This window comes from Ranitomeya imitator, chromosome 3 (genome assembly GCF_032444005.1).
Source record: "Ranitomeya imitator isolate aRanImi1 chromosome 3, aRanImi1.pri, whole genome shotgun sequence".
Taxonomy (NCBI): domain Eukaryota; kingdom Metazoa; phylum Chordata; class Amphibia; order Anura; family Dendrobatidae; genus Ranitomeya; species Ranitomeya imitator.
This window is the reverse complement of record NC_091284.1, coordinates 72,204,530-72,276,618: the sequence shown is the minus strand read 5'-3', so window position 1 is coordinate 72,276,618 and position 72,089 is coordinate 72,204,530. Positions and strand designations below refer to the sequence as shown.

General features: G+C 43.9%; 1 long non-coding RNA gene across 1 annotated transcript; it reads left to right on the top strand.

The window, feature by feature from the left end:
• The first annotated feature begins 39,304 nt into the window (after positions 1 to 39,304).
• LOC138671920 (uncharacterized) lies at positions 39,305 to 43,816 on the top strand. The gene is made up of 3 exons (XR_011319482.1): positions 39,305 to 39,435; positions 42,300 to 42,453; positions 43,156 to 43,816. It is a non-coding gene; the product is annotated as an uncharacterized lncRNA (long non-coding RNA).
• The last annotated feature ends 28,273 nt before the right edge of the window (positions 43,817 to 72,089 follow it).

The following is a 72,089-nucleotide window of genomic DNA, read 5'->3' as shown; positions in this document are numbered from 1 at the left end:
GTAGGAAACTTGAGCTGTCTCTTTTGGGTCTCTGTTCACGGTGACTCTGGACTCTGATTGCTGCTGTACCTCAGGTATTATGTGGGCAAGTCCCTTTTAGTTTCCTGTCCTCCGGTTCTGCCTTGGGGCTTGCAGTCCCACTCAGCCTCGGGCTCTCGGTACCCAGTTTCTGCACTCAGCTTAGAGAGGCCCAGTCGCAAGCCTCCTCTAGCTCCTAAGTACTTCTGTTCTCCTTCACTGTTGGCTACCAACTGTCAACTGTCTGCTTGCCTGCCTAGCAACTGCCTAGCAAGTGACTCATCCTCCCGACCAAAGAGAGCAGCTCCCCTCAAGTCGGGTGTAGAGCTCCCCCTTCTGGCCTGGAGTCAGAATGTGTTGCATGTAAAGTTACCTGCCAAAGGGATTCCTCCTGTCTCCAGGCATGGCATTACCCTCCCCAAGAGGAAGGCAATACCACTGTCGTACCACTGTGGTACCAGAACTCCTGGGGTGCCACACATTCATAAAGCCTAATACAGCTCATAGTTATCCATAAAATATCATGCAGCCCATAGTCATCCATTGTGTAGATTAAGTCTCTGCTTACTTCAGCAGACCTCTGACCCACCAAACTTGGCTGCAGCGGTCCTTACACCCCTGTCCACCTCTCTTCCTCCACTCCCCATCGTCCCTTCCCAGCTGCCAAAGTGTACCAGGCAGCTCGTGACTGTGCCACATTGTTTACATTAAGGTAATAGGATGTTGAAGAAATCCGGAGATTCTGGAAGAGACCTACACAGACATGGGGAGAAAATACCAACTCCTTTCAGATCTTGTCCTTGGTGGGACTTGAACCCAGGACTGCAGCGCTGCAAAGTAACAGTGCTAATCACAGCCACCATGATAAATATTTATACTGAGAGGAGCAAAGAGGCTGTACATGATGGACAAACCACAAGGGGCTGATTCATCAAGACTGGCATAGCGCACAATCATGTCACACCCCCATAGTGAATTAAAAAGTGACAAATTCATTAGGAGGTGCACACCGCTGTATGAATTTGTCACCTCCAGAAGTGCTACTCTAGTCGATAACTGGCATAGCATTACTGAAGTCCTAAGTGCTCTCACCTTTGATGAATCGGACAGGGGGCGTGTATTCTCCCTCATACTGCCCTAGTTCTGCCCATTTTGGCAGAGCCAAGTCAAACTGACAAAAGACGTTGAGTCAAAATTTTATGACTGTTCAAAACTTTTACAACAGTTTTCTGGCTTAAATGCCTTGATGAAGTGGCCACAGAAAGGGGAAATAAATGCAGCTCTAGAAATGTGCTAATACATGGAAGCAAATGAAACGGAAGTACTGTACATACACACAGACCTCAAATCCAGCCTGTAATGCTGGGAGAAGTGCTCCTACAAGATTAAAAGTCTGAAACTTGAATCAGGCAGCAAACAACATATCAGGTGGGTCAGAAAATAATTGACAAATGAATATGACAGACCAAGTCTTTGTGCATTTATATAAAGTTTTCATTTTTCATTTGAATAATATTTTTCCCACATTAGAAGTGCTCATTCGTTCGTAAGCCTTTAAACTGAAAGCATATCGACTTAGTCCCAGTGCCTTGTACATTACTGGCATATCAAAAAGGTGAACTAAAAGCACCCCATTTATTGTATATAGGAATCGCATGTATCCTTTAAATTTAAGTCTTTTCATTATGAGGAACATTTAAGCTAAAAATAAAAATTAAAAATAAATAGTAAACATAGTTGTCACTTTTGGTAGTCTGAAAAGTCCTGAAAGAAACGATCTTGTAGAAAACACAAGCATTAATTTTTGCTGTTCTGTTCCATTTTCAACAGGGATGGACTGATGGGAGCCAAAACCTTTAAGTACCATGATGCTAATACACCCATCTATTGCTATATACTGTAGTACTACCTAAATGCATATCTTTTTTTGAGCTTTCTGCATTTTTTTATTTACACAAATGTTACTTTTTTTGCTATCCTTAACTATAGTGATTAACTCTGTTTATGCTCATATGTGAACAAGGGATCCCTAGTTTGTCTAACAGTCAAATACATTTGCTATTGTGCAGATTTTAAGTTAGTCTCTGACATCCTGGGAACTACAGGATGACATTATGGCCAAGATATATCCCCTGGCAGTGTCTTTTCTAGATTCTGATGTTTCTGGTCCAAAATATAGACCTGGACCCAGACCTACATGTTGGTTAGATGTATTAACCTTTGTAACATTCTAAATCCTATAAAAATCATATGTGTGCTCCCCATCCCCCTTAATGTAGTAATGTCCCCCATCCTGTACTAACGTCACCCGTACTGGGCCCCTTCCCAGATTAATGTCCTCCATCCTGAGCCACTTCTGGTAATAATGTCCCCCATTCTGTGCCCCTTCCAGTGATAATGTCCGCCATCCTAGGCCCCTTCCAGTAGTATATGTCTCCCATCCTGGGACTCTTCCAGTAATACATGTCCCCCATCATGACCCCTTTCAGTAATATATGTTACCCATTCGGTGCCGCTTCTTGGTAGGTCCCAACTCCTGGGCCTATTCTGTATTAATACTCCAGTTTCTGCTGCTGTTCTCTAACCCATGCAAAATAATGATTCTTTTTCTCATCTTTCCCTGCTCCCATTACACTCAACATCCTTTTCAATAGCTGGCACAGCGGCCAGCAGCTGACTTCAGCGCTCATGTAATGCTTGACATCACTGCCATGCGCTGCCTCTGACTGGCACATCGACATCAGCTGCTGGACTCTGTTTGGCCTTCAGCATGTATTGCGGTGGCAGTCCTGGAGGGTCTCTGTGTCACAATGCACTTCAACTGAATAGACATCCTCTGACACACATCCGGTTGAAATAGGTGCTGGCGTCGGAGGAACCTCCCTCCCGCATTCACCCGGTCGCATCATCTACAAATTCGATCATTACGCCCCTCCTTCCTGGCTGCTCTCAGGTTCCTCCAATTCTCTCCCAAGTCAACTGTAAACTGCTTCTCCCTTAAGATTTCTTCCCACGTAGCTAAAGATATTGGTGAAGAAACTGTCTAAAAGTCAAGCCGTGTTTTCTGCACATAGCAACTAATAATTGAAAAGATTCCACCTTGTATGATCAGAAATTTAGTCTGCATTAGGTAACCTTTATCAGAGGTGGAAAAAGAACAACCTGGACAAGTTATAGTTTAATAATAGAATATAATGCTCCATTTAAGTCAAAAATAAATGCTGGAGGGCATCTTTAATTGTAATAGGAAGACATAGCTTGAATGTAAGAGCTGGGAAAATTTCCATAAGCCAACAACTGGTTTAATAAAAACCACCATTACATAAAAATGACCTACAGTAAAAAGGTCTGAGAATTTGTGTTATAACCAACAATATTTAGCACTGAGCTTAATTTGTGAGAAGAGAAGGGAGCAACAATTTAAAGTTTTACTACTTAACACAAGAAACCACCGGTTAATGACTTACAAAGTTTAAATCAAGAGTGAAATAGCTCGTTAAAATAAAAGGGAATATCCCTGACAACTTGTGTAAAGCTGAACAAAACACAGTCAAGCATAGCAAATCTGCTCAGCTTCATGCATCCTCAATGCCTTTTCTCAGGTTCTTTAACCCCTTAATCCCATATGACGTACTATCCCGTCCAGGTGACCTGGGACTTAATTCCCATGGACGGGATAGTACGTCATATGCGATCGGCCGCGCTCACGGGGGGAGCGCGGCCGATCGCGGCCGGGTGTCAGCTGCCTATCGCAGCTGACATCCGGCACTATGTGCCAGGAGCGGTCACGGACCGCTCCCGGCACATTAACCCCCTGCACACCGCGATCAAAGATGATCGCGGTGTGCCGGCGGTGCAGGGAAGCATCGCGCAGGGAGGGGGCTCCCTGCGGGCTTCCCTGAGACGATCGGTACACGGTGATGTGCTCACCGTGTACCGAGCGTCTTCTCCCTGCAGTCCCCGGATCCAAAATGGCCGCCGGGCTGCATCCGGGTCCTGCAGGGAGCACTTCCGGGTCAGGATCAGGCTGCAGCTGCAGCTCTAATCCTGCCCGGCTGTATGTCAGATCACCGATCTGATAGAGTGCTGTGCACACTGTCAGATCGGTGATCTGTGATGTCCCCCCCTGGGACAAAGTGAAAAAGTAAAAAAAAAAAATTTCCACACTTGTAAAAAAAAAAATAAAAAAAAAATTCCTAAATAAAGCAGAAAAAAAAAAATATTATTCCCATAAATACATTACTTTACATAAAAAAAAAACAAAAAAACAATAAAAGTACACATATTTAGTATCGCCGCGTCCGTAACGACCCGACCTATAAAACTGGCCCACTAGTTAACCCCTTCAGTGAACACCGTAAGAAAAAAAAAAAAAAAACGAGCCAAAAAACAACGCTTTATTATCATAACGCTGAACAAAAAGTGGAATAACACACGATCAAAAAGACGGATATAAATAACCATGTTACCTCTGAAAACGTCATCTTGTCCCGCAAAAAACGAGCCGCCATATAGCATCATAACCAAAAAAATAAAAAAGTTATAGTCCTCTGAATAAAGCGATGCCAAAATAATTATTTTTTCTATAAAATAGCTTTTATCGTATAAAAGCGCCAAAACATAAAAAAAATGATATAAATGAGGTGTCGCTGTAATCGTACTGACCCGAAGAATAAAACTGCTTCATCAATTTTACCAAACGCGGAACGGTATAAACGCCTCCCCCAAAAGAAATTCATGAATAGCTGGTTTTTGGTCATTCTGCCTCACAAAAAAATCGGAATAAAAAGAGATCAAAAACTGTCACGTGTCCGAAAATGTAACCGATAAAAACGTCAACTCGTCCCGCAAAAAACAAGACCTCACATGACTCTGTGGACCAAAATATGGAAAAATTATAGGTCTCAAAATGTGGAGACGCAAAAACTTTTTTGCTATAAAAAGCGTCTTTTAGTGTGTGACGGCTGCCAATCATAAAAATCCGCTAAAAAACTCGCTATAAAAGTAAATCAAACCCCCCTTCATCACCCCCTTAGTTAGGCTAGGTTCACATTGCGTTAATGGGTTAACGCTAACGGACAGCGTTGCACGGCGAAAATGTCACAATTAACGCCGTGCAACGGGTCCGTTAGCACAACCATTGACAGCAATGTGATTTTCAGGTGTAGCGCATCGCTAGAGCGTGCCATTTTCGGCTCGCGCTAGCAAGGTGCCATTCTTTTGTGGCGCGCCTCAGACGCTGCTTGCAGCGTCCGCGGCGCGCCCGAGGTCCGATCCCCGATCTTCCAGAGCGGGGACGTTAACGCGACCACTAAACACGACACCTAAAAAGACATTGTGTTAGCGCAATCCGCTAGTGCTAAACGGATTTCCCTAACGCAATGTGAACCTAGCCTTAGGGAAAAATAATAAAATAAAAAAAAATGTATTTATTTCCATTTTCCGGTTAGGGTTAGGGTTAGGGTTAGGGCTAGGGTTGGGGCTAGGGTTAGGGTTTGGATTACATTTACGGTTGGGATTAGGGTTGGGATTAGAATTAGGGGTGTGTCTGGGTTAGGTGTGTGGTTAGGGTTACAGTTGGGATTAGGGTTAGTGGTGCGTTTGGATTAGGGTTTCATTTATAATTGGGGGGTTTCCACTGTTTAGACACATCAGGGGCTCTCCAAACGCGACATGGCGTCCGATCTCAATTCCAGCCAATTCTGCATTGAAAAAGTAAAACAGTGCTCCTTCACTTCCGAGCTCTCCCGTGCGCCCAAACAGGGGTTTACCCCAACATATGGGGTATCAGCGTACTCGAGACAAATTGGACAACAACTTTTTGGGTCCAAGTTCTCTTGTTATCCTTGGGAAAATAAAAATTTGGGGGGCTAAAAATCATTTTTGTGGGAAAAAAAAGGATTTTTATTTTCACGGCTCTGCGTTGTAAACTGTAGTGAAACACTTGGGGGTTCAAAGTTTTCACAACACATCTAGATAAGTTCCATGGGAGGTCTAGTTTCCAATATGGGGTCACTTGTGGGTGGTTTCTACTGTTTGGGTACATCAGGGGCTCTGCAAATGCAACGTGACGCCTGCAGACCAATCCATCTAAGTCTGCATTCCAAATGGCGCTCCTTCCCTTCCGAGCTCTGCCATGAGCCCAAACAGTGGTTCCCCCCCACATATGGGGTATCAGCGTACTCAGGACAAATTGAACAACAACTTTTGGGGTCCAATTTATTCTGTTACCCTTGTAAAAATACAAAGCTGGGGGCTAAAAAATCATTTTTGTGAAAAAAAAAAAGAATTTTTATTTTCACGGGTCTGCGTTATAAACTGTAGTGAAACACTTAGGGGTTCAAAGTTCTCACAACACATCTAGATAAGTTCCATGGGAGGTCTAGTTTCTAATATGGGGTCACTTGTGGGGGGTTTGTACTGTTTGGGTACATCAGGGGCTCTGCAAATGCAATGTGACTCCTGCAGACCAATCCATCTAAGTCTGCATTCCAAATGGCGCTCCTTCCCTTCCGAGCTCTGCCATGCGCCCAAACAGTGGTTCCCCCCACATATGGGGTATCAGCGTACTCAGGACAAATTGGACAACAACTTTTGGGGTCCAATTTATTATGTTACCCTTGTGAAAATACAAAACTGGGGGCTAAAAAATTTTTGCGAAAAAAAAATAAATTTATTTTAACGGCTCTGCGTTATAAACTGTAGTGAAACACTTGGGGGTTCAAAGCTCTCAAAACACATCTAGATAAGTTCCTTAGAGGGTCTAGTTTCCAAAATGGTGTCACTTGTGGGGGTTTTTAATGTTTAGGCACATCAGGGGCTCTCCAAACCAACATGGCGTCCCATCTTAATTCCAGTCAATTTTGCATTGAAAAGTCAAATGGCGCTCCTTCCCTTCCGAGCTCTGCTATGCACCCAAAAAGTGGTTTACCCCCACATATGGGGTATCGTCGCACTCAGGACAAATTGCACAACAACTGTTGTGGTCTAATTTCTTCTCTTACCCTTGGGAAAATAAAAAATTGGGGGCGAAAAGATCATTTTTGTGAAAAAATAAGATTTTTTATTTTTACGGCTCTGCATTATAAACTTCTGTGAAGCACTTGTTGGGTCAAAGTGCTCACCACACATCTAGATAAGTTCCTTAAGGGGTCTACTTTTCAAAATGGTGTCACTTGTGAGGGGTTCCAATGTTTAGGCACATCAGGGGCTCTCCAAACGCAACATGGCGTCCCATCTCAATTCCAGTCAATTTTGCATTGAAAAGTCAAATGGCGCTCCTTTCCTTCCGAGCTCTGCCATGCGCCCAAACAGTGGTTTACCCCCACATATGGGGTATCGTCGCACTCAGGACAAATTGCACAACAACTTTTGTGGTCTAATTTCTTCTCTTACCCTTGGGAAAATAAAAAATTGGTGGCGAAAAGATTATTTTTGTGAAAAAATATGATTTTTTATTTTTACGGCTCTGCATTATAAACTTCTGTGAAGCACTTGTTGGGTCAAAGTGCTCACCACACCTCTAGATAAGTTCCTTAAGGGGTCTACTTTCCAAAATGGTGTCACTTGTGGGGATTTCAATGTTTAGGCACATCAGGGGCTCTCCAAACGCAACATGGCATCCCATCTCAATTCCAGTCAATTTTGCATTGAAAAGTAAAATGGCGCTCCTTCCCTTCCGAGCTCTGCCATACGCCCAAACAATGGTTTACACCCATATACGGGGTATCAGCGTACTCAGGACAAATTGGCCAACAATTTTTGAGGTTCAATTTCTTCTCTTACTCTTGGGAAAATAAAAAATTGGGGGCGAAAAGATCATTTTTGTGAAAAAATATGATTTTTTATTTTTACGGCTCTGCATTATAAACTTCTGTGAAGCAATTGGTGGGTCAAAGTGGTCACCACACATCTAGATAAGTTCCTTAGGGTGTCTACTTTCCAAAATGGTGTCACTTGTGGGGGGTTTCAATGTTTAGGCACATCAGTGGCTCTCCAAACGCAACATGGTGTCCCATCTCAATTCCTGTCAATTTTGCATTTAAAAGTCAAATGGCGCTCCTTCCCTTCCGAGCTCTGCCATGCGCCCAAACAGTGGTTTACCCCCACATATGGGGTATCAGCGTACTCAGTACAGATTGTACAACAATGTTTGGCATCCATTTTATCCTGTTACCCTTGGTAAAATAAAACAAATTGGAGCTGAAATAAATTTTGTGTGAAAAAAAGTTAAATATTCATTTTTATTTAAACATTCCAAAAATTCCTGTGAAACCCCTGAAGGGTTAATAAACTTCTTGAATGTGGTTTTGAGCACCTTGAGGGGTGCAGTTTTTAGAATGGTGTCACACTTGGGTATTTTCTATCATATAGACCCCTCAAAATGACATCAAATGAGATGTGGTCCCTAAAAAAAAATGGTGTTGTAAAAATGAGAAATTGCTGGTCAACTTTGAACCCTTATAACTCCCTAACAAAAAAAAATTTTGGTTCCAAAATTGTGCTGATGTAAAGGAGACATGTGGGAAATGTTACTTATTAAGTATTTTGCGTGACATATCTCTGTGATTTAAGGGCATAAAAATTTAAAGTTGGAAAATTGCGAAATTTTCAAAATTTTCGCCAAATTTCCGTTTTTTTCACAAATAAACGCAAGTTATATCGAATAAATGTTACTACTAAAATGAAGTACAATATGTCACGAGAAAACAATGTCAGAATCGCCAAGATCCGTTGAAGCGTTCCAGAGTTATAACCTCATAAAGGGACAGTGGTCAGAATTGTAAAAATTGGCCCGGTCATTAACGTGCAAACCACCCTCGGGGCTTAAGGGGTTAATATTGCAAAAAAGTAACAAGCTGGAAAGCTTTACACTCTGTTCCACCTACTTCAAGAAAATAATGGAACAAATAACATCTGTTTCTTTTTCTGGTACAGGTTGGGAAGTAAATCGGAGCTGAGATATCTCTCCTGAGCTGTGGTGAGTGATGCCACAAGAATAAGAAATGAACTTTGGAATGTAACGGTCTATGTAACCTCAAGAACTGTCAAATGTGAGGCTTCACAAGAGTGACGAGTCCTTTTCTTGCAACTTCAGTTTAAATCATAAACAACTTAAAAGAAAGGTGATACAAGTGCAATTCCTTCCCTTGCTTAGGTTGTGCTGTAAAAATAGGATTTTGTTAAATAAATAAAAAAGTGTATTAATAAATTACTTGTCCCTTTACTGATGGGTGGGAAGCAGAGCATTGTGAAGAGTAAGAACTCATTCAGATGTCCATTATTATCTTGTACAGTAAAAATAGACCAATTTCCATTAGCGTGCAGAGTTAGATTTTCATCAGTATTTGGTCAATGTTTGAAATGATCAGCTTTTTAAGTTTAAAATCACCGACTCCCCCCAAAAAAAAATTTTTTATTTATGACAAATACATTTGCACAAATATCAATGCTGGAAAGCTTGCAATTACTTGGAAAATTCATGAGGGGGATAAGGGAGAGAGAGCACCTCAATGACCATAAGAGCTTACACTCTACAGCAGAGAGAGAGAGACGAACCCTACTGAACATAAGAGCTTACACTCTACAGGAGAGAGAGAGAGAGAGAGGACCCCACTAAACATAAGAGCTTACACTCTACAGGAGAGAGAGAGAGAGAGAGAGGACCCCACTAAACATAAGAGCTTACACTCTACAGGAGAGAGAGAGAGAGAGAGGACCTCACTAAACATAAGAGCTTACACTCTACAAAAGAGAGAGGACCCCACTAAAGATAAGAGCTTACACTTTACAGGAGAAAGAGAACCCCTCTGACCATAAGAGCTTACACTCTACAGTAGTGAGATAGAGAACTCTTCTGACCATAAGAGCTTACACTAGACAGTAGAGAGAGATAACCTCACTGAACATAAGAGCTCACACTCCACAGAAGGAAGAGATGCTGCTGCTGACCATAAAAGCTTATGTTCCACAAGAGAGATAGAGAGTACCCCACTAAGCATAAGACCTTACACTCTACAGCAGAGAGATAGAGAACTCTTTTGACCATAAGAGCTTACAGTACACTAGACAGTATTGAGAGAGCCCAGTGGCCATAAGAGCTTACACTCTACAGAAGGAAGAGATGATGCTGCTGACTAGAGTTGAGCGACCTTGACCTTTTTAGAGTCGAGCCGGGTTTTGCGAAACCCGACTATGTCCAAAGTCGGGTCGAGTGAAATCGGCCGATTATGACGTAAAGTCGGGATCGACCGAAACACGAAACCCAATGCAAGTCAATGGGGCAGCATAGTCGGCAGTGAGTGGGGGCCAGGAAAACACCTAGAGTACCCATTTTAATGTCAAAACCATCCATTCTTCTTAATGAAGCTTGTCAAGCGTAATTTACCTTATAATAATTGGAAGGCATTTGAAATTGGGGGTCATTTGGCTAAAGTTGTGGGGGGTAGGGCTGGTTCAAGTAATTAGTGGGCCCAGGAAATCTGGACCACGTCACGGCAGTGGAGCAGGGAGAGGTAAGTATTTCAACTTTGCAAGTGCTGTGAACCTGAGCAAGCAGGGGGGGCCCACTCGTTGGCATTGGCACTGGCACAGGGCCCCTCAAAGTACAGCGGTGTGTTTGCACGGCGGGGGCGCCTCCCACCGGCAGCAACACTTTTGCGTACTATGAGAGGCCCTGTGCCAGTGACGTCGCCAACTAGTATTCCTCCCCCCACCTGATGAAGGAACCTGCACTTTCATCTGCACCTTCCTCTTTGTCCCCGTGTAAGGTGGTATGGTATGCGGGAAGAGCAACCTGACTTTCAGCAGGGTCACAATGTTGTTGTGTAGCGTGCACGGGGAATGTTGCGTTATGGGTCAATGTACCAGCAGACTCATCTATCACTGGCTGGGCAATGGGCACGATGAAGTGGAAACACAGATATAGGCCCAAAGAAGAAAGTGGGCTAAATGCAGTTCAAAATTGGTAACACAGGAATAACCAGGGGGCATTGCAGTGGAGGACAACTGGAATGAGAGGCTGACACAGAGAGTAGGGCCAAATCAGTAAGTAGTCGAAATGCAGTTCAAAATTGGCAACCGTAGTAAACAGGCGGCACAGCTTTGTTCAGTGGAGGAGAACAGCAAGGAGTGGCAGACACCGATAGTAGGCCCCAACCCAACTAGTAGGCCAAATGCAGTCTAACATTAACAACTACTAAACGAGAGTCGGAAGACCGAAGCAATGGCAAGGAAACCTGGGGAACACCTTGGAGTGTAACACACCATCTCTCTCCACCCCATACCCAATTTGTAGGCCTAATGCAGCCTACTTTCCGACACCTACTAAACGAGAGCATGAAGATCGAAGTTCAGGAAAGGCAACCTGGGGAACACCTTGGAGTGTAACACACCATCTCTCTCCACCCCATACCCATTTTTTAGGCCTAATGCAGTGTACTTTTCTACAACTACTAAACGAGAGTCGGAAGACCGAAGCAATGGCAAGGAAACCTGGGGAACACCTTGGAGTGTAACACACCATCTCTCTCCACCCCATTCCCCATTTTTTAGGCCTAATGCAGCCTACTTTCCGACACCTACTAAACGAGAGCATGAAGATCGAAGCTCAGGAAAGGCAACCTGGGGAACACCTTGGAGTGTAACACACCATCTCTCTCCACCCCATACCCATTTTGTAGGCCTAATGCTGTGTACTTTTCTACAACTACTAAACGAGAGTCGGAAGACCGAAGCAATGGCAAGGAAACCTGGGGAACACCTTGGAGTGTAACACACCATCTCTCTCCACCCCATACCCAATTTGTAGGCCTAATGCAGCCTACTTTCCGACACCTACTAAACGAGAGCATGAAGATCGAAGCTCAGGAAAGGCAACCTGGGGAACACCTTGGAGTGTAACACACCATCTCTCTCCACCCCATACCCAATTTGTAGGCCTAATGCAGCCTACTTTCCGACACCTACTAAACGAGAGCATGAAGATCGAAGCTCAGGAAAGGCAACCTGGGGAACACCTTGGAGTGTAACACACCATCTCTCTCCACCCCATACCCATTTTTTAGGCCTAATGCAGTGTACTTTTCTACAACTACTAAACGAGAGTCGGAAGACCGAAGCAATGGCAAGGAAACCTGGGGAACACCTTGGAGTGTAACACACCATCTCTCTCCACCCCATTCCCCATTTTTTAGGCCTAATGCAGCCTACTTTCCGACACCTACTAAACGAGAGCATGAAGATCGAAGCTCAGGAAAGGCAACCTGGGGAACACCTTGGAGTGTAACACACCATCTCTCTCCACCCCATACCCATTTTGTAGGCCTAATGCAGCGTACTTTTCTACAACTACTAAACGAGAGCATGAAGATCGAAGCTCAGGAAAGGCAACCTGGTGAAAACCTTGGAGTGTAACACAACCTGTCTCTACACCCCATACCAAATTTGTAGGCCTAATGCAGCGTAGTTTCCACCAACTACTAAACGAGAGCCGGAAGATCGAAGCTCATGAAAGGCAACCCGGGGAACACCTTGGAGTGTAACACAACCTCTCTCTACACCACGAAAGGGCTGATTCTTAGGAAGGAAGGCTGTTGTAAATAAGCATTGCGCGTCCGAGGGTGATTATATTCTTATTCGGTATCTACTCACCCTCGGACGCGCCATGCTTCTTGATTTGTAATTAATGTTTATTTGCAATGTGCTTTTGACTTACTCAATTATTTTTTTAATTATTGATTTTATTAAATTAATAGTTTAACATCTTATTGGAAATAATTTAAAGGAGACGCGACAGGACAACACTCGGTGGATGCCATATCTGTGTTAACAACTCCAAAAAACTTTCAGTTAACTTCTTGCAGGAGAAAGAAATTGTAGCTGTTGGACCTTTGTAGTACAGTTCCAGATATTTGTTGTGTGTTTGTTTTGATTGTTAAAATGTCTGCATTTGAGATCTCAACACGATCTTATTTTTTATAATCAAATTAATTTTTTAAATATTTTATTAGGTTGGTTCAAGGGGTACACGGGCCGCAGTAGACAGGTCAGTGGAGGCCTAGTGGAAGGAGGGACCGCAGATGCGCCACTGTTTCACCCATACACAATTAGTAGGCCTAATGCAGCGTAGTTTCCAACAGCTACTAAACGAGAGCCGGAAGATCGAAGCTCAGGAAAGGCAACCTGGGGAACACCTTGGAGTGTAACACAACCTCTCTCTACACCACGGAAGGGCTGATTCTTAGGAAGGAAGGCTGTTTTAAATAAGCATTGCGCGTCCGAGGGTGATTATATTCTTATTCGGTATCTACTCACCCTCGGACGCGCCATGCTTCTTGATTTGTAATTAATGTTTATTTGCAATGTGCTTTTGACTTACTCAATTATTTTTTTAATTATTGATTTTATTAAATTAATAGTTTAACATCTTATTGGAAATAATTTAAAGGAGACGCGACAGGACAACACTCGGTGGATGCCATATCTGTGTTAACAACTCCAAAAAACTTTCAGTTAACTTCTTGCAGGAGAAAGAAATTGTAGCTGTTGGACCTTTGTAGTACAGTTCCAGATATTTGTTGTGTGTTTGTTTTGATTGTTAAAATGTCTGCATTTGAGATCTCAACACGATCTTATTTTTTATAATCAAATTAATTTTTTAAATATTTTATTAGGTTGGTTCAAGGGGTACACGGGCCGCAGTAGACAGGTCAGTGGAGGCCTAGTGGAAGGAGGGACCGCAGATGCGCCACTGTTTCAACCATTACACAATTAGTAGGCCTAATGCAGCGTAGTTTCCAACAGCTACTAAACGAGAGCCGGAAGATCGAAGCTCAGGAAAGGCAACCTGGGGAACACCTTGGAGTGTAACACAACCTCTCTCTATACCACGGAAGGGCTGATTCTTAGGAAGGAAGGCTGTTTTAAATAAGCATTGCGCGTCCGAGGGTGATTATATTCTTATTCGGTATCTACTCACCCTCGGACGCGCCATGCTTCTTGATTTGTAATTAATGTTTATTTGCAATGTGCTTTTGACTTACTCAATTAATTTTTTAATTATTGATTTTATTAAATTAATAGTTTAACATCTTATTGGAAATAATTTAAAGGAGACGCGACAGGACAACACTCGGTGGATGCCATATCTGTGTTAACAACTCCAAAAAACTTTCAGTTAACTTCTTGCAGGAGAAAGAAATTGTAGCTGTTGGACCTTTGTAGTACAGTTCCAGATATTTGTTGTGTGTTTGTTTTGATTGTTAAAATGTCTGCATTTGAGATCTCAACACGATCTTATTTTTTATAATCAAATTAATTTTTTAAATATTTTATTAGGTTGGTTCAAGGGGTACACGGGCCGCAGTAGACAGGTCAGTGGAGGCCTAGTGGAAGGAGGGACCGCAGATGCGCCACTGTTTCACCCATACACAATTAGTAGGCCTAATGCAGCGTAGTTTCCAACAGCTACTAAACGAGAGCCGGAAGATCGAAGCTCAGGAAAGGCAACCTGGGGAACACCTTGGAGTGTAACACAACCTCTCTCTACACCACGGAAGGGCTGATTCTTAGGAAGGAAGGCTGTTTTAAATAAGCATTGTGCGTCCGAGGGTGATTATATTCTTATTCGGTATCTACTCACCCTCGGACGCGCCATGCTTCTTGATTTGTAATTAATGTTTATTTGCAATGTGCTTTTGACTTACTCAATTATTTTTTTAATTATTGATTTTATTAAATTAATAGTTTAACATCTTATTGGAAATAATTTAAAGGAGACGCGACAGGACAACACTCGGTGGATGCCATATCTGTGTTAACAACTCCAAAAAACTTTCAGTTAACTTCTTGCAGGAGAAAGAAATTGTAGCTGTTGGACCTTTGTAGTACAGTTCCAGATATTTGTTGTGTGTTTGTTTTGATTGTTAAAATGTCTGCATTTGAGATCTCAACACGATCTTATTTGTTATAATCAAATTAATTTTTTTTATATTTAATGATGTTGGTTCAAGGGGTACACGGGCAGCAATAGACAGGTCAGTGGAGGCCTAGTGGAAGGAGTGACGGCAGACAGGCATCAAAGGCCTAACATTGGGCTGGCTGTAGGCAAGTTAAAATTGGTTCCAGGGGAACACGGCCATCAGTGGCCTGGTCAGTGTAGTTGTAGTTGAAAGAACGGGACGCAGACAGGCTTCGAAGGCCTAACATAATAACATAGGGCTGGCTGTAGGCAAGTTAAAATTGGTTCCAGGGGAACACGGCCATCAGTGGCCTGGTCAGTGTAGTTGTAGTTGAAAGAACGGGACGCAGACAGGCTTCGAAGGCCTAACATAACAAACTTGGGCTGGCTGTAGGCACTTTTAAATTGGTTCCAGGGGTACACGGGCAGCAGTGGTCTGGTCAGTGGAAGTCTAGTGGAAGGAGTGACCGCAGACAGGCTTCCAAGGCCTAACATAACAAACTTGGGCTGGCTGTAGGCACTTTTAAATTGGTTCCAGGGGTACATGGGCAGCAGTGGTCTGGTCAGTGGAAGTCTAGTGGAAGGAGTGACCGCAGACAGGCTTCCAAGGCCTAACATAACAAACTTGGGCTGGCTGTAGGCACTTTTAAATTGGTTCCAGGGGTACACGGGCAGCAGTGGTCTGGTCTGTGGAAGTCTAGTGGAAGGAGTGACCGCAGAAAGGCTTCGAAGGCCTAACATAACAAACTTGGGCTGGCTGTAGGCACTTTTAAATTGGTTCCAGGGGTACACGGGCAGCAGTGGTCTGGTCAGTGGAAGTCTAGTGGAAGGAGTGACCGCAGACAGGCTTCCAAGGCCTAACATAACAAACTTGGGCTGGCTGTAGGCACTTTTAAATTGGTTCCAGGGGTACACGCGCAGCAGTGGTCTGGTCTGTGGAAGTCTAGTGGAAGGAGTGACCGCAGACAGGCTTCGAAGGCCTAACATAACAAACTTGGGCTGGCTGTAGGCACTTTTAAATTGGTTCCAGGGGTACACGGGCAGCAGTGGTCTGGTCAGTGGAAGTCTAGTGGAAGGAGTGACCGCAGACAGGCTTCCAAGGCCTAACATAACAAACTTGGGCTGGCTGTAGGCACTTTTAAATTGGTTCCAGGGGTACATGGGCAGCAGTGGTCTGGTCAGTGGAAGTCTAGTGGAAGGAGTGACCGCAGACAGGCTTCCAAGGCCTAACATAACAAACTTGGGCTGGCTGTAGGCACTTTTAAATTGGTTCCAGGGGTACACGGGCAGCAGTGGTCTGGTCTGTGGAAGTCTAGTGGAAGGAGTGACCGCAGACAGGCTTCGAAGGCCTAACATAACAAACTTGGGCTGGCTGTAGGCACTTTTAAATTGGTTCCAGGGGTACACGGGCAGCAGTGGTCTGGTCAGTGGAAGTCTAGTGGAAGGAGTGACGGCAGACAGTCTTCGAAGGCCTAACATAACAAAATTGGGCTGACTGTAGGCACTTTTAAATTGGTTCCAGGGTAACACGGCCAGCAGTGGCCTGGTCAGTGTAGTAGTTGTAGAAAGAAGGGACCGCAGACAGGCTTCGAAGGCCTAACATAACAAAAATGTCAAAACAATGGTATTGTCAGTGCCAGGCATTGAAGGATGTCAGCGCCTAGACTACACATTGGTGAAGCTGTGAGAGATAATTTTGCTAGTGGTAGAGCACTGTTTGAGCTGGGGGGGGGAACTGTCTTGTGGCCGGCGGTACAGGCACAGGGCCCCTCATATTACAACGGTGTGTCTGACGTTGGGTGCGCACCACCACCGCCAGAGACACTTTATTGTACTATGAGGGACCCAGTGGCAGTGCCGTCGACCAAAAGCGGCCACACCCACCTCTTCAGACAAACAGCACTCTCAAGGGTCCAAGCGCAAAGTGGCGATAGCACGGCCCCGTGTGGGGAGTTTGGCCATTTCGTAAGGTGGAAACATGTCGTATGCTGGACAATCAGGTGAAGAAAATTACGAGATTGGAAAAGTCATTCAGAATAGTCCACAGGCAAGACCTTTTCATAGGAAAGCTAGGTGTCAGCCGGGCAGGGTGGGGCAAAAGATTTTGAAATCCAGTTGTGGTTCATTTTAATGAAGGTTAGATCATCTACATTTTGGGTAGCCAGACGAGTCCTTTTTTCTGTTAGTATTGAACCTGCAGCACTGAATACTCTTTCTGATAGGACACTAGCTGCCGGGCAAGCAAGCTCCTGCAATGCATATTCTGCCAATTCTGGCCAGGTGTCTAATTTGGATGCCCAGTAATCAAATGGGAATGACGGTTGAGGGAGAACGTCGATAAGGGATGAAAAATAGTTTGTAACCATACTGGACAAATGTTGTCTCCTGTCACTTTGAATTGATGCTGCAGTACCTGTCCTGTCTGCGGTCATAGAAAAATCACTCCACAACCTGGTCAGAAAACCCCTCTGGCCAACGCCACTTCTGATTTCTGCCCCTCTAACACCTCTGGTCTGCTGGCCCCTGGAGCTCGTGTGAGAACGATCACGGGCGCTGTGTGCAGGGAATGCCAGAAGCAAACGGTCAACAAGAGTTGATTGTTTTGTTGCTAATATTAGTTCCAAGTTCTCATGTGGCATAATATTTTGCAATTTGCCTTTATAGCGAGGATCAAGGAGGCAGGCCAACCAGTAATCGTCATCGTTCATCATTTTTGTAATGCGTGTGTCCCTTTTGAGGATACGCAAGGCATAATCCGCCATGTGGGCCAAAGTTCCCGTTGTCAAATCTGCGGTTGTGCTTGGTTGAGGGGCAGTTGCAGGCAAATCTACGTCACTTGTGTCCCTCAAGAAACCAGAACCCGGCCTTGCCACGCCACCAATTTCCCGTGCCCCCGGGAAAGCTTCCTCATTAAAAATATACTCATCCCCATCATCCTCCTCATCCTCCACCTCCTCTTCGCCCGGTACCTCGTCATGTACACTGCCCTGACCAGACAATCGCTGACTGTCATCAAGGCTTTCCTCTTCCTCTGGTGCAGACGCCTGATCCTTTATGTGCGTCAAACTTTGCATCAGCAGATGCATTAGGGGGATGCTCATGCTTATTATGGCGTTGTCTGCACTAACCAGCCGTGTGCATTCCTCAAAACACTGAAGGACTTGACACATGTCTTGAATCTTCGACCACTGCACACCTGACAACTCCATGTCTGCCATCCTACTGCCTGCCCGTGTATGTGTATCCTCCCACAAAAACATAACAGCCCGCCTCTGTTCGCACAGTCTCTGAAGCATGTGCAGTGTTGAGTTCCACCTTGTTGCAACGTCTATGATTAGGCGATGCTGGGGAAGGTTCAAAGAACGCTGATAGGTCTGCATACGGCTGGAGTGTACAGGCGAACGGCGGATATGTGCGCAAAGTCCACGCACTTTGAGGAGCAGGTCGGATAACCCCGGATAACTTTTCAGGAAGCACTGCACCACCAGGTTTAAGGTGTGAGCCAGGCAAGGAATGTGTTTCAGTTGGGAAAGGGAGATGGCAGCCACGAAATTCCTTCCGTTATCACTCACTACCTTGCCTGCCTCAAGATCTACAGTGCCCAGCCACGACTGCGTTTCTTGCTGCAAGAACTCGGACAGAACTTCCGCGGTGTGTCTATTGTCGCCCAAACACTTCATAGCCAATACAGCCTGCTGACGTATGCCAGTAGCTGCCCCATAATGGGAGACCTGGTGTGCAACAGTGGCAGGTGCGGATGGAGTGTTTGTGCGACTGCGGTCTGTGGACGAGCTCTTGCTTCTGCAGGAGGACGAGGAGGAGGAGGAGGGGGTGCGAACGGCTACAGACAACTGTTTACTAGACCGTGGGCTAGGCAGAACTGTCCCAAACTTGCTGTCCCCTGTGGACCCTGAATCCACCACATTTACCCAGTGTGCCGTGATGGACACGTAACGTCCCTGGCCATGCCTACTGGTCCATGCATCTGTTGTCAGGTGCACCTTTGTGCTCACAGATTGCCTGAGTGCATGGACGATGCGCTCTTTAACATGCTGGTGGAGGGCTGGGATGGCTTTTCTGGAAAAAAAAGTGTCGACTGGGTAGCTCGTAGCGTGGTACAGCGTAGTCCATCAGGTCTTTGAAAGCTTCGCTTTCAACTAACCGGTAGGGCATCATCTCTAACGAGATTAGTCTAGCTATGTGGGCGTTCAAACCCTGTGTACGCGGATGCGAGGCTAAGTATTTCCTTTTTCTAACCATAGTCTCATGTAGGGTGAGCTGGACTGGAGAGCTGGAGATCGTGGAACTAGCGGGGGTGCCGGTGGACATGGCAGACTGAGAGACGGTGGGAGATGGTATTGTTGCCGCCGGTGCCCTAGATGCAGTGTTTCCTACTACGAAACTGGTGATTCCCTGACCCTGACTGCTTTGGCCTGGCAAAGATACCTGCACAGATACAGCAGGTGGTGCGCTAAATGGTGGTCCTACACTGCCGGAAGGGATGTTGCGTTGATGACTAGCTTCATTGGCCGAGGGTGCAACAACCTTAAGGGACGTTTGGTAGTTAGTCCAAGCTTTCAAATGCATGGTGGTTAAATGTCTATGCATGCAACTAGTATTGAGACTTTTCAGATTCTGACCTCTGCTTAAGGAAGTAGAACATTTTTGACAGATGACTTTGCGCTGATCAATTGGATGTTGTTTAAAAAAATGCCAGACTGCACTCTTTCTAGCATCGGATACCTTTTCAGGCATTGCAGACTGAGCTTTAACCGGATGGCCACGCTGTCCTCCACCAGGTTTTGGCTTTGCCACGCGTTTTGGGCAAGATACGGGCCCGGCAGATGGAACCTGTGGCGATGTTGATGCCTGCTGCGGCCCCTCCTCCTCCTCTGCTTCAGAACTGCTGCCGCCTGCACCCTGTTCCCCCAATGGCTGCCAATCGGGGTCAAGAACTGGGTCATCTAATAACTCTTCTTGTACCTCCTGCGCAACTTCGTCTGTGTCACCGTGTCGTTCGGTGGTATAGCGTTCGTGATGGGGCAACATAGTCTCATCAGGGTCTGATTCTTGATCAGCACCCTGCGAGGGCAATGTTGTGGTCTGAGTCAAAGGACCAGCATAGTAGTCTGGCTGTGGCTGTGCGTCAGTGCACTCCATGTCAGATTCAATTTGTAATGGGCATGGACTGTTAACTGCTTCACTTTCTAAGCCAGGGACGGTATGTGTAAAGAGCTCCATGGAGTAACCCGTTGTGTCGCCTGCTGCATTCTTCTCTGTTGTTGTTTTTGCTGAAGAGGACAAGGAAGTGACTTGTCCCTGACCGTGAACATCCACTAACGACGCGCTGCTTTTACTTTTACCAGTTTCACGAGAGGAGGCAAAAGAGCTAGAGGCTGAGTCAGCAAGATAAGCCAAAACTTGCTCTTGCTGCTCCGGCTTTAAAAGCGGTTTTCCTAATCCCAGAAAAGGGAGCGTTCGAGGCCTTGTGTAGCCGGACGACGAACCTGGCTCCACAGCTCCAGACTTAGGTGCAATATTTTTTTCCCCACGACCACCTGATGCTCCACCACTACCACTACCCTCATTACCAGCTGACAATGAACGCCCCCAGCCACGACCTCTTCCACTAGACTTCCTCATTGTTTTAAAAACGTAACCAAACTAACGTTATTTGTTGCAGTCACACAACTTACACGGTGAGCTATAACTTCAGTATGATTTAGCTACCCCTTTACAGGTTGGTGAGACCACAGTGAAAATCAGGCCCAATGTTACACACTCTTTTTTTGGTGGCTGCAAATTAGAGAGATGCCCCACACGCAGGACTGTCACTGAAGCACAAATGTTAATATTAATGTCACACTATTATTTTTTTTTTATTTTTATTTTTTTCAGGAACACTTTAGAAACCCCCCAAAAAAAAAAAAATAGATTTTTGCAGGGAGAATTTAGAAAACAAATGTAACAAACTATATGCTTTCTATGGGCCACTGAGTGAGAGATGACGCACACAGGAATCAGGAGTGGCACACAAGCCCAGAGGCCAATATTTTTCTACCAATGATTGATGGAGTTATTTTCTCTGGTAGATTTTGGAACCCAAATCAAGGAAAAAAAATATAGGCTTTCTATGGACCACAATTGGAGAGAGAGAGAGAGAGAGAGAGAGAGAGATGGCACACCCAGGAGTCAAGACTGGCACACAAGCAGAAAGGCCAATATTAATCTCCCACTGTTTTTTTTGGTTGTTTTTTTTTTTTTTTTTTCAGGGAGACTTTAGAAAAAAAAATAATAAAAAAAATATGATTTTATCAGGAAGAATTTAGAAACCAAATAAAATAAAATGATTTTTTCAGGGAGAATTTATAAAACAAATAAAAACAAAAATAGGCGTTCTATGGCCCACTGACTGAGAGATGACGCACACAGGAGTCAGGAGTGGCACACAAGCCCAGAGGCCAATATTTTTCTACCAATGATTGATGTAGTTATTTTCTCTGGTAGATTTTGGAACCCAAATCAAGGAAAAAAAATATAGGCTTTCTATGGACCACAATTGGAGAGAGAGAGAGAGAGAGAGAGAGAGAGAGAGAGATGGCACACCCAGGAGTCAAGACTGGCACACAAGCAGAAAGGCCAATATTAATCTCCCACTGTTTTTTTTGGTTGTTTTTTTTTTTTTTTTCAGGGAGACTTTAGAAAAAAAAATAATAAAAAAAATATGATTTTATCAGGAAGAATTTAGAAACCAAATAAAATAAAATGATTTTTTCAGGGACAATTTATAAAACAAATAAAACCAAAAATAGGCGTTCTATGGCCCACTGACTGAGAGATGACGCACCCAGGAGTCAAGACTGGCACACAAGCAGAAAGGCCAATATTAATCTCCCACTGTTTTTTTTTTTTTTTTTTTTTTTTTCAGGGAGACTTTAGAAAAAAAAATAATAAAAAAAATATGATTTTATCAGGAAGAATTTAGAAACCAAATAAAATAAAATGATTTTTTCAGGGAGAATTTAGAAAACAAATAAAACCAAAAATAGGCGTTCTATGGCCCACTGACTGAGAGAGAGAGAGAGATGGAACGCTTAGTACTGGCACACAAGCCCAAAGGGCAATATTAATCTCCCTTTTTTTTTCAGGGAGAATTTCTAAAACCCAAAAAAAAAAAAAATAGGCTTTCTATGGCCCACTATTTGTGAGAGAGATGGGACGCTCAGGACTGGCACAGATGGCACGCTCAGGACTGGCACAGAAGCCCAGAGGCCAATATTAATCTCCCTTTTTTTCTGGGAGAATTTATAAAACCCAAAAAATATTTAAATAGGCTTTCTATGGCCCACTATTTGTGAGAGAGATGGCACGCTCAGGACTGGCACAGATGGCACGCTCACAACTGGCACACAAGCCCAGAGGCCAATATTAATCTCCCTTTTTTCAGGGAAAATTTATAAAACCAAAAAAAAATTAAATAGGCTTTCTATGGCCCACTATTTGTGAGAGAGATGGCACGCTCAGGACTGGCACAGATGGCACGCTCACAACTGGCACACAAGCCCAGAGGCCAATATTAATCTCCCTTTTTTCAGGGAAAATTTATAAAACAAAAAAAAAAATTAAATAGGCTTTCTATGGCCCACTATTTGTGAGAGAGATGGCACGCTCAGGACTGGCACAGATGGCACGCTCACAACTGGCACACAAGCCCAGAGGCCAATATTAATCTCCCTTTTTTTCAGGGAGAATTTATAAAACCAAAAAAAAAATTAAATAGGCTTTCTATGGCCCACTATTTGTGAGAGAGATGGCACGCTCAGGGCTGGCACAGATGGCACGCTCAGGACTGGCACACAAGCCCAGAGGCCAATATTAATCTCCCTTTTTTTCAGGGAGAATTTATAAAACCCAAAAAAAAATAAAATAGGCTTTCTATGGCCCACTATTTGTGAGAGAGATGGCACACTCAGGACTGGCACACAAGCCCAAAGGCCAATATTAATCTCCCACTGTATTTTTATCAGGGAGAATTTATACACCCCACAAAAAAAAATACAGAAAAATGAAAAGGCTTTCTATGGCCCACTATGTGAGAGAGATGGCACACACAGGGATGGCACTCTAGCAGAAATGCCAAATTGCCAATCTTAATCTCCCACCAAAAAAAAAAAAAAAAAAAAAAACAGGGAATGTCCTACAATTACTATCTCCCTGCCTGCAGTAATCTCAGCCAGGTATGGCAGGCAGCTACTATCTCCCTGCCTGCAGTAATCTCAGCCAGGTATGGCAGGCAGCAATAAGGAGTGGACTGATGCACAAATGAAATAAAAAGTGTGGACAAACAAACAAGATAGCTGTGCAGAAAGGAAGGAACAAGAGGATTTGTGCTTTGAAAAAAGCAGTTGGTTTGCACAGCGGCGTACACACAGCAATGCAGCTATCAGGGAGCCTTCTAGGGCAGCCCAATGAGCTACAGCGCTGAGGGGAAAAAAAAAAAAAAAAAAACTTCCACTGTCCCTGCACACCGAGGGTGGTGTTGGACAGTGCAAATCGCTGCAGCACAAGCGGTTTTGTGGTTAATGGACCCTGCCTAACGCTATCCCTGCTTCTGACAAAGCGGCAGCAACCTCTCCCTAAGCTCAGATCAGCAGCAGTAAGATGGCGGTCGGCGGGAACGCCTCTTTATAGCCCCTGTGACGTCGCAGACAGCAAGCCAATCACTGCAATGCCCTTCTCTAAGATGGTGGGGACCAGGACCTATGTCATCACGCTGCCCACACTCTGCGTTTACCTTCATTGGCTGAGAAATGGCGCTTTTCGCGTCATTGAAACGCGACTTTGGCGCGAAAGTCGCGTACCGCATGGCCGACCCCGCACAGGGGTCGGATCGGGTTTCATGAAACCCCGACTTAGCCAAAAGTCGGCGACTTTTGAAAATGTTCGACCCGTTTCGCTCAACCCTACTGCTGACCATAAAAGCTTACATCCTACAAGAGAGATAGAAAGTACCCCACTAAGCATAAGACCTTACACTCTACAGCAGAGAGATAGAGAACTCTTCTGACCATAAGAGCTTACACTCTACAGGAGAGAGAGGACCCCACTGACCATAAGAGCTTACACTAGACAGTAGAGAGAGGACCCCCTCGACTATAAGAGCTTGAACTCTACAGGAGGGAGAACCCCGCTGACCATAACAGCTTACACTTTACAAGGGAGAGAGGACTCCTCTAACCATAAGAGATTACACAGTACAGGAGAGGAAAAAGAGAAGGAAGGGACTCTGCTGACTACAAAAGTTCACTTTGTGCAGAGACAAAGAGGAGAAAGAGGGGAGAAATATGGCTGCTAAAAAAAATGAGAAAAAATGCAGCAAAAGTACTATGCAAGAACAAACTCTAAGTATCCTTCAGAAATTTTATTACATTTGTCCATGGAATGTGTTTGATATCGCAGCTCAGCCTAATTCAAGTGAATGACAAAACCTATGGGTAAGAATGACACTGTTCTTGGAAAATTGCACTCGCGTTTCTCTAATATCATATCACATCTTCTCTGCTAGAAAAAGTAAAATTGATTTGCCAGATTCTCTTTAGAACAGTCATAAGCTGGAAACAGCAAACAAATATAACTGCTCTCTGAGAATGCTGAGGCTTCATTCAGACGTCCGTGATTTTTCAAGAATGGAATAAAGACAGGACATTTCATCTGATTTTCATCAGTGTTTGGTCAATGTATCAGTTTTTATAATCAACAATTTTCACATAAAAATAAATTAATTATTAAATTAGATTTTCCCTTGTTCATTATAATGGTAATCACGGACAGCATGTACAGTAGATTGCACACTGATGTCATCTGTATGCGGTCCAAGATTTTCATGAACACACAGACTTCTATTGGTACTTTTCATGATGCTGATAAAACTTAGACATGTGAACAGCTCTGTAGATTATGATGGGTGCATGTTGTATCTGTGAAAACCATTGACAGGATATATATATGAAAAATGGTCGTCTGTATGAGGTCTAAGGCGTACTTAAATGCAAATAAATATTCTAGAGATGAACGGATTGATTCCCGGAGGATTGAATTTGAGGCATAATTCCTTCCTATCGTCATTCCCCACATTGCTGGAGCATCAAAGAGCAGGCTACCGTCATTTTGCATTGTCACATCGACTTCTCCATAATGTCAAGGGCTTTGACATCTAGCGGATTATCTTACCTCATACAGTGGTGGCCAGTACCTGGGCCATCACAGATCAGACATTCCCAGTGGGGCACAGTTTGTATGGCAGAGTCGCTTTACTTGTCCAGTCACTGGATAAGTCATGCTCTCCTCTCCTATAGAGGGCAAATTGTCTCTTTAGAGAGGAAGAGGACTAGAAATCTAGTGCCACCTATTGGAAGTAGCAATCCTAACAGTCAATGTCGACCATTTAACGAGCCTTGTGTTAGGATAAAAGCCGAAACCAGAATCCCAATTTGCAGACACTGTGTTTCGGGGTTCTACCCTCCATCAGTGCAAAGTGTGAAATCTGGTTTGGCTTGGTGAGAGGCGTCTGACCGTGATCCAAGAAGTATTGTTTCTCCTTGAAACATGTCAGTCTCCTTCTATAGAGTGAAAGCTCTTATGATCAGCTTAGTCCTCTCTCCCTCTCTCTCTGCTGTAGAGTATAAGCTTTTATAGCCAACTGTTTTCTCTTTCTCGCCTCTCCCTTATGTTTATTTTCCAACATATTACAAGTCTTGAGATTTGAATACATTTATTTGCCCCATATTGAATTTTTGGGAAAAATAAGGAAAAGTCGGCAAATTCAGATTTCAAAAGATCCACTCATCTGTAATAAACACAGATTTACATTTGTACACTAGTGTAATGCAGTCATAGCAGCCTAGACTTGTACTTTTATTTAATTTTGCGGGGAGCTGTTTATTAATTTAGTTTTTTTTTGCAGCATGCTGCCAATGAACATGCCAAAATTGATCAGGGTTAATCTTAAAATATAAACCCCCAAAAAAGGACATTAATGATAAATGTACATAGACCCCATTAACCATCACTAGTGTTGAGCGATACCGTCCGATATTTGAAAGTATCGGTATCGGATGGTATCGGCCGATATCCGAAAAATATCGGATATCGCCGATACCGATATCCGATACCAATACAAGTCAATGGGACACAAATATCAGAAGGTATCCTCTATGGTTCCCAGGGTCTGAAGGAGAGGAAACTCTCCTTCAGGCCCTGGGATCCATATTCATGTGTAAAATAAAGAATAAATATAAAAAATATTGATATACTTACCCTCGGACACGCCCTGGTTGTAACAGCTGCAACCGCCATGATTCCCTTCCTAAGAATGAGCGCGTAAAGGACCTTCGATGACGTCGCGGCTTGTGATTGGTCGCGTGACCGCTCATGTGACCGCTCACGCGACCAATCACAAGCCGCGACGTCATCGAAGGTCCTTCACGCGCTCATTCTTAGGAACAGAAGCATGGCGGTTGCAGCGGTTACAACCAGGGCGCGTCCGAGGGTAAGTATATCAATATTTTTTATTTTTATTCTTTATTTTACACATCAATCTTCATCCCGATACCGATTCCCGATATCGCAAAAATATGGTCCAATTCCATAGAAGATCTACATACTGTGGTACAAAGTGCTGTAAAAGGTAATTCGGCAATCTTGTAAATTTTACCAACAAATGTTATTAGTTCATATTCAATGTCCCTTATTATGCTGTGGTGTCTGGAGAGGACCTATTGCACATTAAAAAACAGGCCTGCACGCCTTTCTTGAAATATATAATATTGCAGACTATGAATACTAGATTCTATGATGGGGTATTGACCTAAGGAACTAGTCTGATTGCTGTATGGAGTCGGTAAGAAATTTTCCCCCTAATATAAACATTTGATGTCTGCCTCATTGGGTTTTTGCTTTCCTCTGAATAAACAGGTTAGCCTATAGGTGGAACTCAGTGGACTTATGTCTACATTCAACCTTAAAAACTATAAAACTATGAAACTAGTACTCAGCTCATTGCTCACCTCAACTGCTCAATATCCCCATATGGTCCTTGGTGCATCTTCTTGCCACCATCGTTACACTAGGCTTGGTCTTCCAGGTGTGATTAGGTCAGTGATGTTCTTGCTCAAGTGTAGATCGGTGCAGGGCAGTAGCTGCAGCTGAGGCACTCATCTCCCTTGATGCCTCGGTATGCTACATGAAAGTGTGGATCCTGGCTGGGTGTGTTAACTTGTGCTGCGAGGGTCTTACGTTTATGCTACGAGTAGCCAGGAGTGTGGGCCAGCCAGAACCATAGGTTCCACAGTTCAATGATGGAGACTGTCGATACAACATAGAGTTTTTATTGAATGATAATTTGATAATTGTTATCGACAATGGATAGCGAGTACAAGGTCTTATGGTCGTTTTCTCTAACGCATACAGCATTTTCTTCACTTAGTATCCTTCCTCTGTATTGTGTAGTCTACTTCAGGGCTAGTAAGGCACATTCTTTAGCCCTACTTTACCACAACCCAACTTCAATGCAACAATCCCAATCAGCAAGTGTCTCTACTCACTCTGAGGTTCTGCATCCTGTTTCTTCCACTAGTGGCACCCTGCATCTGTAGCTCAGGACCCCCACTAATCCCACAAACCTCAATCCTGTTTAGGCCAGTTAGCATCAGCGTTGCAAGCTCTGGGGTTTCATGACCTGGCGTCCTATCCACTGACCCTTTTCTGGAAGGCCTCCATTACTAGACAGTCACTTGTCCTTAGGATCTCGCTATCCTTGCCCTTAGGTCTCCTCCTAATGTAGGTAACCCCATGGCAGCATTGCTCATGTTATAGTCTACCCTCGATCTCAAACTAACTATCTACAGGAAGCAGTTATTTGCACTATAAGTAAGCCACTCCCACTATGGGCTGTGTTATGAACTGGTGATTCAGAACCACAATGGACCTGGTGGTTACGAGCACAGAAAATGACCTGATAGTTGCTAAACACATAGGACGAGCTCTGAGACGTGGGAACTCTGCTGACCGCAATCCCTAATCCTATCACACCACACTAGAGGTAGCCGTGGAGCGCTCCTGACCAGACCTAGGCGCCTCGGGCACAGCCTGAGAAACTAGCTAGCCCTGAAGATAGAAAAATAAGCCTACCTTGCCTCAGAGAAATTCCCCAAAGGAAAAGGCAGCCCCCCACATATAATGACTGTGAGCAAAGATGAAAACACAAACACAGAGATGAAATAGATTTTAGCAAAGTGAGGCCCGACTTACTAAATAGACCGAGGATAGGAAAGATAGCTTTGCGGTCAGCACAAAAACCTACAAACAACCACGCAGAGGGCGCAAAAAGACCCTCCGCACCAACTAACGGTACGGAGGTGCTTCCTCTGCGTCCCAGAGCTTCCAGCAAGCAAGACAAACCAATATAGCAAGCTGGACAGAAAAAATAGCAAACAAAAGTAACACAAGCAGAACTTAGCTTATGCAGGGCAGACAGGCCACAAGAACGATCCAGGAGAGAGCAAGACCAATACTGGAACATTGACTGGAGGCCAGGAACAAAGAACTAGGTGGAGTTAAATAGAGCAGCACCTAACGACTTAACCTCGTCACCTGAGGAAGGAAACTCAGAAGCCGCAGCCCCACTCACATCCACCAAAGGAAGCTCATGGACAGAACCAGCCGAAGTACCACTCATGACTACAGGAGGGAGCTTGACCACAGAATTCACAACAGTACCCCCCCTTGAGGAGGGGTCACCGAACCCTCACCAGAGCCCCCAGGCCGACCAGGATGAGACAAATGAAAGGCACGAACCAGATCGGCAGCATGAACATCAGAGGCAAAGACCCAGGAATTATCTTCTTGACCATAACCCTTCCACTTAACCAGGTACTGGAGTTTCCGTCTCAAAATACGAGAATCCAAAATCTTCTCCACTATATACTCCAACTCCCCCTCAACCAAGACCGGGGCAGGAGGGTCAACGGAAGGAACCACAGGTGCCACGTATCTCCGCAACAATGACCTATGGAATACATTATGGATGGAAAAAGAAGCTGGAAGGGTCAAACGAAAAGACACAGGATTAAGAACCTCAGAAATCCTATACGGACCAATGAAACGAGGCTTAAACTTAGGAGAGGAAACTTTCATAGGAATATAACGAGACGACAACCAAACCAAATCCCCAACACGAAGTCGGGGACCCACACAGCGCTTGCGGTTAGCGAAACGTTGAGCCTTCTCCTGGGACAATGTCAAATTGTCCACTACATGAGTCCAAATCTGCTGCAACCTATCCACCACAGTATCCACACCAGGACAGTCCGAAGACTCAACCTGCCCTGAAGAGAAACGAGGATGGAAACCAGAATTGCAGAAAAACGGCGAAACCAAAGTAGACGAGCTGGCCCGATTATTAAGGGCGAACTCAGCCAAAGGCAAAAAGGACACCCAATCATCCTGATCAGCAGAAACAAAACATCTCAGATATGTTTCCAAGGTCTGATTGGTTCGTTCAGTTTGGCCATTTGTCTGAGGATGGAAAGCCAAGGAAAAAGACAAATCAATGCCCATTCTAGCACAAAAGGCTCCCCAAAACCTCGAAACAAACTGGGAACCTCTGTCAGAAACGATGTTCTCCGGAATGCCATGTAAACGAACCACATGCTGGAAAAACAATGGCACCAAATCAGAGGAGGAGGGCAATTTAGACAAGGGTACCAAATGGACCATCTTAGAGAAGCGATCACAAACCACCCAAATGACCGACATCTTTTGAGGGATGGGGAGATCCGAAATAAAATCCATAGAGATATGTGTCCAGGGCCTCTTCGGGACCAGCAAGGGCAAAAGCAACCCACTGGCACGAGAACAGCAGGGCTTAGCCCGAGCACAAATCCCACAGGACTGCACAAACGAACGCACATCCCGCGACAGAGACGGCCACCAAAAGGATCTAGCCACCAAATCTCTGGTACCAAAGATTCCAGGATGACCAGCCAACACCGAACAATGAACCTCAGAGATAACTCTACTCGTCCATCTATCAGGGACAAACAATTTCTCCATCGGGCAACGGTCAGGTCTATTAGCCTGAAATTTTTGCAGCACCCGCCGCAAATCAGGGGAGATGGCAGACAAAATTACCCCCTCTTTGAGAATACCCGCCGGCTCAGGCAAACCCTGAGAGTCGGGCACAAAACTCCTAGACAGGGCATCCGCCTTCACATTTTTAGAGTCCGGAAGGTACGAAACCACAAAGTCAAAACGGGAGAAAAACAGCGACCAACGAGCCTGTCTAGGATTCAACCGTTTGGCAGACTCGAGATAAGTTAAGTTCTTGTGATCAGTCAAGACCACCACGCGATGCTTAGCTCCTTCAAGCCAATGACGCCACTCCTCGAATGCCCACTTCATGGCCAGCAACTCTCGATTGCCAACATCATAATTACGCTCAGCAGGCGAAAACTTCCTGGAGAAGAAGGCACATGGTTTCATCACCGAGCAATCAGAACTTCTTTGCGACAAAACAGCCCCTGCTCCAATCTCAGAAGCGTCAACCTCGACCTGGAACGGGAGCGAAACATCTGGCTGGCACAACACAGGGGCAGAAGAAAAATGACGCTTTAACTCCTGAAAAGCTTCCACAGCAGCAGAAGACCAATTGACCACATCAGCACCCTTCTTGGTTAAATCAGTCAACGGTTTAGCAATACTAGAAAAATTATTGATGAAGTGACGATAAAAATTAGCAAAGCCCAGGAACTTTTGCAGACTCTTCAGAGATGTCGGCTGAGTCCAATCATAAATGGCCTGAACTTTAACAGGGTCCATCTCGATAGTAGAAGGGGAAAAAATGAAACCCAAAAATGAAACCTTCTGAACACCAAAGAGACACTTTGACCCCTTCACAAACAAAGAATTCGCACGCAGGACCTGGAACACCATTCTAACCTGCTTCACGTGCGACTCCCAATCATCCGAGAAGACCAAAATATCATCCAAGTATACAATCAGGAATTTATCCAGGTACTCTCGGAATATGTCATGCATAAAGGACTGAAATACAGATGGAGCATTGGAAAGCCCGAATGGCATAACCAGGTACTCAAAATGGCCCTCGGGCGTATTAAATGCTATTTTCCATTCATCGCCCTGTTTAATACACACAAGATTATACGCACCACAAAGATCTATCTTGGTGAACCAACTAGCCCCCTTAATCCGAGCAAACAAATCAGACAGCAGCGGCAAGGGGTACTGAAATTTGACTGTGATTTTATTTAGAAGGTGGTAATCAATACAAGGTCTCAACGAACCATCCTTCTTGGCCACAAAAAAGAACCCTGCCCCCAATGGCGACGACGACGGGCGAATATGACCCTTCTCCAAGGATTCCTTTACGTAACTCCGCATAGCGGCGTGCTCAGGTACAGACAAATTAAACAGTCGACCTTTAGGAAACTTACTGCCAGGAATCAAATCGATAGCACAATCGCAATCCCTATGCGGAGGTAGGGCACTGGACTTGGGCTCATCAAATACATCCCGGTAATCTGACAAGAACTCTGGGACCTTTGAAGGGGTGGATGATGAAATAGACAGAAATGGAACATCACCATGTACCCCTTGACAACCCCAGCTGGACACAGACATTGATTTCCAATCCAATACTGGGTTATGGACTTGTAGCCATGGCAACCCCAACACGACCACATCATGAAGATTCTGCAACACCAAAAAGCAAATATCCTCCTGATGCGCAGGAGCCATGCACATGGTCAGTTGGGTCCAATACTGAGGCTTATTCTTGGCCAAAGGCGTAGCATCAATTCCTCTCAATGGAATAGGATGCTGCAAGGGCTCCAAGAAAAACCCACAGCGCCTAGCAAACTCCAAGTCCATCAATTTCAGGGCAGCGCCTGAATCCACAAATGCCATGACAGAATAGGATGACAAAGAGCAGATCAAAGTAACGGACAAAAGAAATTTCGACTGTACCGTACCAATGGTGGCAGACCTAGCGAACCGCTTAGTGCGCTTAGGACAATCGGAGATAGCATGAGTGGAATCACCACAGTAAAAACACAGCCCATTCCGACGTCTGTGTTCTTGCCGTTCAGCTCTGGTCAAAGTCCTATTACATTGCATAGGCTCAGGTTTATGCTCAGATAATACCGCCAAATGGTGCACAGTTTTACGCTCACGTAAGCGTCGATCGATCTGAATGGCCAACGACATAGACTCATTCAGACCAGCCGGCATAGGAAATCCCACCATGACATCCTTAAGGGCTTCAGAGAGACCCTTTCTGAAAATTGCTGCCAGAGCACATTCATTCCATTGAGTGAGCACAGACCACTTCCTAAACTTCTGACAATATATCTCTACCTCATCCTGACCCTGACACAGAGCCAGCAAGATTTTCTCTGCCTGATCCACTGAATTAGGTTCATCATAAAGCAACCCGAGCGCCAGAAAAAACGCATCAATATCACATAATGCAGGATCTCCTGGCGCAAGGGAAAATGCCCAGTCTTGAGGGTCGCCACGTAATAAAGAAATAATGATCTTTACTTGTTGAACTGGGTCACCAGAGGAGCGGGGTTTCAAAGCCAGAAATAGTTTACAATTATTTTTGAAATTCAGAAACTTAGCTCTATCTCCAGAAAATAACTCAGGAATAGGAATTTTAGGTTCTAACATAGGATTCTGAACCACTAAATCTTGAATGTTCTGTACACTTATAGCGAGATTATCCATCAAAGAGGACAGACTTTGAATGTCCATGTCTACACCTGTGTTCTGAACCACCCTGATGTAAAGGGGAAAAGAAAGACAAAACACAGTGCAAAGAAAAAAAATGGTCTCAGAACTTCTCTTTTCCCTCTATTGAGAAGCATTAGTGCTTTGGGCCTCCAGTACTGTTATGAACTGGTGATTCAGAACCACAATGAACCTGGTGGTTACGAGCACAGAAAATGACCTGATAGTTGCTAAACACATAGGACTAGCTCTGAGACGTGGGAACTCTGCTGACCGCAATCCCTAATCCTATCACACCACACTAGAGGTAGCCGTGGAGCGCTCCTGACCAGACCTAGGCGCCTCGGGCACAGCCTGAGAAACTAGCTAGCCCTGAAGATAGAAAAATAAGCCTACCTTGCCTCAGAGAAATTCCCCAAAGGAAAAGGCAGCCCCCCACATATAATGACTGTGAGCAAAGATGAAAACACAAACACAGAGATGAAATAGATTTTAGCAAAGTGAGGCCCGACTTACTAAATAGACCGAGGATAGGAAAGATAGCTTTGCGGTCAGCACAAAAACCTACAAACAACCACGCAGAGGGCGCAAAAAGACCCTCCGCACCGACTAACGGTACGGAGGTGCTTCCTCTGCGTCCCAGAGCTTCCAGCAAGCAAGACAAACCAATATAGCAAGCTGGACAGAAAAAATAGCAAACGAAAGTAACACAAGCAGAACTTAGCTTATGCAGGGCAGACAGACCACAAGAACGATCCAGGAGAGAGCAAGACCAATACTGGAACATTGACTGGAGGCCAGGAACAAAGAACTAGGTGGAGTTAAATAGAGCAGCACCTAACGACTTAACCTCGTCACCTGAGGAAGGAAACTCAGAAGCCGCAGCCCCACTCACATCCACCAAAGGAAGCTCATGGACAGAACCAGCCGAAGTACCACTCATGACTACAGGAGGGAGCTTGACCACAGAATTCACAACAGGGCTGGTCCCAAACATTAACTCAATCCTATCTTACCCTTTCATCACCATAAATACTACAGTCAACTACTACTAAATATTCTTATGCTACCTATACTGTACAATACTTATAACACTACTACGCACTGTACATAACTACAAAGTTCACATGACATGATATATATGGAGATAAGCGGGCATCTGGATGTTCGGGTCCGGCGGGTTCAGCAAAACAGGTGCAAGAACAATAACCAGACCCAAACCCAAACCCGGACAGCATTCACTTGAATGGGTGGCCTGAACAACCAGTGTTTGCTGTGCTGTCATGTGCATGACAGCGTGGCAAACACCAGTTGTGATTGGCAGTGAAACCATCCCCGCCGATCAGAGAGCCGCGGTTCCCACGCTGTCAAAAGATAGCATGAACGCTAAGCTGTGATTCGAGGTATATAGCATATAGTTTACCTCTGGTCACTGGTGCCAGCTGATGGGACAACTGCTCCCATCATCCGACACCTGCTGCCGCTAATAACAGCAAGAGCAGGGGCGGCCGAAGGGAGTATTCATCAGCCACCCCTGTGCTCTAAGTAAATAATTTAAAAACAAAACGGCATGGATTCCCCTGTATCTATATATATAATTGCCTAAGGGTTTTTCCATCTGTCTGTCTGTCTGTCTGTCTGTCTTTCTGTCTGTCTGTCCTGGAAATCCCAAGTCTCTGATTGGTCGAGGCCGCCAGAAATCATCTGGCGGCCTTGACCAATCAGAGACGGGCACAGCGACGATGATGTCATAAAGGTCGTAGACATCCCGCGTCCGGAAGGCCGCAAGGCCTCGACCAATCAGCAACGGGCACAGCGACGATGATGTAATAAAGGACATAGAAATCCCACGTTTCTGATTCAGCGACGGGCACAGTATCGACGTAGATGTCATAATGGTTGCCATGGCGACGATGATGTCATAAAGGTTGCCTCGACCAATCAGTCCATATTGTCCATATACTACAGGGACATGCATATTCTAGAATACCCGATGCGTTAGAATCGGGCCACAATCTAGTTTTCTATAAACAGCTAGGCAAAACTCACAGCTGGGGGCTGCAACCCTCAGCTGTCAGCTTTACCAAGGCTAGTTATCAAGAATAGAGGGGTCCCCACGCTACTAGTACATGACAGATTTTCTCACGATGCTAGAGGGGATGTCACCAAGGTTATGGCAGTTCATCTCGTTTGGAACGGAGCATCACTGACAAGAGGTAACCTTGATAACATCACCGCCAGTCACTGAGGCTGCTCTCGCAGCAGTTCAGTCACCAGTGGTTCTCAGCCTTGGCGGTTGCATTTTGTCACCGTCCAGGTTGAAAACTGTTTTCCCCCAGACACGGATTACGGCGTGGGACAGAATAACGGAGAGGTGAAGGATATTTTTGTTTTTATATTTTAATTTTAGTACATGAGAACGAGGGCTTCGGTGTAATAGGCATTTGGTGAGTATAACTGTAATTGCTATTTTTAAATAAAAAAGGAAAACTATGTTTTTCTTTTTTATTTCTAATAAATGACTTTTTTTCTGGCTGTGTCATTATTTACAATACAACTGTAGAATTAGTAATGGATAGTTGTCTTACAGACATGCCTGCACAAGGCAATCTTGCCTTGCCCAGGAGTGTACTATGAAGGACAGAGAATGAACTTCAATCCAATATTGCAGCCAGCATGCAGCCAGCGGGTAAGGAAAGGGTGAATCAAAAACCCCAAAACCCCGCCTCCATGGCTGAAGATTGTTCCCTCCAAATTCAGGTGACAGTGTCCCTTTAATGTCACCTGACAAATATTAACCCCAATTGCCACCGATACAGGGAAAGTGGGAAGAGCTGGGCAAAGCACCAGAATTGGTGCATCGAATAAGTGTGCCTTTTCTGGGCAGCTGCTGGCTGCTATTTTTAGGCTGTGGAGGGCAATATCCATGGCCCTTTACCAGCCTGAGAATACCAGCCCCAAGCTGTCTGCTATAGCAAGGCTGTTTGTCAAAAAATTAATAATTTTTTTAAATTATTTAATTAAATAATTACAAAATATGGCGTGGGGACCCCTCTATTCTTGATAACCAGCCTTGCTGAAGCTGACAGCTGAGGGTTGCAGCCCCCACCTGTGAATTTTGCTTGGCTGCTTAACAAAAATAATTATTTATTTACAGGGCAGGAGCCGGCTAATGAATACTCTCATCAGCTGCTCCTGCTCTTGCTATTATTAGCAATATAATCAAACTTCCAGAAATGACATGGCTACCATATGGCTGAAGGCATACTAACAAGTGTCCGTATTTCCACATTTTATTAAACGGATAGTAAATGTGTACTCCTAAATCATATGAAAAACAGCAAAAATTGGGGTTCTACACACCATTGTAAAAATTGACAAAAAAATCTTTATTAAATACATACATTGTACATGAAATGTAGCTCAAAAATGAAAGGACACATGATCCTAGTAAAAGCACATGGGTCAAAAGCATCAATTAAACTTAGTAAGTAGCATCATGGTAGTGAAAAAAGGCATTTTTAGTCATTAGGGTATCAAAAAAAGATCTTTAAAGAATAGTGCAATTATATAATTGCTCTGACACAAATGTACACATGGGTTCAATTAATCAGAGAGCCTCTCAAAAGAAAAAACCCATAGGGCTGTTATAGTAACAGTACATGCAAGAGAGAAATAGTGCCTTTAATTACTCTAATGCTTACCCATGATGAGAGTAGAGAGATGCCAAGAAGCCAAGCACACCCCTTCTGGTGCGCGTTTTCGTATTTTGCTTTATCAAAAAACAAATTGGTGTATTTAGGGATAGGAACGCGAAAGCACAGTTCTCCACCCTTACACTTGCACTTTGTAAGGTGACAGTGACGTCATGACTTTCACCACTACCTTACTGATAGAATGTCAAGTATTCTGGCCATGACTATAAAACAAATATGCACATGCTCTGAGACACCACTGTCCTAGTCTTGGCTGTAACTCCTAGCCCAGCGTAAAGATACAGAACACAGCAGCAAGAAGAAAATGCACTCAAGAATGTACGAGTGAGAGGAAGCAAAGGAAGTGACTGGTGAGTTGAATATTATTTTTTTTTGTCTGACCCTTTATGGTTGAGCAAAATGGTGCCCAGCTGGCAGTCACAGAAAACTTTGTTAAAAATTTCCCCATTCTGAAGAACATGGATTACTGAAAAATTTGAGTAGAATTCATTCCACTCTAAATAATTTGCCTGTTTCTACTGACTATGATAGAAAGGTGTAAGCACACAGAGTGTGTCACAGCTTTCTGCACGTTAGGGCACAAAGCCACAAAGTGACCAGCATTAGGGTATGTTTCCACGGTACGGATTGGCAGCGCATTGGACGCAGCTCCGTCCAAAGTGCTGCCGGCTTTTGTATGCACGGTGATTCTGCATGTGTTCATTGAACACATGCGAAATCACCGCATCCCATACATAAGACTGTGATATTTATCTTGCAGAGACTGAGCATCTCCGCAAGATAAATAGACATGCTGCAGTCTATAAAGACGAGCCGCATGTGTGTCTGCGCAGGTCTGCCACCTGAGTCTTTGAACGCATAGTGGAGATGGGATTTCATGAAATCCCCTCCACTATGCTGTAACATCTGGACTCTGCAAATTAGACACTGCGGTTGTACACTGCGGCTGTATGCTGCGTCTAATCTGCAGCGTTTCCTGACCGCGGAAACCCCCTTAGGTAGTTAGCTTTATGGTTGTGGCTGCGTATGTATTGGGTGGGCAGTAGGTTTCTAATGTATTACTATTGTGGCTGTTATCACTGAGAACTTATAGCCATGCTGCAGTTTCTGGAAACAGAAATATTTTTCTTATAAAGCCACATAAACATGCATAGCATACATAGCATACTACATTGCCCATTCAACTTCACAAGACCTCTGAAGTTGTCCTGAGGTATCTTGCAATTAGGCATTTGCAGCAGATCCGATTAGTCCTGAAAATACAGAAGAGGCTAACTGGATTAGATTTGTAAGAAACTTTTGAGAATTTGGAGCCAACAGCATGTTTTTCAACTTTTTGCTGTTTTCCTCAAAGGATTCCTGAACAATTTTGCCATGTGGCGGGAGCATTTTCTTGAAAAAGAAGCCATTGTCATATAGAAATTCTACTTGAATGAAATGATGTACTTGGTCTGCAGCAATGTTTAGGTCAGTGGTACATGACTTGAATTCAAGTGGTTCTTACTTTGACATGTACTAAATGTCAACCTTCTACTAAATGTCAAAGTATCATCTACTTGAATGTCAAGACCAAGGTTTTCCTGCAGCAAATCGCCTAGAGCGTCGCATTGTTTTAGCCAGCGTGCTTTCCTCACATAGTGCAGTCGGCCATTCAGATTATACAAAAGAAAATGAGACTCAATAGGCCAGGCAATCTTTTCTATTGCTATATGGTCCGAATGCGGTGATGAAATGCACTTTAGACTTTGGACGAGAGGTCAGCAATTTTTACCGGTCAGAGCAAGCTGAAATGCACTGAGTTTTCTGACACTATTAAGGGGTCTGTCTTGTTTTTCTTGAAAAAATATAAACCAGATGGACCACATTACAGCCAATGGTGTCCTTCTACTTCTAATGCTTGTATCCATTACGTATTGGATACGTATTCCACTTTAATTTTTTTTCCCAGTTCCTGGAACAAAAAATAGAAACAAAGCTCCAAAATGCAGATATAAACATAACCTTATTATATGTTGTATGTAAAGAAAGTGACAAGGCACTATAGATGTGCGAACCTTTCAAGGTTTGGTTCAGTTCAGATTCGACGAACATATCCAAACCCCATTAGATTCAACGGGAGACAAAACCAAATGCATAGACAACACCTTAGGGGGGGACAAAAAGTTTCCCAACCAGCTAAAATTAGGGACAGACACAAGGAAAAGTGTCATCAAATCACCCACAGTAGAAATTTGCAAATGGCGCATCAGCAGTCATCCATTGGCCATGCATGAGCTATCAGGGCCTGGTCCAGCATTTTCAGCTTGAAATTGAAGTGTTAATGAGGACCTGGTGGTTGTTGGAGTAGTGTAAGGGCTCATCTCCACTTGCTAGGAAAACGGACGAGTGCAATCCGATAAAAAATCGGATTGCACTCGGACCAATGTTAGTCAATAGGTGACATTCCATTTGCGTTTTTTTTCTCAGCCGAAATCGGACTGAGAAAAATCTGTGTTGGCTGAGAAAAAAATCGCAGCATGCTGCGTATTGCTGAGATTCTCGGGTGCGAGAAAAAAAACGCACAGCACTCGCACCATGCGTATGACATCCGTTTTAAACGGATAGAAGATTCAGAATTTAGCACAAAAGAGTAAAATGATCCCATGACAGGAAGTGACATACAGGGAAGTGTTGGCAGGCTCCCCAACACCACATGTCAGTAATCACTGCTTGTGACACACCTCCACGGAGTGGAAAGATATTCTGTATTTGCCATGTCTCATATAATTAACGTGGAGACGCTCTTGGTGTTAGTACAGGAGCGGCCCGAACTTTGGGATCCCCAAGATTCTAATTATCAAAACCGACTGGTCAAGGACGCCTCCTGGACTTACATTTGCCGGCAATTATTTCCAAATTATGCTGAGAGCCCCCCAGATGTCCAAATTAGGCTGAGTAAGTAAAATCGTTTTATTTATATATATATATATTTATGTAAATTTGTTAACTATCCTTTCTGTATATATATATATATATATATATATATATATATATATCAGAAATATGTATGTATATATACACACATATATACATACATATATATTTGTGTATATATATATATATGTTTATTAAAAAATATATATATATGTATTTTTTAAAATTTCAATTCTAAAAAAATATATATATATGTATATTCATATATATATATATATATATATATATATATATATATATACACGATGTTGTCCTGAATCTAACGCGTTGGGTATTCTAGAATGTGTAGGTAGTATATAGCAGAGGCCACGTAATAGATAGCATAGCCATATAGTATATAACATAACCCACGTAGTATATAGTATATATAGTATTATATAGGCCAGCCACGTAGTATAAAGGCCAGCCACGTATTTTTGACAATGTGGCCAGTATATTCCATTTCAAACAATACTTAAAATAAAAAGTAATTAGCTACTCACCCTCCGACGTCCTGCATATCCAAGGCAGGCGTTTAGCGATGGACGGTGCGACAAGGCAGTCTGAAGAGTGCACTTTGGGCTAGACAGATGATGACGTGCGAGAGCAAGACCACTACATCATCATCTTACGAGATTGCAATGCATGGTCCATAGCCTTGCCACCAGTGTTCAAGCCGTTGGAGTGTGAATATAGAATTATTATTTATGTAAGTTCTTCTTTGGCAAATTAGATATTTTAACTATTTATACTGCCTATGCAGCATGAATATGAAAAAGGTTGTCACACAGGGTTAATAGCAGCGTTAATGTATTGCGTTACAGCGTGGCATAACGCGGTCCGTTAACGCTGCAATTAATCCTGTTTGACCATTGACTGTAGGGGATTATGGAAGGTACACTGACTGCTGTGCAGTAAGCATCGCCCATTTTTGATCCGGCTTCTGCGCGGTGCTGATTGTTCCTTGTCATTTCTCCTAAAACAATCATCGATGTTGCTTTCCTGGACAAACAACCAATGGGATTTTTCAGACAGACAGACAGACAGACTGAACGTACCCTTACCCAATTGTGTTTGTATATATATATATATATATATATATTTAGATATATATCTATACAGTTAGGGCCAGAAATATTTGGACAGTGACACAATTTTCGCGAGTTGGGCTCTGCATGCCACCACATTGGATTTGAAATGAAACCTCTACAACAGAATTCAAGTGCAGATTGTAACGTTTAATTTGAAGGGTTGAACAAAAATATCTGATAGAAAATGTAGGAATTGTACAGATTTCTTTACAAACACTCCACATTTTAGGAGGTCAAAAGTAATTGGACAAATAAACATAACCCAAACAAAATATTTTTATTTTCAATATTTTGTTGCAAATCCTTTGGAGGCAATCACTGCCTTAAGTCTGGAACCCATGGACATCACCAAACGCTGGGTTTCCTCCTTCTTAATGCTTTGCCAGGCCTTTACAGCCGCAGCCTTCAGGTCTTGCTTGTTTGTGGGTCTTTCCGTCTTAAGTCTGGATTTGAGCAAGTGAAATGCATGCTCAATTGGGTTTAGATCTGGAGATTGACTTGGCCATTGCAGAATGTTCCACTTTTTGGCACTCATGAACTCCTGGGTAGCTTTGGATGTATGCTTGTGGTCATTGTCCATCTGTACTATGAAGCGCCGTCCAATCAACTTTGCAGCATTTGGCTGAATCTGGGCTGAAAGTATATCCCGGTACACTTCAGAATTCATCCGGCTACTCTTGTCTGCTCTTATGTCATCAATAAACACAAGTGACCCAGTGCCATTGAAAGCCATGCATGCCCATGCCATCACGTTGCCTCCACCATGTTTTACAGAGGATGTGGTGTGCCTTGGATCATGTGCCGTTCCCTTTCTTCTCCAAACTTTTTTCTTCCCATCATTCTGGTACAGGTTGATCTTTGTCTCATCTGTCCCTAGAATACTTTTCCAGAACTGAGCTGGCTTCTTGAGGTGTTTTTCTGCAAATTTAACTCTGGCCTGTCTATTTTTGGTATTGATGAATGGTTTGCATCTAGATGTGAACCCTTTGTATTTACTGTCATGGAGTCTTCTCTTTACTGTTGACTTAGAGACAGATACACCTACTTCACTGAGAGTGTTCTGGACTTCAGTTGATGTTGTGAACGGGTTCTTCTTCACCAAATTAAGTATGCGGCGATCATCCACCACTGTTGTCATCCGTGGACGCCCAGGCCTTTTTGAGTTCCGAAGCTCACCAGTCAATTCCTTTTTTCTCAGAATGTACCCAACTGTTGATTTTGCTACTCCAAGCATGTCTGCTATCTCTCTGATGGATTTTTTCTTTTTTTTCAGCCTCAGGATGTTCTGCTTCACCTCAATTGAGAGTTCCTTTGACCGCATGTTGACTGCTCACAGCAACAGCTTCCAAATGCAAAACCACACACCTGGAATCCACCCCTGACCTTTTAACTACTTCATTGATTACAGGTTAACGAGGGAGATGCCTTCAGAGTTAATTGCAGCCCTTAGAGTCCATTGTCCAATTACTTTTGGTCCCTTGAAAAAGAGGTCGCTATGCATTACAGAGCTATGATTCCTAAACCCTTTCTCCGATTTGGATGTGGAAACTATCATATTGCAGCTGGGAGTGTGCACTTTCAGCCCATATTATATATATAATTGTATTTCTGAACATGTTTTTGTAAACAGCTAAAATAACAAAACTTGTGTCACTGTCCAAATATTTCTGGCCCTAACTGTATATTTGTGATTATGGCCTTCATAGTACGAATTATTGCATGTGTAAATGTTTTGGCTGTCTTTATATTTTGCAGTGAATGATGTAACCCGGAGATGGAGGAGCTGCCGGGATCAATACCGGAGAGAGCGCCAATTACGTCAGCAAAGTGGTTCTGGTGCAATCAAAAAAAGGCCATATCTGTATATGAGTCAATTAAACTTTTTATCACGCATCATTGACCTAAGACCGTAAGTACACTATACTCTTGAGTATAAGCCGGGTATGCGTTTTCAACATCATTCCTGTCCTGCTATGCGTGCCTTACCACGTTCTGTCCTGGTGTGTGGCTCCCCTTGTCGTGTCCTGGTATGTGAGTCTCACCCTGTTGTATGCATGGCTCTTCTGGGCCCGCCTTGCTCAGCTACCCACCCTTAACATGTTTGTAGGCATGGCTGACATTACCGCCCTTACCACCCTCTGTTGCTGCCTCTCCGTCCCTGCATCTCCATTGTCTAGCGCTGGCTGCTGTCCCATGCGGTCCCGTGTTACCCCTCATTAAGGTTATGATTATGCACTTCACGCCTATGGGAGTGGAGATGTATCAATATTTAGTACCTTAATAAGCGTTAACACGTGACGGCTAAGCCCATGAGCAGAGAGATGGTGGCGGTGTGAAAAGGGAGATGCATTGACAGAGGTTGAGTCTGATGTATTGTGAAAGTCATCTCCAGATGCTGCTATGGCGTTGCCCTTCCCCCGCCAGCATTGTTTCAAATTGTGTTGTGTATAATCCAAGGGTGAGGTTTTGTTGCTCCTCCAATTTGAATCTAATATTGGCTTAGACACGAGTCTATATGCTTCTTGTTGGTATGGGCCATCGAGAATTTTATTACACAAATTCCTAGTTGTCTTTCAAAAATATCTTAACCTTTAAAATTTTTTATATCTAGAACCGATTCTAACATTCGAGAGACAGACACAGGCTCGGAAGCCGAGGCAGGGACATCACAACATGAAGAACGACGGCCATGGGAAGATGTCGTCCCTGGAGCATCAGCGGAGGAAGGTGCAGACCCACCAAACACTACAGAGGATGCTGCACAGCAGGAAGAGCAGGCCAGGAGCAGCAGTCCAACATTGCCTCTATATAGCTCCCCCCAGGCATCTATACCACAGCGAATGCGCCGAAGGAGAGAAGCACACAATCTAGGGACAAGGAGGGAGATTGATAGACGTGTAATGGATTATATTGGTCGCACCATTAGTGATGATGGAGAGGAGGCATTTTGTCGCAGCTTGGCCCAACATCTTCGCCGAATCCCAATTGATTTAAGGCTAAATACAAAAACATGTATAATGCACCTCATACATGCTGCAACACCACCCCAAAATCCTCGTGAGATATTTCAAATAATTGAAAGACAACACCAACTGTCTGAATGCCCCAATGCATCCAGTTCTGCTGCTGCTCATGGCCATGCTACTTGTGAGTCACAAGAATCAGCTATCAGTAGGCCAAATAATGACTCTGGGCGTGCATCTTCGTCTGACATTTCAACACAATCGTGGCAACGTCACATGAGTGTGGAAGGTCAATTTGGACAGGAGCATGGCAACATAGGGCAACCGCCTACTTTTGTGGGGTATTCAAACCACACCATCACCAATCTTCCACCCACAAATACTATGCAAGCATGGCCACCATACCCAAGACATTACGGTCATCAAGGCCAATATGGGCCTCAGAATAGGGCAGCAAATGTAGTTGGCCAGGGTGAAGGCTGGGTTCCTCGGGGTCCACACCAACATTCAAATATTGCCCAACACAGCAATATATTTCACCATCCACAAACACAAGAGGCTGCTTTCTATTCTCAAGGCCCAGTTGATTATGTTACCAGTCATCAACAACCAATCCGAACCCAGAACAACCCACCACCAGCAATAACTCAAAATCCCACACATCAGCAAAGCACTGTCCCAGAAAACCGCAGCATTAACATTTCGACCTCTTCACCAACAACATCCCATCAGTCTTTTATAGATTTGTAATGTTTGGAACTGTTTTCATTGTTTTGTTTTTCCAAATGTTGGCAATTTGAAACTTTCGCCAAAAGGAAGCATTGTTATTTATGTTTAGTTTGCTAATTAAAAGCAAATATTGGTTTACCAACAAGATATGTGTTTATTCTTTATCCAAAAAATGTAGCCATTGTAATGCTAAACAATAATTACAGTATATACTCGAGTATAAGGCGACACAAGAATAAGTCAACACACACCATTGACCATTTTAAAAGAAAATAGTCTTCAGCCACTATCATGTAAGGACTTGTTTCACAACCTGAAGCTCAAAGGATCCTTGGAAGTGGACCACACATTTGCTTGGGATTAATACTCAAAACCATAAAGGCCCCGTCACACATAGCGACGCTTGAGCGATTCCGACAACGATACGACCTGTCAGGGATCGCTCAAGCGTCGTTATGTGGTCGCTGGTGAGATGTCAAACAGTGAGATCTCACCAACGACGCAGCAGCGATGCGGCGACCTGTAGCGACCTGTAGCGACCTGCACAACGATGCTATTTCATGACGATTCAATGGGACGTCCTGTCAGCGAGGTCGTTGGTAAGGTGTCAAACACAGCGATGTGTGCTACCCAGCGGGACCTCAACGATCAAAAAATGGCCCAGGCCATTCCGACACGACCAGCGATCTCACAGCAGGGGCCTGGTCGCTGCAAAGTGTCACACATAGCGAGATCGCTACTGAGATCGCTGTTGCATCACAAAACTTGTGACTCAGCAGCGATCTCGCTAGCGATCTCGCTGTGTGTGATGGGGGCTTTATGTAATAACTTAATATGCGACAATCTCAATTTATTACATTATCCACAATGTCTATCTTTCAAAATATTCATTGCCTGTCCAGTGACAACCAGACTGAAAATATTCAAACTTGACTCAAAAAATGGCATAATAAAAAGGTTGTGGTTTGTTTGAAGCCATTGCAAATATACTTACTGTGGGTGTTGGCTGCGTGGAATGGCGTGTCCCAGAGTCGCTGATGGAGGAGCCATGAGTGGAGCATTGATGAAGGCTGGGACTCGGGGGGTGTTCTAAACTGGCTCACGCTCAACATTATCAGCTGTATGGACAACACACATTGAGGCTTACTCATAGCTACAAAGAAATGCCTCCATCATATGCTCCGTCACATTTAGGGAGTGAGAGGTACCACCATGGGCAAATAACTGGTTTTTTGAATGCTTATGGCCCTGCTCAATTTGTGCAGCAATGACAACAAGACCAAGGTCCATTTTTAACACACAAAAACAGAGTATTGTGACATTATTAAAAAGCTAATGGTTGCTTTGACGTAACACATGATGGGTATAGCCACAGTCAGGAAGCCATTAGCTAACATCATTGACACACACATTCACACAATGTTCCTTGGCCTACAACCACTCAACATCACTCTTGAAGACAAATATCACAAACACCAACCTGACCCTCAACAGCCAATCATTCTTTTTTTGACTTGTAATGTATTTTATTTGTTAAATTAACAAGGCTTTGCAAAGTATGGCACCTTTTCATTTAGTAATAAATGAAGGATGATTTGGTTTTGTATGTTTGTCGAATTAAACAACACTCATTTTTTTTTTTGTTTAAAGTCAAAAATTATATTGTAAAAGCCAAACATTTTGGTGGGCAAAATTGAAGCCAAACTTTTAATTTTTTAAACAAACATAATGAATAAACAAAAATTGCAAAAAATCATATTACAACATTATCTTGGCAGGGTATTGCTCCCTCCAGCGATACAAAATAATTAGCAAAAAAATTTCGCACTCTGAGGCCTGACAGCTGTGTGCGTATGGGCAAAGCCTGGGCAATGTCTCGACGATTGCTTGTTGATCCTAAAACGCCATCCTGACACACAGAGACATGATGTTGATGGGTAAAGTTGTGTAGTATGACGCATGCCTTTACTACTATGTCAACATTGTTTGGGCTTAACTGGAGGGCACTGTGCAAGACACGCCATTTAGCTGTCAAGATGCCAAATGCACACTCCACCAGACGATGTGCACGAGTTAATCGATAGTTAAAAATGCGGCCACGTCTGTCCAGACCCCGTCGCGGATAAGGCCTCATCACATTCCGTGTTAGCTGAAATGCCTCATCACCAACTACAACATATGGCATTGGTTGACCCCCAGAAGAAGGAAGACTCCTTGGGGGTGGCACACCCAAATCATTGTCCTTCAGCCGCCGACCCATAATGGAAGAACTGAAGATTCGAGAATCTCCAGTTCTTCCATAGGCCCCTATATCTACAATTATAAAGTTGTAGTTGCTGTCAACTAAGGCCAACAAGACAACTGAAAAATAACCCTTATAATTGTAGTATAGGGACCCAGAGTTCGGCGGCTTCTTGACCCGGATGTGCTTCCCATCTAGGGCACCTAGACAATTAGGAAAGTGGCACGTGTTGTAGATGCCATTAGCAATACGTTCCCAATCTTCGGTTGTGGGTTCAGGCATCACTTTGTTCTTTAGGGCAATCCATATTTGTGAGCATGTGTGCTTCACTATATTTGATATTGTTTGTATGCCCAGAAGAAACTCTAGATGGAGTGAAGCATAGGATTGTCCCGTTGACAAAAACCTAAAAATGGAAATGAAAAAACAAAAAAATTAAAGCTCAAATTGACGTATATCACACCATGTTGAAAGAAACTAGAGTTACACGCATAAGCAAATGTAAAAATGTAAGACACATACAAAACGAAACTTTACCCATACCCATAACCCTAACCCTACCCCTAAACACTAAAGTATAGGTACGGGTAGTGTTAGGTTTAGGGGTAGGGGTACAACGAAACAGTGGCTTAACCACACATATGGGTTAGTGGCGTACTGTGGAGAAATGTGTCAAATTTTGGGGTAACATTTCTCATGTTACCCCTTGATGAATTTCCAAAAATTGTATAACTTTGTTAAATGTTGGCATGAAATACATTACATGTATTTTTTTGTGTAGCATAGCTCCACCTTGAGGGGTGGTGGCTTTTGAATGGTGTAACATTTATGTGTTTTATACCATATAGACCTGTTAGAAAGTGACAATTTGATGGGTTTTATCTAAACATTAATATTTTTTGCCAGTATGTGATTTTCAAAAAAAATTATACCTTAACGTTAACATGAGACGTTCTTCTGCAGAAATGCAGCGACGAAAACGGGTATTTTTAAAAGTGATGGCTGGACGAAGCTGGGCAAGAAGAAAGTCAAAGGCCTCAAGTGACATCCTTGTGTAGGCATAAAATTTATCCCTATGCATCTGCATACGTTGATATAGGCCGGCAAAATGTCCTTTTCTCGGACGCTGGGTGAGGAGAGGATGCACCCAAAATCTATGCCGCCTACTCGGAGCACCAACAAGGGGATATCCCACTCCATATTCCCGGGATAACATCCAGTTAAAGAGGAGCTCCTCAGTAGGGTCAAGACTAAGATTTCTTGCAGACATGCTTGCTTGTGGTTTCTAAGAAAAGACACCCACCAAAAAACACAACAAACAATCACACATGTTGCTAAATGCCTTTATATAGGGATAGCACACATGATTTATGATTGCTTGTGCATTTTAGCTCCGTTTTAAACGGATTGCATACGGATGTCAAAAACGGATTATGCGATTAAAAAATCGCATTACACTCGCATGACACTCGCATGACAATCGCACACGTTACATCCGTTTTTTCGGTCAGTACATCGGACCATTTTTTTCTCACACAAGTGGAGATGAGCCCTAAGCCTTATTAGCTGGGAGACCTCACACCTCATGCAACACCTCCAATTTTTTTAACTTTTTTTATTCCAGCCACATTCAAATGGCACAAACATCAGTTTCATAGACTAATATTGATAGGAAAATGTAAAAATAGTTACACAGATAGTTGACCTACAGTAGAACCTGTTATAATGGCACACAGACAGCCACCGAGGAGTTTTAAATTAAACTTCTGCATTTATGATTTTTTTGCAGTAACTAAACAATTTGCTGCTCTAACCCATTACCCACCGGTAGGGTTGAGCGAAACGGGTCGAACATTTTCAAAAGTCGACGACTTTTGGCGAAGTCGAGTTTCATGAAACCCAATCCGACCCCTGTGCGTTGTCGGCCATGCGGTACGCGACTTTCGCGCCAAAGTCGCGTTTCAATGACGCGAAAAGCGCCATTTCTCAGCCAATGAAGGTGAACGCAGAGTGTGGGCAGCGTGATGACATAGGTCCTGGTCCCCACCATCTTAGAGAAGGGCATTGCAGTGATTGGCTTGCTGTCTGCGGCGTCACAGGGGCTATAAAGAGGCGTTCCCGCCGACCGCCATGTTACTGCTGCTGATCTGAGCTTAGGGAGAGGTTGCTGCCGCTTCGTCAGAAGCAGGGATAGCGTTAGGCAGGGTCCATTAACCACCAAACCGCTTGTGCTGTAGCGATTTCCACTGTCCAACACCACCTTCGGTGTGCAGGGACAGTGGAAGCTACATTTTTTTTTTCTCAGCGCTGTAGCTCATTGGGCTGCCCTAGAAGGCTCCCTGATAGCTGCATTGCTGTGTGTACGCCGCTGTGCAAACCAACTGCTTTTTTCAAAGCACAAATCCTCTTGTTCCTTCCTTTCTGCACAGCTATCTTTTTTGTTTGTCCACACTTTTTATTTAATTTGTGCATCAGTCCACTCCTTATTGCTGCCTGCCATACCTGGCTGAGATTACTGCAGGGAGATAGTAATTGCAGGACGGTCCCTGTTTTTTTTTTTTTTGTGGGAGATTAAGATTGGCATATCTGCTAGAGTGCCATCCCTGTGTGTGCCATCTCTCAGTCAGTGGGCCATAGAAAGCCTATTTATTTTTTTGCTTGATTTGGTTCTAAAATCAACCTGAAAAAATCACTACATCAATCAGTGGGAGAAACATATTGGCCTCAGGGCTTGTGTGCCACTCCTGACTCCTGTGTGTGCCATCTCTCAGTCAGTGGGCCATAGAAAGCCTATTTATTTTTTTGCTTGATTTGGGTTCTAAAATCTACCTGAAAAAATCACTACATCAATCAGTGGGAGAAAAATATTGGCCTCAGGGCTTGTGTGCCACTCCTGACTCCTGTGTGTGCCATCTCTCAGTCAGTGGGCCATAGAAAGCCTATTTTTTTTTTTTGCTTGATTTGGGTTGTAAAATCTACCTGAAAAAATCACTACATCAATCAGTGGGAGAAAAATATTAGCCTCTGGGCTTGTGGGCCACTTCTGACTCCTGTGTGTGCCATCTCTCACTCAGTGGGGCATAGAAAGCCTATTAATTTTTTTGCTTGATTTGGGTTCTAAAATCTACCTGAAAAAATCACTACATCAATCAGTGGGAGAAAAATATTGGCCTCAGGGCTTGTGTGCCACTCCTGACTCCTGTGTGTGCCATCTCTCAGTCAGTGGGCCATAGAAAGCCTATTTATTTTTTTGCTTGATTTGGGTTCTAAAATCTACCTGAAAAAATCACTACATCAATCAGTGGGAGAAAAATATTGGCCTCAGGGCTTGTGTGCCACTCCTGACTCCTGTGTGTGCCATCTCTCACTCAGTGGGCCATAGAAAGCCTATTTATTTTTTTGCTTGATTTGGGTTCCAAAATCTACCTGAAAAAATCACAACATCAATCAGTGGGAGAAAAATATTGGCCTCTGGGCTTGTGTGCCACTCCTGACTCCTGTGTGTGCCATCTCTCACTCAGTGGGCCATAGAAAGCCTATTTATTTTTTTGCTTGATTTGGGTTCTAAAATCTACTTGAAAAAATCACTACATCAATCAGTGGGAGAAAAATATTTGCCTCAGGGCTTGTGTGCCACTCCTGACTCCTGTGTGTGCCATCTCTCACTCAGTGGGGCATAGAAAACCTTTTTTTATTTTTTTTTATTTGGTTTCTAAATTGTCATTGAAAAAATCATTTTATATTATTTGGTTTCTAAATTATTCCTGAAAAAATCATTTTATTTTATTTTGTTTATAAAGTCTCCCTGAAAAAAAAAAAAATAGGTGGGAGATTAATATTGCCCTTTCTGCTTGTGTGCCAGTCTTGACTCCTGGGTGTGCCATCTCTCTCTCTCTCTCTCTCTCAAATTGTGGGCCATAGAAAGCCTATTAATTTTTTTGCTTGATTTGGGTTCCAAAATCTACCTGAAAAAATCACAACATCAATCAGTGGGAGAAAAATATTGGCCTCTGGGCTTGTGGGCCACTCCTGACTCCTGTGTGTGCCATCTCTCACTCAGTGGGGCATAGAAAGCCTTTTTTTTTTTTTTTTATTTGGTTTCTAAATTGTCATTGAAAAAATCATTTTATTTTATTTGGTTTCTAAATTATTCCTGAAAAAATCATTTTATTTTATTTTGTTTATAAAGTCTCCCTGATAAAAAAAAAAAAAAAAAATAGGTGGGAGAATAATATTGCCCTTTCTGCTTGTGTGCCAGTCTTGACTCCTGGGTGTGCCATCTCTCTCTCTCTCTCAAATTGTGGGCCATAGAAAGCCTATTTATTTTTTGGCTTGATTTGGGTTCCAAAATCTACCTGAAAAAATCACAACATCAATCAGTGGGAGAAAAATATTGGCCTCTGGGCTTGTGGGCCACTCCTGACTCCTGTGTGTGCCATCTCTCACTCAGTGGGGCATAGAAAGCCTTTTTTTTTTTTTGGTTTCTAAATTGTCATTGAAAAAATCTTTTTATTTTATTTGGTTTCTAAATTATTCCTGAAAAAATAATTTTATTTTATTTTGTTTATAAAGTCTCCCTGAAAAAAAAAAATAGGTGGGAGATTAATATTGCCCTTTCTGCTTGTGTGCCAGTCTTGACTCCTGGGTGTGCCATCTCTCTCTCTCTCTCTCTCTCTCTCTCTCTCTCAAATTGTGGGCCATAGAAAGCCTATTAATTTTTTGGCTTGATTTGGGTTCCAAAATCTACCTGAAAAAATCACAACATCAATCAGTGGGAGAAAAATATTGGCCTCTGGGCTTGTGGGCCACTCCTGACTCCTGTGTGTGCCATCTCTCACTCAGTGGGGCATAGAAAGCCTATTAATTTTTTTGCTTGGTTTGGGTTCTAAAATCTACCTGAAAAAATCACTACATCAATCAGTGGGAGAAAAATATTGGCCTCTGGGCTTGTGTGCCATCTCTCACTCAGTGGGCCATAGAAAGCCTATTTTTTTTTTTATTTGGTTCTAAATTGTCCCTGAAAAATCATTTTATTTTATTTTGTTTATAAAGTCTCCCTGAAAAAAAAAAAAACAGTGGGAGATTTATATTGACATTTGTGCTTGAGTGACAGTCCTGTGTGTGTGGCATCTCTGTGATTTGGTGCCACAGAAAACAGAGTGTGTAACATTGTGCCTGATTTTCCTTGTGGTCTCACCAACCTGTAAAGGGATATTGAAATCAAACTGAAGTTATAGCTCACCGTGTAAGTTGTTTGACAGCAACAAATAAAGTTACTTTGGTTAAGTTTTTAAAACAATGAGAAAGTCTGGTGCAAGAGGTCGTGGCCGTGGGCGTTCATTGTCAGCTGGTAATGATGGTAGTGGTAGTGGTAGTGGAGCATCAGGTGGTCGTGGGAAAAAAAATATTCCACCTAAGTCTGGAGCTGTGGAGCCAGGTTCGTCGTCTGGCTACACAAGGCCTCGAACGCTCTCTTTTCTGGGAGTAGGAAAACCGCTTTTAAAGCCGGAGCAGCAACAGCAAGTTTTGGCTTACCTTGCAGACTCAGCCTCTAGCTCTTTTGCCTCCTCTTCTGAAACTGGTAAATGTAAAAGCAGTGCGTCGTTTGTGGATGTTCACGGTCAGGGACAAGTCGCTTCCTTGTCCTCTTCAGCAAAAACAACAACAAGAGAGAAGGATGCAGCAGGCGACACAACGGGTTACTCCATGGAGCTCTTTACACATACCGTCCCTGGCTTAGAAAGTGAAACAGTTAACAGGCCATGCCCATTACAAGTAGATTCTGACATGGAGTGCACTGATGCACAGCCACAGCCACAGCCAGACTACTATGCTGGTCCTTTGACTCAGACCACAACATTGCCCTCTCAGGGTACTGATCCACAATCAGACCCTGATGAGACTATGTTGCCCCATCACGAACGCTATACCACCGACCGACACGGTGACACAGACGAAGTTGCACACGAGGTAGAAGAGGAGGTAATAGATGACCCTGTTGTTGACCCTGATTGGCAGCCATTGGGGGAACAGGGTGCAGGCGGCAGTAGTTCTGAAGCGGAGGAGGAGGGGCCGCAGCAGGCATCAACATCGTAACAGGTTCCATCTGCCGGGCCCATATCTGGCCCAAAACGCGTGGCAAAGCAAAAAACTGTTGGGGGACAGCGTGTCCATCCGGTTAAAGCTCAGTCTGCAATTCCTGAAAAGGGATCCGATGCTAGGAAGAGTGCAGACTGGCATTTTTTTTAAACAACATCCAATTGATCAGCGCAAAGTCATCTGTCAAAAATGTTCAACTAGCTTAGGTCAGAATCTGAAAAGTCTCAATACAAGTTGCATGCATAGACATTTAACCACCATGCATTTGCAAGCCTGGACTAACTACCAAACATCCCTTAAGGTTGTAGCACCCTCGGCCAATGAAGCTAGTCAGCAACGCAACATCCCTTCCGTCACTGTAAGGTCACCATTTTCCGCACCACCGGCAGTATCTGTGCAGGTTTCTTTGCCAGCCCAAAGCAGTCAGGGTCAGGGAATCACCAGTTTTGTAGGAGGAAATACTGCATCTAGGGCACCGGCGGAAACAATACCGTCTCCAACAGTCTCTCAGTCTGCCATGGCCACCGGCACACCCGCTAGTTCCACGATCTCCAGCTCTCCAGTCCAGCTCACCCTACATGAGACTCTGGTTAGAAAAAGGAAGTACTTATCCTCGCATCCGCGTACACAGGGTTTGAACGCCCACATAGCTAGACTAATCTCGTTAGAGATGATGCCCTACCGGTTAGTTGAAAGCAAAGCTTTCAAAGCCCTGATGGAGTACGCTGAACCACGCTACGAGCTACCCAGTCGACACTTTTTTTCCAGAAAATCCATCCCAGCCCTGCACCAGCATGTTAAACAGCACATCGTCCATGCACTCAGGCAATCTGTGAGTACAAAGGTGCACCTGACTACAGATGCATGGACCAGTAGGCATGGCCAGGGACGTTACGTGTCCATCACGGCACACTGGGTGAATGTGGTGGATGCAGGGTCCACAGGGGACATCAATTTCGGGATAGTTGTGCCTAGCCCACGGTCTAGGAAACAGTTGACTGTAGGCGTTCGCACCCCCTCCTCCTCGTCCTCCTGCAGAAGCGAGAGCTCTTCCACAGACCGCAGTCGCCAAACCACTACATCGTCAGCTGTCACTGTTGCACACCAGGTCTCCCATTATGGGGCAGCTACTGGCAAGCGTCAGCAGGCTGTATTGGCTATGAAGTGTTTGGGCGACAACAGACACACCGCAGAAGTTCTGTCCGAGTTCTTGCAGGAAGAAACGCAGTCGTGGCTGGGCACAGTAGATCTTGAGGCAGGCAAGGTAGTGAGTGATAATGGAAGGAATTTCATGGCTGCCATCTCCCTTTCATAACTGAAACATATTCCTTGCCTGGCTCACACCTTAAACCTGGTGGTGCAGTGCTTATTGAAAACTTATCCTGGTTTCTCCGACCTGCGCCTCAAAGTGCGTGGACTTTGCTCACATATCCGCCGTTCGCCTGTACACTCCAGCCGTATGCAGACCTATCAGCGGTCTTTGAACCTTCCCCAGCATCGCCTAATCATAGACGTTGCAACAAGGTGGAACTCAACACTGCACATGCTTCAGAGACTGTGCGAACAGAGGCGGGCTGTTATGTTTTTGTGGGAGGATACACATTCACGGGCAGACAGTAGGATGGCAGACATGGAGTTGTCGGGTGTGCAGTGGTCGAAGATACAAGACATGTGTCAAGTCCTTCAGTGTTTTGAGGAACGCACACGGCTGGTTAGTGCAGACAACGCCATAATAAGCATGAGCATCCCCCTAATGCGTCTGCTGATGCAAAGTTTGACGCACATAAAGGATCAGGCGTCTGCACCAGAGGAAGAGGAAAGTCTTGATGACAGTCAGCCATTGTCTGGTCAGGGCAGTGTACAGGACGAGGTAGCAGGCGAAGAGGAGGTGGAGGACGAGGAGGATGATGGGGATGAGTATATTTTTAATGATGAAGCTTTCCCGGGGGCACTGGAAATTGATGGCGTGGCAAGGCCGGGTTCTGGTTTTTTGAGGGACACAAGTGACGTAGATTTGCCTGCAACTGCACCTCAACCAAGCACAACCGCAGATTTGACAACTGGAACTTTGGTCCACATGGCGGATTATGCCTTGCGTATGCTCAAAAGGGACACACGCATTACTAAAATGATGAACGATGACGATTACTGGTTGGCCTGCCTCCTTGATCCTCGCTATAAAGGCAAATTGCAAAATATTATGCCACATGAGAACTTGGAACTAATATTAGCAACAAAACAATCAACTCTTGTTGACCGTTTGCTTCAGGCATTCCCAGCACACAGCGCCCGTGATCGTTCTCACACGAGCTCCAGGGGGCAGCAGACCAGGAGTGTTAGGGGTGCACACATCAGAAGTGGCGTTGGACAGAGGGGTTTTCTGACCAGGTTGTGGAGTGATTTTGCTATGACCGCAGACAGGACAGGTACTGCTGCATCAGTTGAAAGTGACAGGAGACAACATTTGTCCAGTATGGTTACAAACTATTTTTCATCCCTTATCGATGTTCTCCCTCAACCGTCATTCCCATTTGATTACTGGGCATCAAAATTAGACACCTGGCCAGAATTGGCTGAATATGCATTGCAGGAGCTTGCTTGCCCGGCAGCTAGTGTCCTATCAGAAAGAGTATTCAGTGCTGCAGGTTCAATATTAACCGAAAAAAGGACTCGTCTGGCTACACACAATGTTGATGATCTAACATTCATTAAAATGAACCACAACTGGATTTCGAATTCTTTTGCCCCACCTTGCCTGGGCGACACCTAGCTTTCCTATGAAAAGCTCTTGCCTGTGGACTACTGTGAATGACTTTTCAAATGTCTTAATTTGCAGCAGCTGATTGTCCAGCATACGACATGTTTACACCTCCCTAAATGGCCAAACTCCCCACACGGGGCCGTGGTATCGCGACTTGGCGCAAGCACCCGTGAAAGTGCTGTTTGTCTGAAGAGGTGGGTATGCCCGCTTTTGGTCGACAGCACTACCACTGGGTCCCTCATAGTACAATAAACTGTCTCTGGCGGTGGTGGTGCGCACCCAACGTCAGACACACTGTTGTAACATGAGGGGCCCTGGGCCTGTACCGCCGTCCACAAGAGAGTTCACCCACCCCCAGGTCAAACATTGCTCTGCCACTTCCACAATTATCTCTCACACTTCCACCAATGTTTAGACTATGCGCTGACATCCTTCCATTCCTGCCACTGACAATACCATTGTGTTGACATGTATAATGGTACTTAACATAGTCAGGGGCAGTGTCCTCTATTTACCAAAGTAAAAACTTTGCGCCAAATTAGTAGGTCAGAAACAACGCAGAGGATCCCACCCCTGTACCTAAAGATTGCACCCTTTAGTGTTTTCGCTGGATTTTAATGTGAGACATTCACATTTATGTATTGTTTTGGACTACTAACTGGCAGACACTCATTACAATCATCCTCCACTGACCAGGCCACTGCTGGCCGTGTTCACCTGGAACCAATTTAAAATTGCCTACAGCCATATGTTATTATGTTAGGCCTTTGATGCCTGTCTGCGGTCACTCCTTCCACTAGGCCTCCACTGACCACACCACTGCTGCCCATGTACCCCTGGAACCAATTTAAAATTGCCTACTGCCAGCCCAATTTTTTTATGTTAGGCCTTCGAAGCCTGTCTGCGGTCTGTTCTTTCAACTACTACTACACTGACCAGGCCACTGCTGCCCGTGTTCCCCTGGAACCAATTTAAAATTGCCTACAGCCAACCCAATTTTTTTATGTTAGGCCTTCGAAGCCTGTATGCGGTCCGTTCTTTCTACTATTACTCCACTGACCATGCCACTGCTGCCCGTGTTCCCCTGGAACCAATTTAAAATTGCCTACAGCCATCTGTTATTATGTTAGGCCTTCGATGCCTGTCTGCGGTCACTCCTTCCACTAGGCCTCCACTGACCAGACCACTGCTGCCCGTGTTCCCCTGGAACCAATTTAAAATTGCCTACAGCCAGCCCAATTTTTTTATGTTAGGCCTTCGAAGCCTGTCTGCGGTCCGTTCTTTCTACTACTACTACACTGACCAGGCCACTGCTGCCCGTGTTCCCCTGGAACCAATTTAAAATTGCCTACAGCCAACCCAATTATTTTATGTTAGGCCTTCGAAGCCTGTCTGCGGTCCGTTCTTTCTACTACTACTCCACTGACCAGGCCACTGCTGCCCGTATTCCCCTGGAACCAATTTAAAATTGCCTACAGCCATCTGTTATTATGTTAGGCCTTCGATGCCTGTCTGCGGTCAATCCTTCCACTAGGCCTCCACTGACCAGACCACTGCTGCCCGTGTTCCCCTGGAACCAATTTAAAATTGCCTACAGCCAGCCCAATTTTTTTATGTTAGGCCTTCGAAGCCTGTCTGCGCTCCGTTCTTTCTACTCCTACTACACTGACCAGGCCACTGCTGCCCGTGTTCCCCTGGAACCAATTTAAAATTGCCTACAGCCATCTGTTATTATGTTAGGCCTTCGATGCCTGTCTGCGGTCACTCCTTCCACTAGGCCTCCACTGACCAGACCACTGCTGCCCGTGTTCCCCTGGAACCAATTTAAAATTGCCTACAGCCAGCCCAATTTTTTTATGTTAGGCCTTCGAAGCCTGTCTGCGGTCCGTTCTTTCTACTACTACTACACTGACCAGGCCACTGCTGCCCGTGTTCCCCTGGAACCAATTTAAAATTGCCTACAGCCAACCCAATTATTTTATGTTAGGCCTTCGAAGCCTGTCTGCGGTCCGTTCTTTCTACTACTACTCCACTGACCAGGCCACTGCTGCCCGTATTCCCCTGGAACCAATTTAAAATTGCCTACAGCCATCTGTTATTATGTTAGGCCTTCGATGCCTGTCTGCGGTCACTCCTTCCACTAGGCCTCCACTGACCAGACCACTGCTGCCCGTGTTCCCCTGGAACCAATTTAAAATTGCCTACAGCCAGCCCAATTTTTTTATGTTAGGCCTTCGAAGCCTGTCTGCGGTCCGTTCTTTCTACTACTACTACACTGACCAGGCCACTGCTGCCCGTGTTCCCCTGGAACCAATTTAAAATTGCCTACAGCCATCTGTTATTATGTTAGGCCTTCGATGCCTGTCTGCGGTCACTCCTTCCACTAGGCCTCCACTGACCAGACCACTGCTGCCCGTGTTCCCCTGGAACCAATTTAAAATTGCCTACAGCCAGCCCAATTATTTATGTTAGGCCTTCGAAGCCTGTCTGCGATCCGTTCTTTCTACTACTACTACACTGACCAGGCCACTGCTGCCCGTGTTCCCCTGGAACCAATTTAAAATTGCCTACAGCCATCTGTTATTATGTTAGGCCTTCGATGCCTGTCTGTGGTCACTCCTTCCACTAGGCCTCCACTGACCAGACCACTGCTGCCCGTGTTCCCCTGGAACCAATTTAAAATTGCCTACAGCCAGCCCAATTTTTTTATGTTAGGCCTCCGAAGCCTGTCTGCGGTCCGTTCTTTCTACTACTACTAAACTGACCAGGCCACTGCTGCCCGTGTTCCCCTGGAACCAATTTAAAATTGCCTACAGCCATCTGTTATTATGTTAGGCCTTCGATGCCTGTCTGCGGTCACTCCTTCCACTAGGCCTCCACTGACCAGACCACGTCTGCCCGTGTTCCCCTGGAACCATTTTAAAATTGCCTACAGCCAGCCCAATTTTTTTATGTTAGGCCTTCGAAGCCTGTCTGCGGTCCGTTCTTTCTACTACTACTACACTGACCAGGCCACTGCTGCCCATGTTCCCCTGGAACCAATTTAAAATTGCCTACAGCCATCTGTTATTATGTTAGGCCTTCGATGCCTGTCTGCGGTCATTCCTTCCACTAGGCCTCCACTGACCAGACCAATGCTGGCCGTGTACCCCTGGAACCCAGCTGAAAGTGCATGGAGCCTCCTTTTTTTCTTTGTTTTATATTTAGAAAGCCCAGATGAACTACGCTGTACCACGGTTCAAGCTACCCAGTCGACATTTCTTTTGCGAGAAAAGCCATCCCAGCCCTCCAGCGGCATGAAAAAGTCTGCATTGTCATAGCACTCAGGCAATCAAACAGTAGAAAGGTGCACCTGACAAGAGACGCATGGACCAGTAGGCATGTCCACAAAAAGTTACGTGTCAATTACGGCGCACAGGGTTAATGTGTTGGATGCATGGTCCACAGGGGACAGCCTACAAAGTCTGTCTGCAGTCCCTAATTCAAATTTTCCTCCGCTGACCACACCACTGCTGCCCGTGTACCCCTGGAACCAATTTTAAAGTGTTAGGCCTACTGCGCCTGTCTGCGGTCCCTCCTTCCAATACTCGTCCACTGACCAGACCACTGCTGCCCGTGGACCCCTGGAACCTATTTTTAATTGCATAGAGCATCCTTATTTTAATAGTAGGCGTACAAAGTCTGTCTGCGGTCCACTATTGAAATTGTCCTCCACTGCCCAGAGCAATGCTGCCTGTGTACCCCTGTAACTTTTTTAAGCTGCAGTGAGCCACATTTTTGGTTTAAGGCCTACTACCTGTGTCTGTCTGCGCCACTCAATTCTGCTGTGTTCCTTTGAAAAAAGCTGAGCGTCAATAGTCTTGTTTTTAGCCTCTAGGAATTTTAAAACTGCATTGGGGGTACAACTTTGGTAGGGCCTACTAACGGTGTCTGCCGCCCCGCCCCAAGGTGTGCCACAGGTTTCGTCCACATTGCTTCGGTCTTCCGACTCTCGTTTAGTAGTTGTAGAAAACTACACTGCATTAGGCCTACAAATTGGGTATGGGGTGTAGAGAGATGGTGTGTTCCACTCCAAGGTGTTCCCCAGGTTTCCTCTCCATTGCTTCGATCTTCATGCTCTCGTTTAGTAGTTGTTGGAAACTACGCTGCATTAGGCCTACAAATTGGGTATGGGGTGTAGAGAGATGGTGTGTTACACTCCAAGGTGTTCCCCAGGTTTCGTCCACATTGCTTCGGTCTTCCGACTCTCGTTTAGTAGTTGTAGAAAACTACACTGCATTAGGCCTACAAATTGGGTATGGGGTGTAGAGAGATGGTGTGTTACACTCCAAGGTGTTCTCCAGGTTACCTTTCCTGAGCTTCTATTTTCAGGCTCTCGTTTAGTAGTTGTTGGGAACTACACTGCATTAGGCCTACAAAATGAGTATGGGGTGTTGAGAGATGGTGTGTTGCACTCCAAGGTGTTCCCCAGGTTTCCTCTCCATTGCTTCGATCTTCATGCTCTCATTTAGCAGTTGTTGGAAACTACACTGCATTAGGCCTACAAAATGGGTATGGGGTGTAGAGAGATGGTGTGTTCCACTCCAAGGTGTTCCCAAGGTTTCCTCTCCATTGCTTCGATCTTCATGCTCTCGTTTAGTAGTTGTTGGAAACTACGCTGCATTAGGCCTACAAATTGGGTATGGGGTGTAGAGAGATGGTGTGTTGCACTCCAAGGTGTTCCCGAGGTTTCCTCTCCATTGCTTCGATCTTCATGCTCTCGTTTAGTAGTTGTTGGAAACTACGCTGCATTAGGCCTACAAATTGGGTATGGGGTGTAGAGAGATGGTGTGTTCCACTCCAAGGTGTTCCCCAGGTTTCCTCTCCATTGCTTTGATCTTTATGCTCTCGTTTAGTAGTTGTTGGAAACTACGCTGCATTAGGCCTACAAATTGGGTATGGGGTGTAGAGAGATGGTGTGTTGCACTCCAAGGTGTTCCCCAGGTTTCCTCTCCATTGCTTCGATCTTCATGCTCTCGTTTAGTAGTTGTTGGAAACTACACTGCATTAGGCCTACAAAATGGGTATGGGGTGTAGAGAGATGGTGTGTTCCACTCCAAGGTGTTCCCAAGGTTTCCTCTCCATTGCTTCGATCTTCATGCTCTCGTTTAGTAGTTGTTGGAAACTACACTGCATTAGGCCTACAAAATGGGTATGGGGTGTAGAGAGATGGTGTGTTCCACTCCAAGGTGTTCCCCAGGTTTCCTCTCCATTGCTTCTATCTTCATGCTCTCGTTTAGTAGTTGTTGGAAACTACGCTGCATTAGGCCTACAAATTGGGTATGGGGTGTAGAGAGATGGTGTGTTGCACTCCAAGGTGTTCCCCAGGTTTCCTCTCCATTGCTTCGATCTTCATGCTCTCGTTTAGTAGTTGTTGGAAACTACACTGCATTAGGCCTACAAATTGGGTATGGGGTGTAGAGAGATGGTGTGTTGCACTCCAAGGTGTTCCCCAGGTTTCCTCTCCATTGCTTCGATCTTCATGCTCTCGTTTAGTAGTTGTTGGAAACTACACTGCATTAGGCCTACAAATTGGGTATGGGGTGTAGAGAGATGGTGTGTTACACTCCAAGGTGTTCCCCAGGTTTCGTCCACATTGCTTCGGTCTTCCGACTCTCGTTTAGTAGTTGTAGAAAACTACACTGCATTAGGCCTACAAATTGGGTATGGGGTGTAGAGAGATGGTGTGTTCCACTCCAAGGTGTTCCCCAGGTTTCCTCGCCATTGCTTCGATCTTAATGCTCTCGTTTAGTAGTTGTTGGAAACTACACTGCATTAGGCCTACAAATTGGGTATGGGGTGTAGAGACGGTGTGTTCCACTCCAAGGTGTTCTCCAGGTTGCCTTTCCTGAGCTTCTATCTTCAGGCTCTCGTTTAGTAGTTGTTGGAAACTACACTGCATTAGGCCTACAAAATGGTTATGGGGTGTAGAGAGATGGTGTGTTCCACTCCAAGGTGTTCCCCAGGTTTCCTCTCCATTGCTTCGATCTTCATGCTCTCGTTTAGTAGTTGTTGGAAACTACACTGCATTAGGCCTACAAATTGGGTATGGGGTGTAGAGAGATGGTGTGTTACACTCCAAGGTGTTCCCCAGGTTTCGTCCACATTGCTTCGGTCTTCCGACTCTCGTTTAGTGGTTGTAGAAAACTACACTGCATTAGGCCTACAAATTGGGTATGGGGTGTAGAGAGATGGTGTGTTCCACTCCAAGGTGTTCCCCAGGTTTCCTCGCCATTGCTTCGATCTTAATGCTGTCGTTTAGTAGTTGTTGGAAACTACACTGCATTAGGCCTACAAATTGGGTATGGGGTGTAGAGACGGTGTGTTCCACTCCAAGGTGTTCTCCAGGTTGCCTTTCCTGAGCTTCTATCTTCAGGCTCTTGTTAAATAGTGGTTAAATGGAACAACTGCATTTGGCGTACTAGTTGGTTTGGGGCCTACTAACAGTGTCTGCCGCTCCTTGCTGTTCTCCTGGTTTCCTGTCCTGAAATTCCATTTTCAGGCTCTCGTTAAGTAGTTGTTAATGTTAGACTGCATTTGGCCTACTAGTTGGGTTGGGGCCTATTATCGGTGTCTGCCACTCCTTGCTGTTCTCCTCCACTGAACAAAGCTGTGCCGCCTGTTTACTACGGTTGCCAATTTTGAACTGCATTTCGACTACTTACTGATTTGGGCCTACTCTCTGTGTCAGCCTCTCATTCCAGTTGTCCTCCACTGCAATGCCCCCTGGTTAGTCCTGTGTTACTAATTTTGAACTGCATTTAGCCCACTTTATTCTTTGGGCCTATATCTGTGTGTCCTCCTCATCCTGCCCATTGCCCAGCCAGTGATAGATGAGTCTGCTGGTACATTGACCCATAACGCAACATTCCCCCGTGCACGCTACACAGCAAGATTGTGACCCTGCTGAAAGTCAGGTTCCTCTTCCCGCATACCTTACCACCTTACACGGGGACAAAGAGGAAGGTGCAGATGAAAGTGCAGGTTCCTTCATCAGGTGGGGGGAGGAATACTAGTTGGCGACGTCACTGGCACAGGGCCTCTCATAGTACGCAAAAGTGTTGCTGCCGGTGGGAGGCGCCCCCGCCGTGCAAACACACCGCTGTACTTTGAGGGGCCCTGTGCCAGTGCCAATGCCAACTAGTGGGCCCCCCCTGCTTGCTCAGGATCACAGCACTTGCAAAGTTTAAATACTTACCTCTCCCTGCTCCACTGCCGTGACGTGTTCCAGATTTCCTGGGCCCACTAATTACTTGAACCAGCCCTACCCCCCACAACTTTAGCCAAATGACCCCTAATTTCAAATGCCTTCCAATTATTATAAGGTAAATTACGATTGACAAGCTTCAGTAACAAGAATGGATGTTTTTGCCATTAAAATGGGCAGTGTAGATGTTTTCCAGGCCTCCACTCACTGCCGACTATGCTCCCCCATTGACTTGCATTGGGTTTCGTGTTTCGGGCGATACCCGACTTTTAGCGATAATCGGCCGATTCCACTCGACTCGACTTCTAAGATAGTCGGGTTTCGCGAAACACGGCTCGACTCCAAAAAGGTCAAGGTCGCTCAACCCTACCCACCGGCACTTTAACATTTTCTAAAATGATTCTCAGGCCAAAAATTAAAGAGACCTTATTTAAAAATATATTACACTAATTAAATTTTACAATGTCAGGTGTCAGATATTCACTCTGGTCCCAGATTTGGAAGCTCTACATCTAGTTCTGTGCTCAATAAAGAACATAATACTGTATTTTGGGTCATCACACCTGACTGAATTAGTCAAATTTTTTATAATATGCTTGTAAGGATAATCTTGATATGGGAATATTTTGCACGTAGATATGTAGAGCTACAGTTAATTAAATTAAGGATAGCTTACCAAGGTACCCATAATTAACCATTAAATTTACAAATTGTTTAAATCAAGCATTTACAGTTGAAACCAGAAGTTTACATAAAGTTTATAAGTTTATATAAGAGGACACATATGCATGTTTTTCTCAATATCTGAAATTAAACCAGAATAAAGCTTTCCGGTTTTAGATCAATTAGGATTACCATAATTATTAATATTTGCCAAATGCCAGAATAATGAAAGAAAGAGAATGTTTTAAGGCATTTTTATTACTTTCTGCAAAGTCAAAAGTTTACATACACTAAGATTACTATGCCTTTAAACAATGCTGGACTGCCCATATGATTATGTCATGTGTTTAAAAGCTTCTGATAATTTGTTTGGCAACATCTGAGTTTAATTAGAGACATATCTGTGAATGTATTTAATGCACACCTGAAACACACTGCTTCTTTTTGTAGCATCATGGGAAAGTCTGAAGAAATCAGCCAAGATATCAGGAAGAGAATTGTGAACTTGCACAAGTCTGGCTCATCCTTGAGTACAATTTCAAGGCACCTTAAAGTGCCTAGTTCATCTGCACAAACTACTAAATGCAAGTACACACAACATGGGAATGTGCAGACATCATACCGCTCAGGAAGGAGATGGATTCTGTGTCCCAGAGAAGAACGTGCTTTAGTCCAACATGTGCAGATCAAAACAAGGACAAATGCAAAAGACCTTGTGAAGATGATGGTGAAGCTAGTAAGATTTTGTCGATATCTGCAGTGAAACGAGTACTGTATCAACATAGAGGCTACTCTGTCAGGAAGAAGTTATTACCGGTACTCCAAAAGAAGCATATAAAAGCCAGATTAATGTTTGCAAATGCACATAGGAACAAAGGCCTTCATTTTTTGAGACATGTTTTAGTCTGCTGAAACTGAAATTGAACTTTTTGGGCATAATGTCCATCTTTACGTTTGGAGGAAAAAGGGAGAAGCTTTTCACAAAATAGATGGCATCATGAGAAAAGAAGATTATGTGGCAATACTGAAGGACCATCTCGACACATCAGTCAGGAAGTTAAAGCTTGGGCGGAAATCGGTCTTCCAAATGGACAGTGACCCGAAGCATGCTGCCAAAATGGTAACAGCTTAAGGATAACAAAGTCAATGTTTTGGAGTGGCAATCACAAAGCCCTCATCTCAATCCTATTGAAAATTTATGGGCATATCTGAAAAGTCAGATGCAAGCAAAGCGACCTACAAACCTGGATCAGTTACACCAGTTCTGTCAGGAGGAATGGGCTCAAGTTCTGACCAATTATTGTGAGAAGCTTGTACAAGGATGTTCCAAATGTTGGCCTAAGTCATTCAGTTTAAGGGCAATAGTACCAAATACTAAGTAATAAAAATGCCTTAAATCATTCTCTCTCTCATTCTGGCATTTAGCAAATATTAATAATTATGGTAAACCTAAATGACCTAAAACAGGAAAGATTTATTCTGATTTCATGTCAGATGTTGAGAAAAACATGCATACATGTCTTTTTATATAGTGCATGTAAGTTTCTGGTTTCACCTGTATGTTAAATGTATAAAAAAAATTGAAATTACTTTTTTTGTGACCAATGTGAATATGCTTTTAAGTTCTGCATGTGTACCAACTCAAGTCAAACTCAATTTTTGTGTTTATTTCAAATTTCTGTATAATTATATATATAAGATTAAACAGATAATTTTTACACTGGCCTATTGGCCTTATTTTAGGCTCATACTTTCTTTTAATTTCTGTAACCATATTGACAAAAGCAGCAAAAGTCTGTTACTAACCGATTGACTCCCATACACAAAGACTGAAGTCAGCTGGACCTGCCAATATTGTTGGGTGTGGCTGACAGTCTGATGCAAGAGCCGGGGTCAACAGTCACCTAATGGTCAGGAGAGATGTTGATCTCACTGATCAGCAGTCAACTAATTGCCCGCGCATATTGATGGCACATGATCGGCCATATCAAAAATCAATTAATGGTCACGAGAGATGATAATCGCCCATTTCACCAACAAGTTAGTTGGCGGGTTTCTCATAAAAAACACCGGAGCGCTCAGCCAAATGAGTAATCTGGGTAAATGTCATTATACAGGGAGTGGGGTAAGGTTATGTATGACCATCAACTGTTGTGAATATTAGGCCCTACATTATCTACAATTTAACAAAGCACATTTTTGACTGAGCAACTGATATTTGTCAAACAGTAAACCAAATAATGCATACGAGCTAAGTAATATGAGAAAATATAAGGACATACATCTGCTGGAAAATGACTGGCAGACCATTAGGAAGAAATATGAACCAAAAGAGCAAACACCAAACATGTGGTCATGAAAAAGGACAAAAAAGATCTCAACAGTAAAAAACCTTTATTTGACAGAAAATTGGTTACATGGTGGCACTGTAGAAACGCGAATGCCTACACATCAAATAAAAACAAATGAATATGCATATTGTGCCAAAGTCACTGGCAAGCTACTTGAGGGAAGATATATCACTGAGGTTGTTAGCTTCAGTGATATGAAAGTAGGAAAACACTCCAGCACACTAAGTGCTGAGAGGGGTTAATCGGCCATGTTTAGGGCTAGGTTGAGTGAACAGCTGTGCTGAGAGGGGTTAATCACACATGTTTTTGGCTAGGATGAGAGAACAGCTGTAGAGTGGGTGGGAGGCTGTTCACCATATCTCCACCCTAGCGTGGAGTCCAGAGGATCAATACACAGCCTTCTTGCTTATTCAGTGTTGAGTGTGCCTGGAGGTGGAAGCTCAAGAGCTATATTTTCATGATAAGAAAAGCTAAACATTTCATTTCAAGATTTCAAGAGAAAGCATTCCTGTATCTACCTCTGTGTGCAGCCGAGTGAGCCGATTTACCACGATGTAATTAGACTATTGTATGAATAATTAAAAATTCTGAACCCCTAGAGAGGCAAACACTGTCATTACCTAAGAAAGGTAAAGGACCTTCAAATGTATGTCAAATTTATACGAAGGATGGAAAAGTTAGATAGAACACTAGTTTGAGCCTATAAGTAAATGCACATCAGAAATGTTGCAATGAAAAATAGTATTACATGGTTAAATTAGATACCCATAAAGGACATACAAAGGTAAAGAGTATACAAGGATATAACCTTGATAGTCGAGACAGATAAGTGTGGTGCACACCCCGATGGGCTTTTCGGAATAATCCTTATTCAGGGGATGAAAATTTACAGGTGTGTTAACTTTAACTGGAATCCTGTCTGTGATGATAATTAGACTGCTTAAATTTTTTTCTGAAAAAGAATAGAAAATACAAGTCTAATATTAGATTTAGTGACTATTGGAAAGATTGCAAGAATTCGGTGTGTTTTCATATAAATAGAGGGTCTAAGCATTTAAGATTGGCTCTTCCATTAGATGTCCCTAGAGTTCATGTCATCTTAAACTTGGAAGAGGCTATTTGCATATTCACGTAGATAGTAGTTTGAAATTTTTTTTAAAAATACTTATTTATAAAAAATTCATTTAACATACTGTTAAAACCTAATTTTAAATATAGGTAATTTTCTGACGACACATTCCCTTTAATAAGCAATCGTCTTAATTCTGTTTTCAGTCAGTTTTCCATTATCCTAAATATCTTAAATTCTCTATCCAGAAATTAAATAGTTCAAGACATTAAGTTTGGCAAGGAAATCAAGGAACCCCAACAGTGACACAACAACTAAAATGTGAGTCATGGCCGCAGTAACCACTTTGCAGCCTAAGATTTAATTGCCTCTAAATTAACAAAGCAGTGCAATACATTTCAATGTGAAAGAGGGAAGTGGCTTTCATTCCTGCTGTTACCCAGCAAAGCTAAAGTTTCATTTTAACATGCTTTTAATTCTGCAAGTTTTAAATGGTACCTCCGACTGACATATTCATATTGTAATAGGTCCACTAAGTCGTCCATCATCCGGTAAACTATTCAGTTTCATTTCAGAAAGTGCAGCCTTTCATTTGATTTACCCTTAATTATAGATTTTGGAAAAAGAAAATGTTATCTATGATACTCAAATTCAAAGAAATGAAAGAACTTATATATTTACTATTTTGTTGATAATTATTAGCTTGCTTTGTTACTGTGTTTGTAATAACAGGCCATATTGTGAGTTATTTCAGCTTTTCTTCTTGAATAGACGACTTTTAATTAAGGGTACGGTGCAATAAATCTTATGTAGACTCCTCGATGGAGCATAATGATTTGTTGTTCTGCATGATATTTCAAGAACTAGAGGGTTTAAAAACATATTATTGATTGTCCGAAAAGACCTCTATAAAAAAAAGCAGAGCAAAATACTGCAGAAAAAAAATATTACTTTGCAGTTAGGCTCCAGGCTGTTATTTTAGTCTTTGTTGTTATTGTCTTATTTTACAGAATATTGAACCTTTAATAGTTGACTTCACTTTGCTCGACTCGCACATCTCATGTATGATGCCGAAATTAAATAATTTCTAAAGACCCCATGCAAATTAAAGTCAATTGAAAACTCCGATTTTGGCAGAACATCGAACCATTTAAAGTGAACACGACAGCTGATTCATGCTGCCCCGACCATGGGCAGCATTTATCAGACACAGGCTGAACAATATCAGTCTTGAAGGTTTGACTCTAAGGGTATGTTTCCACATTCAGGAAACACTGCGTGGTTGACGCTGCGTGGGGCCACAGTGTCAAACACGCAGCGTCCAGATGTTACAGCATAGTGGAGGGGATTTTATGAAATCCCGTCTCCACTATGCGTGCATCCGGCGGCCCTGCGACTCCGGACATTCGGCGCATCTTTTAAGATTGCAGCAAGTCCGTGTACCTTGCGGCGACGCTGTGCCGCCGCAAGGTATAACACAGGGCCCTATGTATGGGGTGCGATGATCCCGGATGTGTGCTATGAACACATCCGGCATCATCGCGTCACAGAAGGGGGTGGAGCTTAGCACGGAGCGGGTTTGCTGCTCCGACCAAACCACCGGCCATCCTGAAGATGGACACGTACCTTAAGGCTACTTTCACACTGGCGTCGGCCCGTCACAGTGCGTCGGGCCGACGTACCGACGCATCCTGTCTCAACGCTGCACAATGGCGGCAGCGGATGCATTATTACAATGCATCCGCTGCCCCATTGTGAGCTGCGTGGAGGAGGGGGTGGAGTTCCGGCCTCGCATGCGCGGTCGGAAATGGCGGATACAACGCACCAAAAAACATTACAAGCAACGTTTTTTGGTGCCGACTTTCCACCGCAACACGACGCAACCTTCGCACGACGGTTGTGACGTGTGGCAATGCGTCGCAATGCATCGCTAATACAAGCCTATGGAGAAAAAACGTATCCTGCAGACAACTTTGCAGGATGCGTTTTTTCTGCAAAATGATGCATTGCGACGTGCATCGTACAACACTAGTGTGAAAGTAGCCTAAGACGCTGCGGCATTTCAGAGTACGATATTATTTAAAAGCTTCTTGGGATTGTCACAAACACCACTAGCTCACTCACCCACCTACCTATCACAATAGGCCAATAATTGTATATGCAGTAAAACCAGTGGGGAAAATGCACTTCAAGGATGCAATGTTTGACTCTAGCCTTCTGATCCTTTACGTATGAAGGGCACAGCATGGAGTATAGTTAAGTGACACTACACAATGTGCAGAACTTCCGGCGAGCAGTGCGATCTCCAATCAGCTGGTTAGCTAAATGCACCCTACAAACAGTACCAACCTCCATGCCACACTTTACTCTGCCACCACCCACTGTTTTATCAGGCCCACAAGATGATTGCACGGGGAAACACACTGGTATATATGCACAGTCAGCTTTTCCAAGCTCCTGAACATTTCACTACTTGCATTCTGGTACCACATCCAAGCTATTTTCTCTCCTCGAGAACATTGATAAGTTAGAGACCCCAGGCGAAGCTGACAGCTGGGGGCTGCAACCCTCAGCTCTCAGCTCCAGCAAGGCTGGTTATTAAGAATAGAGGCGTCCCCACACCATTTTTATTTATTATTTAAATAAATAATAATTATCATTTTTAATAACCAGCCTTTCTAAAGCCGACAGCTGAAGGTTGGTATTCTCAGGCTGGTAAGGGGCCAAGGATGTTGCCCTCCCCCCAGCCTGAAAAAAGCAGTCCGCACCCATCCAGAAAAGGCACATCTGTGAGTTTTGCCTGGCTGGTTATTAAAAATACAGGGAAACCATGCTGGTTTTTTTTATTATATACTAGATGGCAGCCCGATTCTAAAGAATCGGGAGTCTAGAATCCATATATACTTTATTTATTCAAATGTAAGAATAATACAATTAATAAATAATAGTAAGAAAGAACAAAAATAATAGGCAGTATATGGAGAAAACACCAAACAAAAGTTCAAAATTGGTGTGAAAATGTCACTGAACCACTTCACAACTAAATATATATAGTTTTGGTAAATGGTATTATCATTTTTTTGACGAAATTCGGCAGGAGCTTGAAGAGCAACGTCACTGGGCCCGCCTCCACGCAGTAGAAACTTGCTGTGAGGTAAAAATTCAAAAATCACACCAAAATGGCGGGCGGAGTGTGTCACAGTACGGCACGTTTCTGATTGGTCGCTCGCAGCAGGCGGCAACCAATCAGACACTGGACACTGTTGACGTCACTTATCTCCGGACATTAGCTCCAGACATTAGCTCCGGACATTAGCTCCGGACATTAGCTCCGGACAAAGCCACGGAAGTTGGCACAAATTGCAGGAAGTAGTATTCTAGGCAATTATATATTAGACAAGAACTAGATGGCAGCCCGATTCTAAAGAATCGGGAGTCTAGAATCCATATATACTTTATTTATTCAAATGTAAGAATAATACAATTAATAAATAATAGTAAGAAAGAACAAAAATAATAGGCAGTATATGGAGAAAACACCAAACAAAAGTTCAAAATTGGTGTGAAAATGTCACTGAACCACTTCACAACTAAATATATATAGTTTTGGTAAATGGTATTATCATTTTTTTGACGAAATTCGGCAGGAGCTTGAAGAGCAACGTCACTGGGCCCGCCTCCACGCAGTAGAAACTTGCTGTGAGGTAAAAATTCAAAAATCACACCAAAATGGCGGGCGGAGTGTGTCACAGTATGGCACGTTTCTGATTGGTCGCTCGCAGCAGGCGGCAACCAATCAGACACTGGACACTGTTGACGTCACTTATCTCCGGACATTAGCTCCGGACATTAGCTCCGGACATTAGCTCCGGACATTGGCTCCGGACAAAGCCACGGAAGTTGGCACAAATTGCAGGAAGTAGTATTCTAGGCAATTAATCTCCGGACATTAGCTCCGGACATTAGCTCCGGACATTAGCTCCGGACATTAGCTCCGGACAAAGCCACGGAAGTTGGCACAAATTGCAGGAAGTAGTATTCTAGGCAATTATATATTAGATTAACAGCGCAGGTGCCGCCTGATGAATACTCCCATCAGCAGCTCCTGCTTTCACTGTTATTAGCAGTATCAGGCTAATATATTACATTATTAAAAAGATCTCTTAAACTGTATGAATCTGGACTTGGAGTACTTTCTTTGTAAATCTATGTCATAATCACTGTGTTATCCTAATATTAAAATGAACATTTACTGAGATCAGCTACAGAGTGAGTCAAATGAACTGTGATCAAATAACAAACGATCGACCTTCACTTCCAAACAGAAACCAGATGTGTACAGGTGCGAACCAAGAGCAGCCGCCTCCATACATAACCAACAAATAAAGTTGAATTCTGTAGCGCTATATCATTAAAACATGAAATATATGATATTTGAATTGCATTAATGCTCTAGAAAATAGGAAAAATTTTGAATACTTAGAGCATAAATTGGCCAATTCATGTGTACCCAGCAGCCACGACAAGGCAATTCTCATTGCTGGGAAACTATCTAATATGAATTCTCTCCTAGGCTGAAGTCTTAATCTCTTTGGGTAGACAGGATCGTGCAATGATTAAAACCACCAATCTATGTTTAAAACTGATGACTGGAATCCAATAAAAAATCATATTGATTTCTGACTAATGTTAGTGAATGATTCTGTGTTTATCTATGTTTTTTTCTCAGCTCAGATTGGACTAAGAAAAAAATTGCAGCCTGCTGCAAACAGCTTCATATATCCGACAAGACTCGTCAATTTCTGAAAGTTGCAGCTTGTATCTGCAGTGTGACATCTTAGCAGCGGGGAAGGAATACACTGAAGTGAGGTGGGTGGACACTGTGTTCAAAGGTTGTCCAAACCTATGATATTGATGACATATTCTTAATGCAGGTCTTCATTATATGATGTGTGAGTGACCAGCCCTTAAAAACAGCTTTTTAACTTCAGTTTTCAACTTCAGCGGTGACAAAATGTAAATAGTGAACAGAGCTAAAACAGCTGAATACTAAGATGTGTCACTTATTAGGCTGTGTTTTCCAGTTTCAATAAATAAATAAATAAATCTTTATTTTATATAGCGCTAACATATTCCGCAGCGCTTTACAGTTTGAACACATTATCATCGCTGTACCGGAGTACCCAGAGGAAACCCACGCAAACACGGAGAGAACATACAAACTCTTTGCAGATGTTGTCCTGGGTGGGATTAGAACCCATGACTCCAGCGCTGCAAGGCTGCTGTGCTAACTACTGCGCCACCGTGCTGCTTACAATCAGCATTTTATTAGCAGGAGATTATCACTACATCTCGCATTCCAGGCAGTTATATTAATCTGTGTTACCCTGCCCCCACCACTGATTGACAGCTTGATGACAAT